The 54,589-nt window shown below is 44.8% G+C and overlaps 2 protein-coding genes across 2 annotated transcripts; both read left to right on the forward strand.

Moving 5' to 3' along the window:
• Positions 1 to 3,733: 3,733 nt before the first annotated feature.
• Positions 3,734 to 21,643, forward strand: VPS33B (VPS33B late endosome and lysosome associated). The gene is made up of 23 exons (XM_082833448.1): positions 3,734 to 4,017; positions 7,480 to 7,560; positions 7,943 to 8,004; positions 9,466 to 9,515; positions 9,711 to 9,778; positions 13,059 to 13,104; positions 14,177 to 14,271; positions 14,569 to 14,673; positions 15,074 to 15,170; positions 15,395 to 15,472; positions 15,791 to 15,864; positions 16,166 to 16,252; positions 16,412 to 16,502; positions 16,716 to 16,790; positions 17,039 to 17,103; positions 17,225 to 17,279; positions 18,195 to 18,241; positions 18,831 to 18,963; positions 19,585 to 19,658; positions 20,150 to 20,251; positions 20,406 to 20,481; positions 20,584 to 20,700; positions 20,995 to 21,643. The coding sequence occupies exons 1-23, from the start codon at positions 3,922 to 3,924 to the stop codon at positions 21,072 to 21,074; spliced, it is 1,854 nt and encodes a 617-aa protein (XP_082689574.1). The 5' UTR covers positions 3,734 to 3,921; the 3' UTR covers positions 21,075 to 21,643.
• A 3,216-nt stretch (positions 21,644 to 24,859) lies between these two features.
• Positions 24,860 to 54,179, forward strand: PRC1 (protein regulator of cytokinesis 1). The gene is made up of 14 exons (XM_082832689.1): positions 24,860 to 24,927; positions 36,864 to 36,996; positions 37,354 to 37,476; positions 38,938 to 39,171; positions 39,251 to 39,421; positions 40,652 to 40,801; positions 41,107 to 41,254; positions 42,058 to 42,194; positions 44,477 to 44,572; positions 45,650 to 45,796; positions 46,016 to 46,126; positions 49,192 to 49,302; positions 50,750 to 50,926; positions 52,830 to 54,179. Exons 1-14 carry the CDS (start codon positions 24,917 to 24,919, stop codon positions 52,899 to 52,901), a joined length of 1,821 nt encoding a protein of 606 aa, XP_082688815.1. The 5' UTR covers positions 24,860 to 24,916; the 3' UTR covers positions 52,902 to 54,179.
• Positions 54,180 to 54,589: the final 410 nt, after the last annotated feature.

A 54,589-nucleotide genomic window follows, 5' to 3' on the forward strand; every position in this document is an offset into this window, starting at 1 on the left:
TGTTAATTCACTGATTCTTTTAGAATACTATATTAATATCAGAAAGTGATTATCAAAAGACAAATGGAGACATATTCAAGCAACGTAGAGTCCAATGACAGTTCTTAACAATGTCTCATTTTAACAATTTACCAGCAAAAATTGGCTACTCAGAATTTAAATACATGCAGGATGTTTTTCTAATGAAAACATTGATATTCCAACTGTCACTGACAGCCTGGTCATGTGTCTTGTTGCTATTGCAAATGTCATTCGTGGCAATTATATCACTGATTACTGTTAACTTGAGCATCTGTTCAGTAGAAATGGGCAAGGCCCTATCACATGCCAGTCAAAGTTAGGGAATCCAGCTTCTGGTAATAGAGCAGTGGACAGATAAGGCCCTTGTTCTCACTGCTTTGTCACTATCATGTAACTTATAATAAAAACGTCAATATAATTATGATTTTTAAAAGGGTAATTTGCCATTAGAACCTTAGAGGAGGGACTTCCCTGGTGGTGCAGTGGTTAAGAATCTGCCTGCCAATGCAGGGGCCACGGGTTCGATCCCTGGTCCTGGAAGATCCCACACAAGCCGCAGAGCAACTAAGCCCATGCAGCACAACGACTGAGCCCACGCATCGCAACTACTGAGCCCGCGTGCCTAGAGCCCGTGCTCCGCAACGAGAGAACCCACTGCAATGAGAAGCCTGCGCACCGCAATGCAGAGTAGCCCGCGCTCACTGCAACTAAAGAAAGCCTGCGTGCAGCAACGAAGACCCAATGCAGCCAAAAATAAATAAATTTATTTAAAAAAAAATAACTTAGAGGAGCAAGATGCTATTTGACTGCTTACATATGCATTTCTAACTCCTGTAAATCATTTGTGTCCTTTCCCCAGGGGACTATGAAATATTAGAAGCTTTTATTGCTAGCTTGGATATGTTTTCCATTTACCTCATCCACCACCATCCTAATGCTCGCTAGCTTAAATCTTTTGTTTCCATTCTTGTAAATGCTAATCTAAGGCTTTTGCACTTACTAGTTCTTTGTCTCCAGATTTTCACTTGGCTGGGTCCTTGCCATTCAGGCCTCAGGTCAACTGTTACTTTCACAGGCCTTTTCACCCTAGTCTAAAACAGCTCCCTTCATGTTCTATCACCACACCCTATTTAATTTTCCCTAGTATTTGAAATGTATTACTAATGCATTATTTGTCATCACCCACCTTGCCCCATTAGAAGGTAGATCCCATAAGGGTAGGAGACGTGTATGTGTTCATTGCTGTAGTTCCACTCCCAACATAGATTTCTTTCTTCCTCCCTTTTCTTTTTCGGCTGTGCCACGCAGCAGGCGGGATCTTAGTTCCCCGACCAGGGATCGAACCTGTGTCCCCTGTAGTGGAAGTGCAGACACTTAACCACTGTACCGCCAGGGAATTCCCCCAACATAGATTTCAATATTGGTTGAGTGAATGAAGAAATGGCTGGGAAACCTTACACCAATCAGCCAATCCACAATGGCAGAAAGCCCGGCCTTTTACCTTTGCCAGCCTGTGCATCCAGATCTCAGCCAAGAAGCCCTAAACTTCCTGCAGGTTGACCTGTTCCTGCTCTATGCTGACTGTGTGTCTTAGATCCTAACCCACTGTCACTGAGGTGTTTGGGGAAATTGTCCCTTCTCCCCGGCCCCCCACTGCCCCATCCCAAGCAGGGAGGCTGGACAGGCGAATGGGGACTCACTCAGCCTGTGTTCCATTGGGTGGGGGTCATAGGACTCCATGGTGCCCTATCCCCAGGCAGTCCTGTTTCATGACACAACAAAGGACTTTGACATCACACTGGATGAGGTAGAGATTTGGGGGTGCAGGTGTAACATCTGGTGGAGGAGGCAACAGATAACAAGACTGCTCAAGCTGGAATAAAAGCAACTGTGGGTGAAATGGGCACCTCACAGCAACTTGGGGCCAAACTCAAGAGGCTGGCAAACTGTACAACAGAAGGGACTTAAATCCCTGCAAACTGGAGGGTGTATATGTCACTCATCTGTGAAGGGCAGCTTCTACCTTTCTGTGCAGCTGAGATTTGATCTAAGGGGAGGGGGTGAGAGGAAGCTCAGTAAAAAATACTAAACAAGATCTTGAAGCCCAGTGTGAGCATAAAAGTTTTGGGTTTTTTTTTTTTTTTGCTTAATCTTCTATTATAGAAGTTTTCAAACATTCGAAAGTAGAATATTGTAGTGCAATGAACCCCTGTGTACCCATCACCCAGCTTCAACATTTAACAAATGGCCAATCTTTCTTCATTGCCCCACAGCTCCCTTTGGCTTATTTTAAAGCAAATCCCAGACATCATATTATTTCATCTGTAAGTACTTCAGTCTGTGTCTCAAAGAGATAGGGGCTCCTTTTTAACATAGACATATAAGCCATTACTATACCTTGAAAGTTTTAGGAATTCCTTATTATCAGCTAATATCCTACTAATATTCTGGTTGATTTCTTTGAATTAGGATCCAAACAAAGTCCACACATTGCAATATTGCATTGTGTTATGTCCCAGAAGTCTTTTATTCTAAAGTAGTTTCCCCTTCCACTTTCTTCTCATTGTCATTTGACAGGTTATTTGACCCATATAATTTTCTGCTTTTTAGACATGGTTGATTTTATCCTTGTGATGTCTTTTATCGTATTTCCTATGTATTTCCTATCGTATTTCCTCTGTATTTCCTATGAACTGGTAATTAGATCCTGAGGCTTGATCAGGTTTAACATGTGCTTCCCATGCATCTCACCAGGAGATGATGATGTGATGTCACGATTGATTAGTGAGTTCAGGTATTGTCAGCCGGATCTGTCCATTGTAATGTCTCTCATAAGCTTTTTTTTTAAACAAGGTAAATATAGCTCTTTACCATCACCCCTGAAAATTCCCTAATTTTCTTCCCAATTTTCATCCCCAAAGTCAATCACTTTTCTGAAATTTTTCACTATAGTTTTTCCTGTTCGAGAACCTGATATAAATGGCATACAGATGCCACTCTCGTGTCTGGCTTCTTTCATTTATTCAGTTATTTTTATTGTATGAATATGCCACAGTTTATTTCCCTATTTTCCCACGAAGTGCATTAATGAGCCAAAACTCCGTATTGAAAGGTCACAGCTGGCGAGACTTGGCTTCCATTGGCTACTAACGCGTTCCTCTTCTCTCCCCTCACACCCGCCCCGCATCTCCACGCGTCTGGCCTCCCGCAGTTCGGAAGCGAGAGAGCTCCCAGCCTGCAGCTAAATTTGTGGAGTAGATTTGATTGACAGCCCAGATCCTCAGTGATCAATGCCCTCCGGATTCCGAGTTGGTTTCGCCGATTTCACCAAGTTCTGAAAATCGAGCAAGTGCCCATCGCTTGCTTGGGTGAGCTAGGAGAATTGGGTGTACCCTTCAAAGTTAGTTTAAGGTATAATTCTTTTATCACAGGAACACTCGCCTCTGGTCAGGAATGAAACTGAACCTTCGCGCGTTGCCGCTCGTTTTCAAATGTCCCTTCCAGGACGCCGTCCTTTTCCGGGTACGCTGAGCTCTGGTAGAGTGCACGGAACTTCCGGGAGCTCTAGGAAGTCGTCCCTCTCTTTGGTAGGAGGCGGGTACCTCTGCAGGTGTAGACCCAGGTCCTGCGGACCGGCAGAGTGGACCGGGGTGGGGTGGGGTGGGACAAAGTGGCTGCAAGCCTGAGGCGAGGTCCCCCGAGGCTGCGGCTGTCCGGCCAGGAGGTGGCCATTCATTCCTCCATTGTGGCTGAGGAGCGAGGGCCCCTTCGGGGGCTCTTTCGAAGTCCGTGCCCTTACCTGAAGGAGAGCCATCCTGCGCTTACCCTGGGGTGCTGCCGGCCTTCTCAGAGCGGAGGGCGTCCCCCTTCTTCCACCCTGCGGCCCAGGTGACCGCTGCCATGGCTTTTCCCCATCGTCCGGATGCCCCAGAGCTGCCTGACTTCTCCATTCTCAAGAGGCTGGCCCGAGACCAGCTCATCTATCTGCTGGAGCAGGTCAGTGCCTGCCACGCTGGGGGCCTTACTGTATCAGCAGCACTCACTGGATGCATAGTTCTTTCTTACTGAGCTCCCTTGGTCTTGCTCTTGGCCCTTGGTATTGTCCTTGGAGCTTCAGTGGCAGGTCCAAAATGAAGCACTCAGGGAGGGAAACTTGGGACCATCTGGCCAGAGAGTTAATGGAAATCCCCCCTCGCCCCCCTTTTTTTTCATACAGACAAGGGAGACACCACTAGTGCCAAGCATCACTGGGGATGGAAAGATGGTTAAGACAACTTTGTCCTTAGGGTTTTTACGTTCCAGTGGGAGCAGTATGAAACACAAATTACCACACACAGGGTATCATGTGGTGAACGAGTGATAGCTAGGGTGCCTGAAACAATCATTTGTAGCTGGAGTGATCTAGGAGTTTCAAGGGGCTGGAGTGTGAAGATGAGCGTATTTTCCTTGGAGATGGGAGAGGATGTTCCGTGCAGATGGACAGGTAGGAGCAAAGTTGAGGAACCAGGGAAGGACAGGCATGTAATACAGAGAAGAGAGAGATGAGAAGTTACACAATAGGCATTAGGCAGCTACTGAAAAATTTTCCCCAATATGTGACATGAAACAATACTTGAAGATGATTCTAATAGCCATTGTGAAGTTGGATAAATGGGCAAAACAAGAAGGCCAGTGAGGAGACCATAGATCAGACTGAAGTAATAAAGGCCCACACAAAATTAGTGGCAGTGGAAATGAAAGGAATTGATGGGGTTTTTTTTTGAGTCAAAGACATTGATTGGTCGTAAAGGTTAAGGGAGAAGCAAAGCTGAGTTTGACATTTTTAACTTGAGCTAATAAGAAAATAATGCTATTACTGTAATTTTAATGGATTACATATATAGTCTTTTGTTTAATGTTCATATTCCCCACTAGATTTGAAGGTCCTTGAGGACAGGGACATACCTATTTTGTTCCACATGTATACCTAGTGAGTACCTAGCTTAGAGTCAGGCACTTAGCATGTGCTTAATAAATATTTGTTGCATGAACATTGAATAGAAATGAGAAAAAGAATTAGAAAGAGGAACAGTTTTGGTGGGGGAAGTTGAATTGTTTGGGTTTGGATAGGATGAAGTTAAGATGCTAGGAGGAAATACTCCTTGTAACATCAGAAGATAGAAAGGTAGAATTGCAGCTAGGGTAAAGATGGAGACTTGGGAGAACCTCAGGGGATGTGGGACCATATTTTATTTCTCTGTAATATGTTCTGTAGTGCTATCACAATGATTGGCACATGAAAGACACCCAACAGATGTCTGAGGAATTGAAAAGAGATGCTAGTTAGAACCACTAGTTCTGGTGAGATCCCCATGAAAGAGAGTAAATGAGACCAAGGATAGAAACTTGTAAATAGAATGATCTGAGGAAAAGCTGCCCACAAGGATGACTTAACGTGGCCAGAGTGGATTTCTCTGCAGTAATGTCCTCTTCAAACTAACTTCCTCTGACTTAATTCTTATTAATGGGCACTGCTATTCAGGCTTGAAACCTCAGAATCATCTTTGACTCTTCTTCCCTCCTCACACTTAACTAAACCAGTTGCTGAGTCCTGTGGATATTTATTTCCTTACACCTGACTTTTTTTTTTTTTTTTTTTGCGGTACGCGGGCCTCTCACTGTTGTGGCCTCTCCCGTTGCGGAGCACAGGCTCCGGATGCGCAGGCTCAGCGGCCATGGCTCACGGGCCCAGCCGCTCCGCGGCATGTGGGATCTTCCCAGACCGGGCACGAACCCGTGTCCCCTGCATCGGCAGGCAGACTCTCAACCACTGCGCCACCAGGGAAGCCCTACACCTGACTTTTTAAATGGTGATTATAAAATAACACTAACAAATTCTAGAAAATGCAGAAGATAAAGTGTAAAGAAAAAAAAAATCACTTACAACCCTACTATCAGATACAAGCACTGTTAACACTGTTAATTTCTTTCAAGTATTTTTAAAAATTCGATTACATGTTCCATGTATCTCTTAAAAAACCTATTTTTGTTCACATCACCACCAGCCTAAATCAGGTCCTCATTCATTACCACAGGCTTGGGCTGCTTGTTTGTCTTTTGTTTTCTTGCCAAACCCCGCGGCATGCCGCGCATCCCCGACCAGGGATCGAACCCTCACCCCCTGCAGTGGAAGCGCAGAGTCTTAACCACTGGACCGCCAGGGAAGTTCTTGGGCTGCTTGGACTGTTGCATTAACCACATAAGTGTAGTCCTTATCTCTAGTTTCTCATGTCTCCAATCCATTTTACCCACAGTTCCCAGATTTACCTAATGAAAATTCCCAGCTGATTGGATGCTTCAGTGTACAAAAGCTTTCTATTTTTCCTTGTTCCATAGAGGATCAACACCAAACTCCCTAACTTGGCATTTGGGACCCTTCATGCTCTAATTCCTGTCAAAGATTTCAGTCTTGTTTCACACAAGATTCCCCTACATCAAGATTTCTCGACCTTGGTGCTATGGACATTTTGGGCTGCTTGATTCTTTGTGGTGGGACTGTCCTGTGCATTGTAGGATATTTAGCAGCATCCCTAACCTCTACCCACTAGATGCCCGTAACACCCCCTGCCCCAAGGTGGACAATCCAAAATGTCTCCAGACTTTACTAAATGTCCCCGGGGGGGGCAAAATCAGCCCTGGTTGAGGACCACTGCCTTACCTATCAGGCAAACTGAATTGCTTGTTCTGCCCTTACCATTCAGCCTGTTCTCTTTCCCTGGCCTTTGCTAGATTGCCATCTCAATCTATCACTGCCAACATCCTACCCATTTGTCAAAGCCTAGTTGAGAGGAAACTTTCAACGACTTCCCCCTCTCTTCTGCTCAGTGTGACCTCTCCTTCCTCTGGACAGATGAAAGGGCAGCATCAGGAGTGATGAAGCGGGAACCAGAAGACAGGGATTTGGCGTGAGTGGGTGTGAGGGTGAGGACTGTCCTGGGTTAAGTTTTCCGCCTTGAACATAGGTTATTTTTGTAATTAGAAGAAAAATGCCATTTAAAGAGATATTTGGCAGTTAGTTGAGGGGCTGGAGGATACACGGTGTGGTTTTGTTTTGTTTGGCTTCGTTCAGCAGGAAATCTATTGGGTTATCAGGAGACAGTGGAAGAGGTGGTGGAGTAGAGGAGCAATGATGTAGAACAAGGTCACAGGCGAGCAGGAGGGTTGAGTGACAAGGACTTAACCTTAGAAAGAAGGTGAAATATCTTTCCACTGGTACAGAAAATGAGAAGACAAAATAGGTGAATATGTAGAGAAATGTCAGCTGTGGATATAGGCAATAAATAAGGTGCTGGGGTAGATGAGGTCTAGTGCCCTTCCATCTCAGAGACTGTGCTTCTATTAAATGGATGGCTGGATGAGCTGTCAGCCGAGGGAGCTTGTGTGACCTGAGAGTAACCCAAGATACTGTGTCTCCTTCAGCTTCCAGGAAAAAAGGACTTGTTCATTGAGGCAGATCTCATGAGCCCGTTGGATCGAATCGCCAATGTCTCCATCCTAAAGGTACCTGCCCCTTTCCCCACGTGGATCAGGCCCTTCTTCCCTATTAAGCAGTTTTTCTTTTGATGAACAGTATATATTACTGAAGAGTGACTACCCTTATAGGGTAAAGAGGGGATGGCAGAGTTACAGTAAATAGGGGATGGCAGAGTTACGGTGACAAGGGAGGATTGATACTCTTTGTATTGTTTTTGAATTGTTTTATTTTGGGGTTTTCTATTGACAGTTTGAGGAAGGTTCAGTGGGATGGTTGTCAGGGAGGTACTTTGACTGCTAGAATTAGTATAAATAGGAGGGAGCCCTTCCAGAAGACCCCTGTCATTGTATCGGGCTTTGGGTTTCCAAGCACACTTATGTCCATTGTTTTGTTGGATTCTCTCTGTAGCAACATGAAGTAGACAAGCTGTACAAAGTGGAGAACAAGCCAGCCTTCAGCTCCAGTGAACAGTGAGTGTCTGGGAGACTCTGTCTCGGCTCCAAGCTGGAGGAGGTCCCTACACATTGGCCTTTGATTGGTCATTGGCCGAGATCTAGCACCATGATGTTTGTGACATGGTTCGCTTCCCTCCTCTTTTACAAATTCATCCTTAGGTTGTGCTTTAGCCTCTTAATTGGTCTCCCTTTCTGCGGTTTCTCCCTCCCTTGTCCTCATCTCTCTTTAACCCAACCTACCATCTCTAACCAGATTGATTAATCTTTCAAAAATATTTTCATTGGGCTCTCCTGAAGAACCTTCAAGGCTTCCCTTACTTACCGAGTGAGGTCCTCATTGTTCGTCATAGATTCCAAGGCTGCCTCCAGGGAGGCCTCTCACCCCCTTTCCAGCCTGGTCTCTTTCATGTCCCCGCTATTCAGCTCGCACTTTTGCGTGCTTCCAGGCTCTGCACACGTACCTCCGTGTTTTTGGCCACTCCACCCGCTCTGCCTGAAATTCTCTCCTCTCCTCACTGTTCTTGCGACAAATATCCAGCCTTCAGAATCCAGCCCCACCTTCTCCACGCAGCTCTCAGTTGCCATTCCAGGGTGATTTTCTCCTCCTCTAGATTTGCATGGGGTTCAGTGTTTGTCCTGTTCACCTGGTACACAGTCATGTCCTGCCTGTTGTCTGGTGTTTGTTTTTATTTTTAATACTTCTCAACTTAAGTAATGTACACCCTCCCTTAGAGGAAATAATTCTCCTAGATACATGGAGAATACATCCATGAACCCCAGTTTGAAGAACACTATTTTATATACTTTCTTGTATTGTTTTTTAACACTTAATTGTTAATATACTCCATACATATGTGCATCTTATTTTGCCCAATAGACTGTAAATTATTTGAGAGCAGGAACTCCTGGGTCCACCATAAGGCCAATAAGTGCCCCCAACCCACCACGATATACCTGTTTTATCGAGGGGAGTCGTGTGTGTGTGTGTGTGTGTGTGTGTGTGTGTGTGTGTGTGTGTGTTTAAACTCTTAATTATATACTCATATTTTTTTTAAAAATTTATTTATTTATTTGGTTGCACCAGGTCTTAGTTGTGGGAGGTGGGCTTCTTAGTTGCAGCAGGCGGGCTCCTTAGCTGCGGCTCCAGGGCTCCTTAGTTTTGGCTCACCGGCTCCTTAGTTGTGGCATGCTAACTCTTAGTTGCAGCATGCATGTGGGATCTAGTTCCCTGACCAGGGATTGAACCTGGGCCCCCTGCATTGGGAGCGCAGAGTCTTATCCACTGTGCCACCAGGGAAGTCCTGGGTCCTGTGTGTTTGGTATGTGGTGAGCCAAAAGAGCTGGCAGGGCTTTGGCTGGGGTGAGAACTGTAGCAAATGGTGAAAGGGTTGGCATTGTTTAAGTTTCTTCTAAGCTGCTATCACCAACTTCATGATTTTTCTTCACTGAGGTTTTTTTCCCCCTTCTCTCCCATAGATTATGCTTCTTGGTCAGACCTCGCATCAAGAATATGCGGTACATTGCCAGTGAGTGTGCCATGGTGTTCATTATAACTAAGACCTGGGAAAGGGTGGGAAGGCCTAAGGACCCTGACCATAAGAACCCTTTAATAAGAAAAGAATTGTTTGGGTAGGCCATACTCCTCGTAGAGGCTCTCTGCTTCCTTGCTTCTAGTCTAACAAAGGTCCATGGCTTTTGACTTGCATCCTTTCTGTCTGTAGATCTTGTCAATGCTGACAAAATGGCTGGCCGAACTCGAAAATACAAAGTGATCTTCAGTCCTCAGAAGGTGAGTTTGGACCCTGGTGGAAATGACATCGGGTAGAACAGGATTGGGGACTAGGAAGGGGTAAGGGGCCAACACTATATAGCTGTATCTCCCTCAAAGCAAATTATAGGTGACTGAGCAAAATACCTGTCACCGTCTTTTTATTAAGGTAGCAGAGAGTCTGTCATCAAATTGCCCCGAATATAGATTGTACAGTTGTGAGAGATGTCCTCTACATAGATTTCTTTAAGTGAAAAGATTGACATTTTTGAAGTAGAACCTGCTATGTATCCCTTCTAACACCAATTCCTATATAGTAATGGTGCACAATGTTATGGCTTTTCAATGACTTTCTCCCTATATCCCTTTAATAACAAACACAATAAATCTTCACCCCCCCCCCGCCCCATGCTCATCGAAGGCATGTGGCTGGGCTGCCCTTGGGTTATCAGAACCATACCAGTGTACTTTGGAAGAGGTTTTTCTTACACAGGGTGCAGTAAAATGGTCTTTAAGCTTGGAGCAGCTGAGGGAACTGAAGCCCACAGTCACATAGTGAATTAACATAGCCAGGCTAGGTTTCTTCCATCTTTACCTCAATAATTGCAGTAAGTGTTAGGGGATCTGTCATAGTATCTCCGTTTCTCAATTCCATCAAGCTCCCCTGTCATCCCCACATCAACGGGGTGCATTGTAGGTACATCCTCAACCTGATTGATTGGGAGGAATGATGTACCAGGTCTATACATTGCCCGTCGTAGGACTATACAGTTATACCAAGTAGTGCATGCCACACTTAGAGCAGGTAGAAATTAAAGTTGAAAGGACAGGGATTTATTCCTTTGCAATTTTCCCAAGAAAATTCTAAAGAAAATAGAAGCAGTAGGTAAGACTAAAGACACTGAAGCCAAACTGTCTGGCTGTGAATCCATGCTTTAGCACCTATTACCTGTGTGATCTTGGATAAGTTACTTAACTGCTCTGTGTCTCAGTTTTCTCATCTATAAAATGGAGTTGATAATAGTACTTATCTTTTAAATGAGGTGACTTTCAGTTTCTATTAAGAAGTCTAGAGGAATCATAGGCTTATATTGTTTCCTCATCATTTAAAAGGAATAAGAGGAAAGAACCAATGATCTTCCTTTGAAGATCATTTGAAGATTGATAGCACAGTCTTACAGCTATTAATCCTGTTTAGGAATACAAATATATCAAGTGTAGCATTATTACCAGGGCAAGAAAATTATTGAGTAAAATAACCGATCAGAATTAGAGGTTACTTTTGAATGTTATTAAAGGAGCTATAGCAGTAATCTCTAGTTTTTGGAGTCTTACAAGAAGCTTTTTTTTCAAATTATACTTCCAAGGACAGACTTGTTTAAATAGGAAATAGAACAAGTTGGTAACAGTTTCAAATAATGCTACAAGCCTCCATATCACACAGAAAAAGAAAATTGATATTTTCATGAATTTTTTTCTTTCTAACACCCTATCTGATCAAATCCTTTGACCTAATTTTCCATTATAGGACAGTGTCTTCCTTAGTAGCTGTAGGGAAGAGGAAATCTGTCTCTCGTCCTGAGACTCCCTTTGTTAACTATGAAGATTGGCAGTTTTCAAACTGGGCTATGGAATTCCATTAGTTAGCATTAAAAGTAGGTCCATAGGGACTTCCCTGGTGGTCCAGTGGTTAAGACTCCTTGCTTCCCCTGCAGGGAACGCAGGTTCGATCCCTGGTTGGGGAACTAAGATCCCCATGAGCCACGCAGCATGGCCAAAAAAACATAAAATAAAAAATAGAAAATAATTTACAAAAAATAAAAAAGGAGGACAAGTCACTGGCCTTTCCCCATCTAAGAGCGGAGGCTCACCTGTGTTCTTGGCCCCATCCCTGCCTGCTTTCTCCACTCTCTTGCTTCATCAAGTAGACTCTTATATCTTCAACCATATTTATCCCTTCTAAACATTTCTCTCTCCTCATCTCTTGTCCCTGACAGCGACTCTCCCTTAATGTGTGGCCAGACTGAAGAATTATCTGCTGCCACTGCTTCTGCTTCCCCACGTCCACCTTCACGTTTTTTTTTTTTTTTTTTTTTTTTGTGGTACGCGGGCCTCCTACTGCCGTGGCCTCTCCCGTCAGGGAGCACAGGCTCCGGACGCGCAGGCTCAGCGGCCATGGCTCACGGGCCCAGCCGCTCCGCAGCATGTGGGATCTTCCTGGACCGGGGCACGAACCCGTGTCCCCTGCATCAGCAGGCGGACTCTCAACCACTGCGCCACCAGGGAAGCCCCCACCTTCACCTTTTAATCTAGTCGCCTAAGATCTCCATTGTCAAATCCAGTGATGTCTATGTCATGCTCTTCCTACTTAACTTCTCTGGCATTTGAGACTGTTGCCCATTCTTCCTTGAAACTCTGCCTTTAGAGGTGCTATTTAGGGTTCTGTTTTCTCCTAGTCTCACCTCTCTATGTATTCTTTCTCGGTCTTCTCTGCCCGGTCTTGGACTGTGCACCCTTTTAATTTTGGTTCCCTAGAGTCCTGTCCTAAGCTCTCTTCTCTCTGTATGTTCTTTTGGACAAGCTATCCACTTTAAGTGCAGTGTATGTGCCTTTAGCCCCCAAGACTGTCTGTCCAGACCTCCCTCGGTGTCTGCAGAGGTCTCATGGACATGTCCTAACCAGAACTCCATCCCTGCTCTCTCCACACCATTGCTTTTTACCTACACCTGCTCCTCCTCCTCTGTTTCTATAGCACTGTCATGCCCTGCTTCCCGTCGCTGCTGGCAGGACCCACCCTTCCCTGACAGCTGAATACTTTCTCCTTTGTAAAGCTTTTCTAGTCAATCAGGGAGAAAAAAAGCAGTTGACTTAATAAGTGAATGAAATGGCTGAAAAGGAAACAAAGTGTTGGGCCAGTGATTCCAGTGGTCCTTTCTAGATCTAAGAGTCTGGGTTCTTTTGTCTTTTCCACTGGGTTCAATAAGTGTGGTCCTTGGGCTTCCCTGGTGGAGCAGTTGGGAGTCCACCTGCCGATGCAGGGGACACGGGTTCGTGCCCCGGTCCGGGAGGATCCCACATGCCGCAGAGCGGCTGGGCCTGTGAGCCATGGCCGTTGAGCCTGTGCGTCCGGAGCCTGTGCTCCGCAACGGGACAGGCCACGACAGTGGGAGGACAGCATACTGCAAAAAAAAAAAAAAAAAAAAAGAATAAGTGTGGTCCTCATCAGTGACCACAGAGGAACTCCAGAGAAATGGAAAGAATGGAGAAGGGGGTTACTAATCAGCTTCCCTTTCTCTTTCAGTTTTATGCGTGTGAGATGGTGCTTGAGGAAGAGGGCATCTATGGAGGTGAGAGGAGACGGATATGAGTGGAGAGGGGGAGGACGTGTGGAAGAAGGCCGTGATGGTTGTTCCCCGTACCCATCTCCTCCTTTTCCCTGCCTTATTCCTGTTGGCCTGGCAGGAGGAGAGGGTACTGAGAATGGGAAGGAAGACCCCAAATTAGAATACTAGTGGGGCTATAGTTGAAAATCACCGATGCTCTCTTCTTACCTCCCAAGACTCCCACAAGCAAAACTCGTGCCTTCCCTCCTGTGTGCATTCCTCACTCCATCCTCCGTGCAACACAAACCCGGTCGCCATCCTCCCTACTGGAAATCCTGCATTGGCTCAGAGTAAAGCCCAGGATCCTCAGCATGGCCTCCTGTGCCTCTACAGTCTGGCCCCTTCCTGGCCCTTTAGCCTCACGTGCCACTCCTCTCTCCTGACTCACTACCCTCCAGCCATGGGGACTTCACACACCAGTTCTTGTTGCCTAGAATGTTCCTCACCCTACAGCTTTTTGCCTACCCAAATCATACTCAAATTCTAAGCCAAATGTCTCTTCTTTAGGGAAGTCTTTCCTGTGCCTGTAGTTGGGGTTAGATCCCTGAAATATTTGTGCTCATAGGTTGCTGTTTTACTCCTTTGGCGCATATAACTGTAGTTAGATTTGTCTGGTGTGTACTTTCTCACTACCTTGTCAGCTCCAGAAGTCAGGAGCATGTCCATTCTGTTTACCACCATGTCCCCAGTATTCAGCCTAGCACCATACATATGTGGCTCTCCGTCAGTATTTGTCCAATAATGCATAAATGAAGGAGTGTTTCATCAGCACTTTTGGTCCGCACTCTAATGAAAACACACCACTGAGATCCCACTGTATTACAGGCTGTTACGTACATGTCTCCTTTCCTTATCAGCCTGTGAGCCCCTTCCAGGCAGAGATTATATCTTATTCACCTCTGAGCATCCCCTGCTCAGTGCAGTACCTGGCGTGTGGCAGGCACTCAGGAGTTTTTGCACGGCTGTAGTGGAGCTTCCCTCTTAATGTGGAGCCATGTGCCTTTGGCAGGGAGGCTGATGCTGTCTGTACCCACAGATGTGAGCTGTGACGAATGGGCCTTCTCTTTGTTGCCTCTTGATGTGGATCTGTTGAGCATGGAACTACCAGAATTTTTCAGGGACTACTTCCTGGTAAATGCAGGGCCCTTGGGTCTTGGCATCAAGGAGTCGGGACAGACATGGGGTCCTGTGGGCTAGAAATATGGATTCAACCTTCATCCAACTCATAATTTATCATGAGTGATAGTAATTTGGAGATGGAATACCACTGCTTGAGGTTCATGGGGCTTCCATTGGGGCCAATGAAAATGGACTTTTGCAAGCGTTGCCCAGACCCTGCCTTTCTGCTCAGGGCTTCTAGGCCTATCCACTTTCCAGATGGATCTGTCGGGTTGATCCATATCTTTGTGGTCCATGTGGTCCCTGCAGGAAGGAGATCAGTGTTGGATCAACACTGTGGCACAGGCCTTGCATCTCCTCAGCACGCTCTATGGACCCTTCCCTAACTGCTATGGAATTGGCAGATGTGCTAAGGTGAGCAGTTCTGTGTCCTGATAGCCCCTATTCACTTGTTTTCTAACCACCAAGGATTGTTCATGGGCATCTGGGATGTGAGGTATATTCTTTACCTTGCTTTCATTGCTCCAGAGTAGGTCCCCAGAGGGGAGAACTTGCGTGGCTAAGAGAATGGCAAGGGCCCAGGACCTCTAGGTAGCATCCCTAAATCTTTGGGGGCGGAGAGACTCCTTCACTGGTGTGGGGCAGGATGGGGAGGGGTAGGAACAGGTGGGAGTAGCAGAGGTAATATTGTTAATAATTAGCTCCTCTCTTGGGGTCAAGGAGAAGGATCACATGGAAAGGGGTTGGGTTCTGTAGGTGTGGGGCTGCACAAGGGACCTGGACATAAGATTGCGAATGTCCTGGGCCCTGACAGATGTCACATGAATTGTGGAGGAAACTGGAAGAGGAGGAGGATGGTGAAACCAAGGGCCGAAGGCCAGAAATTGGACATGTCTTTCTCCTGGACAGAGGTGAAGTATGCTCAGCACTCCTCTCATCTGTCGACCCTAGAAGATACGGGAATATGGGAAACATGGTGGCACAGCTGGGATCCTCAAGTTGAGGCTGTGAATGCCAGCGTTGACTGGGGGCGTGGGCACTTGGGCCCCATTGAAGGCACTTGAGCGGATACTGAGCAAACTGGGTGGGAGGCTGCATCGGGGAAGACCCTCACGGTCGGGGATCTCGGTTTCAGACGTGGACTTTGTGACCGCACTTTGCTCCCAGGTGGTTTACGAGGGTCTGGTGGATGACACCTTCCGCGTCAAGTGTGGTAAGTGGCATCTTAGCGAGACGGAGGGGTCCTCAGCTCCTGGAGCTTCCCACGGTGAGGGTGCAGGACTTGTGGGAGAGACCCAGGCTTGGAGTGAACTGCTGCCTTCCAAATAGTTTGGGGGAACGTTTAAATCTTTATTTCTTTTTTTTGGGCGACACTCCTTGGGGGATCTTAGTTCCCTGACCAGGAAGCTCAGAGTCCTAACCACTGGACCACTAGGGAAGTCCCTGGGGGTCCTTTAATGGCAGTTCCGGAAAGAAAGGGGAAGGAAGGACTCATCAGAGATCCTCATAGCTGTTTCCTCTGCTCTCAAAGGGAGTGTCGACTTTGGCCCAGAAGTCACATCCTCTGACAAGAGTCTGAAGGTGCTGCTCAACGCCGAGGACAAGGTGAGCACATGGGTGCCGGCAGAGGATTTCCCCAGGGCCACTGCCACCATGAGGCTGTGGGCCCCGGCACTGGGAGGAGAGGCCGAGTCCCCAGGACAGAGGGGCACCCAGCCAGGTAAGAGCACAACCCAGAGCACACAGCAGGGATTTGACATGTCCTTACTGATACCAGCTCAGCTTTCTTTGTACTTCTGCTAGAATAGCTGAGCACTCTCCCTGTACCGTTGTTACCCTGATGAGGCAGGAAGGAACGAGGTATGCGTCTGTATAGTAATTTGTTCCTGTCTCATTCTCCTTGCAGGTGTTTAATGAGATTCGTAACGAGCACTTCTCCAATGTCTTTGGCTTCTTGAGCCAGAAGGCCCGGAACCTGCAGGCCCAGTATGACGTGAGGCTCCCAGCCCGGGTCCTCTGTTTCCTCAGTGGCTCCCCAGGCTGCTGCCCTTTGGCTCCCCTTCTGATGCTACAGTGGGTGGGAACTGAGGGAGGGTAGTGTTTGCTCACATCTGAGGGCAGAGGGGCTGACCTCATGGGAATGTCCCCACAGCGCCGGAGAGGCATGGACATAAAGCAGATGAAGAACTTCGTGTCCCAGGAGCTCAAGGGACTGAAGCAGGAGCACCGCCTGCTGAGTCTCCGTAGGTTTCAGCTTGAGGGTAGGGCAAGGGGAACCCTGCAGAGGAGATCTGGGAGGAGATCCCTGTTCATTTGGAAAATAGTGCTCTTCTTTGGTCTAAAGTGTGAAGAAGTGCTCCTGCACTTTGCCTTAAGAGGTCCTTATTCTTCTGGACAATAAAGAGGCATTCTTCCAGAACCAGGATATGTCAGCTCCCCTTTTGTCCTGTCTGCAGATATCGGGGCCTGTGAATCCATCATGAAGAAGAAAACCAAGCAGGACTTCCAGGAGCTCATCAAGACTGAGCATGGTGACTTGGCTACTTCTCCTGCTTCTGCTTCCGTGGCTCCCAGTCCCAGGCCGCCCTGAAAAGATGCTCTCTGGCTCTTTCCAGCTGACGCTGGCTGTGTGGAATGTTGGTTCCTGCTAGAAGCCCTGGGGGCCCCTTAACCCACCCCAAGGATGAAGAAAGAGATGGGGAGACAAGACGCCCATTAGCATAGATGGCAACAGCTGAGCAGCTCCCCCAGTAACAGGCTCTCCTCTGATTATTTGCAGCGCTGCTGGAGGGCTTCAGCATCCGTGAGAGCACCAACTACATTGAAGAGCACATAGACCGGCAGGTGAGGCGGGAAGGGAGGAGATATTGGGAACAGCATTTAGAGGTGGGGCTCAAGCGGAAGCAAGAGGAGAGAGCGTGTGTTATGAAACTTGAATTCTCCTTGACTCTTTCTTCCTGTGCAGGTGTCACCCATAGAAAGCCTTCGCCTCATGTGCCTTTTGTCCATCACTGAGAACGGTGAGCCCCAGGGACCAAAGACGCCAGATTGAAAAGCTGTACCTTAGGGATAGTTCCCTGTAATCTCGTGGATTCTTTCCCCTGTAAAATAAAGCAGCTTTTGTTTTGGGTGAAACATCCCCAGGTCATAAGGTAATTTATTGTTCCAGCCCTAAACAGGACCACATCCACCCTCCCCAACGCCCCCGGTACACGGCCTGTCCCATCGTAGGATTGCAAAGGGGTAGAGCCGAATGGCATTTCTCTCATCATTCCATCTGGCCTCCTACCCGCAACAAGATTTCATAATCAAGATACAGTCCAGGAAAAACCAATTTCATAAACATTTTAAAAGCTCAGATTCTGCAACCTTTCATGGCAACTTGTTTTGAATGTTGAAGTCTTCCAGTTGGCAAATATTCTTTAAGGTTGCTTTCTACCCAAAGACGTTATTTGCTTATTCTAAATCCCCTTTATTGTAGTTGGAAGTCCATTTCTTCTTACCTCTGTGGAGAAAAACATCTAAGGCTGCACTTTGGGAACTCATTTGAACACTTTTCCTATTCCCCACTAGCTGTTGAGCAGTTCCCCAGAAAACTGGCCCATAGCCAGAGAGAAATGCACGGGAAGGCCCTTGTCCTCCCTCCTGGCGCATCCCACCCCCCACTACGGATTAGATTAGCTTTTGTTTTGGTGTCCCTTCCTCGGGGCTCTTCCTTGGAACTCTCAGATCCAGGCTATATCTTTCAAAAAGCAAGCTTAAATTTAGGAGTCAATTTAGAATCAACTGCATAGGATGCAAGGTTAACGTTATGTACTGACTCCTTCCTTCTGACTAGGGTTTTTTTTTGGTGGGGGGACGAGGGTTGGTTTGTTGGTTTGTACACTTTAGGGCACCTCAACTGGCTCATGAACCTTTATCTTCCTTACCCTCAGGTTTGATCCCCAAGGATTACCGATCCCTGAAAACCCAGTATCTGCAGGTAAGGCCAGGAGACTGTGTTCTTGAGGGAACTTGGTGGAGGGAGGTCATTGGACATTTTCGAAAGAGGCAAAAGAAGAAATGGTCCCTTTCCTGTCCCCATCACCCTCCTGTTCCCATGCAGCCTCCCTCTCAGAGGTTGTGGGGATGGTCACCTTTCAGCACGCGGAGACCCTTCCCACTACCCTTGTTTCACTCTCCTCCCCTCTTATGTGGCCAATGCGGGGGGAATTTGAACAATTCAGCTGTTGGACCCAGTGGTGAGTTCTTACTCCTGGATTCTCCCTTTATTTAGCACCTTGCGAGGCGTCAATACACCTTTCCTTCCAGGTCCTTCTCAAGTCCTACCTCCTCTGTGAAGCCTTCCCCACCTCCTTACATCGACAGCTTTCTGTGCTCTTTAATTGTTCCGTGCTGCTTTTATTCTTTGTTTGGCATTTGGTGATTTCTGATATGAAAATCTTCCCCACAAACAAGTGTGCGCTGCTCAGGACACAGAGCGCATAATCCTCTCCCCCACCTCCATATCACCTAACAGTGCTAGGCCCTTGGTGAACGCTCGGTAGAGAGCTGAATTGCATTTTCTTCAGAGCTATGGCCCCGAGCACCTGCTAACCTTCTCCAATCTGCGGCGAGCTGGGCTCCTAACGGAGCAGGCCCCGGGGGACACCCTCACAGCTGTGGAGAGTAAAGTGAGCAAGCTGGTGACGGACAAGGCTGCAGGTGAGCAGGGAGTACAGGTAACCCCTTTCACCCTCCTCGGCTGTTGTTGCCTGTTCTCTCAATAGGCAGAGCACCCTGGTGGGGAGAGAATGAGCTGGGGAAGGAGAAAGTGATTCCTTACTGTTACTGTCCTTACTGCCACTACTTCTGCTTGTAAGAGCAGCTTCCAGTTATTGAACACTGACGTGCTAAGCCTTTTAGATACACTTTCTCATTTAATCCTCGCAAAGTTTCCGTGTGGTAAGTTTTATTATCTCCATTTTACACATGAGGAAGCCGAGGCTTAGGGAGGTTAAGTGACTTCTTCAGGGCCCCTTAGTAAGTCAGATGTAACTCCAAAGGCCGTACACTTAACCAGTAAACTAGGATCACCCTGTAGATTGCATTTAGTAGAGGGCTGGTACCCTGTAGGAGGAGGAAGACTGCGGGTGGGAGAAGGGTGGTGATTGTCTTAGATGTTAGATGATCACTGTAGGTGAACGGCTTTGAAGGGGATCTTCAGATGTGATAGGTCCTGCTATTTGAGAAGAGGGGGTCCTGTCATTTCCTGAGTGGTATCACCTGTGGCAGCATCATTAATCCATAAACCTTAGATGAAACCAGCGCAGATTTCTTTCCCAGGAAAGATTACTGATGCCTTCAGTTCTCTGGCCAAGAGGAGCAATTTCCGCGCCATCAGCAAGAAGCTGAATTTGGTATGTAGAACAGGGGTGGACAAGGGAGGCAGTGGGGTCAGTCCTTTGTGAAGTACTTTGAACCCACAAAAACCTCTCTGTCATTTTGTTTTTATAAAGATCCTTTTGTGTGGTAGCATTATAGCATGAGCTTAATAATGAGACAAGACACAAAGGTTCATTCATTTAATGAACACGTAACTCACACCTACCAATGTCAGAGAATACACTAAGTGCCGCTTCAGTGACAGACATGTCCCATGTCGCTGAAGGGTCAGAAGGGGTCCCTCTTTCCAGCGAGCATGGAAACTCATTCAAGAGAATCAGCAGGCACTGAACAGCTTTCATCTTTGGTTATGGATTCTTTTTTTTTTTTCCTCCAAGGCTATTGCTGGTTCTTACTTTAGTTGAAGTAAGAACTGTTCTTAGGGGTATGCCACTTTTCTCTGACCCTGTAAAGGACTGGAGGGCTCAGTGGTCACTTGCCTCATACAGTCCCCTTTGCCCTCTAGATCCCACGTGTGGATGGCGAGTATGATCTGAAAGTGCCACGTGACATGGCGTATGTGTTCAGTGGTGCTTACGTGCCCCTCAGCTGCCGAATCATCGAGCAGGTGAGAACGAGTGGCTCGCTCCTGTTCATATTTCATGCTCTCTGCTTTCTCTTAGTCCCTGGCCTGGCCCAACTTTTAACTACCTGAGTGACTAGCAAGAAATGTGACAGTCTGGCTGCTGCTAGACTTGAAACTAGCGCTTGTGCCTTCCCAGGTGCTGGAGCGGCAAAGCTGGCAGGGCCTGGATGAAGTCGTGCGGCTTCTCAACTGCAGTGAGCTGGCATTCACAGGTGCGTGGCCTTGCCCAGTGGGGGCGGGGTGAAACGAGAGGAGGGCCGGATGCATCATCCAGTAGTGCCGGTGAAGAGCTGAGTCTGGTCTGGTCTTTGCAGACATGACCAAGGAAGACAAGGCTTCCAGTGAGTCCCTGCGCCTCATCTTGGTGGTGTTCTTGGGTGGTTGCACATTCTCTGAGATCTCAGCCCTCCGGTTCCTGGGCAGAGAGAAAGGTGAGATCAGGCTTCCGTGGGATCTGGGGAACAAAGGGCAGCCCTCAGGAAGGCTTCTTTACTGGCCTCTGGGTACCACTTGCTGCCATCTTGCTGTGGGCTGAATAGCAGGAAGCCCAGTTCCACCAAGCATGGCAAGTTGCTGTGCCCGGGAGCATGGCACGGACGCATCTATGACTATAAACTGGTGCTCTGACCCACCCAGGGCCGTGGAACTGGAGGGGCTTTGCATGGCTGGTGTTAGGGGCTTAAATCTGCCCTCAGTCATGTATGGTGTTGCTTTTGACTCCTTAGGGTACAGGTTCATTTTTCTGACGACAGCAGTCACCAACAGCGTTCGCCTTATGGAGGCCATGAGTGAGGTGAAAGCCTGAACTTTTCCCGGCCAGTGTTGATGTCTCCCTGGACATGTTCCGCAGTGGGAAGCAGGAGTTTGAACCCAGCTGCTAATAAAATGTCTACCAACTATGCTCCTAACAGCTGGGGAGCAGGGAACTTATTTGAATTTAGAGAACATATCTGAGGAGAGAGTTCACCTCCTGCCCCCAGGATATTTCTTTTTTGTTTATGAAGTACAGCCCATGCTGATGAGATAAGGAGGAAGAGGATCTTTTGCTAAATCCTGTTTGAGTATCATTGTAAATAAACCCTCTACTCTCAATGTATCAATATTATGTTTAGTTCTAGACAGGCACTTCCATGTTTACTGGTGAAGCAGAGGGGGCTTTACATAGGGACTTCGTGTATTCTACGGCCTGGACTGGGTAGTAGCTCTGGGCCTGGTCTGGTTCTTCCTTGAAACTTGCACTGTACTGGACTTTCCTCAACCATAAAATGAGGATTAGTTAGATGATCAGTACCAGTTAGATGATTGCACCCTTCCAATTCTAAAATTCTGTGAGTCATTACACTTTAGAAAAAATGAGCTTGCTATGGTTTTAACTTAAGGAGTCGCTTGAATTTTAAGCCTTTTGTTTCTTATTGCAGAATGAAAGATTATGTCCCTTGTTAGAGCAATTTCAGGCATTGGCAAACTGTGCTCCTATAAAGGTTACCAGTGCCCTCCTAAGTGCTGATTCTAGTGACCTTTCTTTCCCTTTACCCTTTAAAAATTGTGAACACTAACCACATCTATTAGTGGTCGTCTTCTAAGTTGATCTCACTGATGATCCCCTTTACCTTCTTGTAATTCTCATATTTAGCTTCCATGACACACTTCTTTGTCCTCCTGCATTCTCCTAGGCTGCACTTCCATCTCCTTTGGTTCCTCTCTCTGTGTATCCTCCTTTGTTGCATCTCCTGTCTCTGTCCTTTATTGTTATCCATCCCAAACTTTTGTCTCACTGCTGAGATTCACGCGATTATTTACAACCTGGTCGTTCCATGGGCAGTTCACACTCAGCATGTCTAAAATAAACTCTCACACTGAACCTCGTGTCCCCACTTGGGATCCCTAAATCTGCTCCTCTTCCTCTGTTTCCTTAATTGACATCCTCATCATCTACCCAAGTTTTGTTCATGCAAGAAATTATATCCTTGGGACTTCCCTGGTGGTCCAGTGGTTAAGACTCCGTGCTCCCAATGCAGGGGACCCGAGTTCAATCCCTGGTCAGGGAACTGGATCCCACATGCATGCCACAACTGAGAGTTCGAATGCCACAACTAAAGATCCCACATGCGGCAACAAAGATCCCACGTGCTGCTACTAAGACCCAGTGCAGCCAAATAAATAAATAATATTTTAAAAATTAAAAGAAAAAAAAGAAATTATATCTTTGACCTCAGATTTTTTTCTTTTTATCCCCCACATTCAGCTGGTCCCCTTACCCATTATTTCTAAATGCTTCTGGTTCATCTTCTCACCATCCCCATGGCGGAGGTACTTGTTTTTGGCCTGGGCTTTTGCAAAACTGTCCCTCCCAAGCTCTGCCTCCTATCTGTTGCCCAATCCACAGTGCTGCCACGTCTTTTTTTTTTTAATTGGGGTATAGTTGTTTTACAATGTTGTCTTAGTTTCTACTGTACAGCGGAGTTCCCTGTGCTATACATCAGGTTCTCATTAGTTGCCTATTTTATACGTATTAGTGTATATATGTCAGTCCCGATCTCTCAATTCATCCCACCCTCGGTGTCCATACGTTTTTTCTCTACATCTGTGTCTCTATTTCTGCCTTGCATGCCACTTCTTAAAATAAAGATCCAAACCTGTGGTGTTGGATCATCAAAAGTATTCTTTCCATAGGAGAATGATAATGCTGTGAGTGCAAATTCCAAGGAAAATGCAGTACCTCAAGTATCTAGCTAGAATCTTGACAGTGCTACATCAAGCTGGTGTGCAAGATCAAAGACACTGCTGACAGGGCTGTTAGTTTGTAGAAAGAATATTTGGCAGTCAGAAAAAGTTCTATGCCCAAATGAATAAACAGTGGCAGTGCATTCTAGAACAGTGCTGTTCACTAGAAATATAAAATGGTCCTTTTTAATACACATTACAGAGTGTTTTACATGCTGAGTATGTGCTCTGACTTGTTATCTTCCAACGGTTCTATGATCGTTGACCGCGGGATCTTTGTTAGCTTCAGAATTACAGTGTAAAGCACATTATAGCAAAATCGTCTTATGTCTGGATACTTACAACCGTGGCCCTGGAAACCTGTCTGAAGATCACAAGTTTTTGAAGCTTTCTGGAAAACTCTCAGGGTAATCAACAAAGAGCGCAAGTAAATTTAAAAAGTGGTGCCTGCAGGCCACATCCTAGTGGTGCAGATGTTTGGCACGCGCTGCTCATGAGTTAAAGGATGTTCAAAGCACCAATGAAGTTTTTCCGAAAGTGAGAAAAACACGGTCCGGAAGGTGAAGCAAACAGGCATCCTTTACTTTTCCTTCATGGAAAAGACAAATGAAGAGAATTCACAGAAGTTACAGTTGACCAATACACACGGGGAAAATGTGCAATTTCAGCTATAATCAAGCAAGTATGAATCAAACAAGGAAATGCCACTTTGCCTAGCAAAGTGGTTTAAAAGGACAGTAGTACTCAATACTGCTGAGGGTGAGGAGGGTACTCTTCCTTGGTGGTGAGGGCAAATTAATAAATACAGCCTGTCTGGAGAGGGAGCATAAAGTAATTACACTTCTAGGAACCAACCCTAAGAAAACAATGCAAAATGCCAAGTTTTAGGTATGAAGACATTTATTTGTACAAAGTACAACCTAAATATCCATTGATGGCAAAGTAGTTGAATTATGAATCTACACACCAATATATTACACAACCATGAAAAAAGGAAAAAGTGATATATAAGCATTAAGGCATGTAGCAAGGATACAAAAGTACTTTGTCGATTTTGAGTTTTTCAATTTTTATATAACAATTATATAAATCCAGGTAATTTGAAAGAAAACCACGATCCAGGTAGTTTCCATTCATTTACCAGTCGTTACTTGGGCAAGTCACTCAGACCTTTTTGAGACAGTTCCCTTTGTAGAATGGCGATAATACCTAGCGGGATGGTTGGGGAGATTAAATGGGATCACTCGTCTAGAAAGGTACCAGGCCGGTGAGCAGGGTTCAGTGTCCGTCCCTTCCCTTTCCCTTTAGGTCATGGTTTCCTACATCTGGGGAAACTGCTCGGTCCCCAGCCTTGCTGCCTGAATGAGCAAGGGAAACAAATTACGGCGCCAGGCTTTTCTGTTAATCCCTCTCATGTCACCCCTCCGGCTGAGGGCGGCAAGGCCGTTTACGCGCCACGCCGGGGAGATCCGGACACCGGGCGGTCTCTGGGCGGCGACGTGCACTTCGAATCAAAACCGCGCCGGGGCGGGGCGGAACTCCGAGCAGGTTGCCGTCTCGCAAGGTTTGGACGTCCTCTCCCGGCTACAGCAAAGCGAGGCAAGAGAGCCGCGCGCACGCGTACACAGCGATCCGGTCTCCCGCCGGCGCGCGAGCGCTTCCCACGCCCAGTGCGCGAGTCCCCGCCCCTAGCCACGGCGCCCTGGGGGTGGGGCGAGGCGGGGCTTCGCAAGGAGCCACGGGACGCAGCACCAATCGCGGCGCTCCTCCGCCTCAGGGTTCGGTTTGAAATTCTGCGCAGGCCTAACGGCTCGTGGAACGGCTACCGGGAGTGAGACCGCCGGTGCTTGCGGGTGGTTGCTGTGCTCGGGCCCGCGTGGAGAGGGTCGGGGCCTCGACGCCCGCTCGCTTGGAGCGTCCACCATGAGGAGAAGGTGCGGGTTGTGGGGGAGTCGAGGGGGCGTGGGAGGGATCGGTGCCGGTGCCGGTCCCGGGTGCGGGGCGGTGGCGGGGCTGGGCGGAGTCCGAAAGGCCGCCTTAGGCCGTGGGCCGGGGTGTCTCGTTAACCGGCGCCCGAGTGAGGCTGGAAGAAGCCAGCCACGGTTGGGAAGTGGCGAGCCGGTGCACGGGCCGCGGGCCCTTGGCGGGGTGGAGGCCAGACCTGACGCGCGCCTTCCCCGAGGCCGCGGGCTCCCGCAGGCCCCGACGCCCGGGTGCGGGCCGAGCGCAGGTGCCCGGGAGAAGCGGCGGGAGGCCAGGCGGGCCCGCGGCGCACCCGGTGCGGGGCGGTCAGAGCTGGCGTCCGCGAGCCCCACCCTCTCCGCCAGCAAAGCGTCTCAGGTGCTGCTGCTTGGCACCGACGGCTTGTTCTAAGTCCTGAGTCTTTTATGGTCAGTGTTTCTAGTTTTTCTTTAAATAAAGACGTGCAGTTTTTAGTTTATCGTTGCTTTTCGATGTATCTGGGTTGCAGTGTTAACACTTTACTTGAATTGGAAAGATAGCTTGGTTTTCTTGCAAGTTGAAAAACTCCGATAAAGGAATTTTTTTCCCGTCGTTTTAACTTCTCAGGCAGTGCTGGGAAAGGAGTGTCCGAATTGAAATTGGGACCAGACGCACCACACTGCCACCTACAAGCCTATGACTTTGGGCAAAAATGTTGAATGTCAGTTTGCTCATCTCTAAAATAAAAATAATGCTGGTGCATAGGACTTTTGTGTTAAAAGCGATGCAGATGCTAACCTTATTTTCTGTAAGTAGTGGGTGAAGCATTGTGATGATTCATTATTAAATAATTTATAGTTATTAGTCAAACTGATTGATGTATGGCTTTGTAAGTTTCCTCTTTCCATGATTACTAATTCCGACCGTTCTTTTTCAAATGCTTGCCCTCGTGAGAATGGGAATGTAGTACAAATCACTGGTACCATTGGAAAAACAGATCTCAGGTGTAAGGTTGTGGATTACAAATATCTTATATAAAAGACAGCACATTTAAGCTGCTGTGCGTTTCAGCTAATGACGCATTTTGAGGACTAGTAAAATTTTAAATGACATTTTACAGGAAGCTCTTACTCCAAGTCCATTAACAGTTTTTGGATTGTTCAGGCATCTACTGCTTTCAAGAAAGTAAATGAAGAGGGAGGAAAAGTTACCAATTAACTTTGGTTCCAGGCTGACAGATATAATTAGGCTTTAAAAGAGCAACTGGAATTACTCTACTAACAAAACCAGACTTTCAGGTAATCTGGATTTCAGGTATTCATATTTAGAGAGGACTGTGGGGCTTCCCTGGTGGCGCAGTGGTTGGGAGTCCGCCTGCCGATGCAGGGGACGCGGGTTCGTGCCCCGGTTCGGGAGGATCCCGCGTGCCGCGGAGCGGCTGGGCCCGTGGGCCATGGCCGCTGGGCCTGCGCGTCCGGAGCCTGTGCTCAGCAGCGGGAGAGGCCGCAGCAGTGAGAGGCCCGCGTATCGCAAAAAAATAAAAATAAGAATAAATAAATAAATAGAGAGGACTGTGAGAAGTATGCCTGAGGAACATGATTACCAGAATGGTCACTGAATTGACTATTGGCTATCGATTTCTGAAGCAGGTTGTACAGAGGAGCTTAACAAAGCTTCTCTGGAGGGCTATTTAGGAAAAAATAGGACATTGTATCAGTAGAATGCTGCCAGAAGGTAGGAAATCATTTAGAGGGTCATTTGGGATATCTTCCAGTCTAGTGACTTAAGTTCAAGAGACTGGAAAAATTGGCCCCCTTTTCAACCTCTGTATTCTTGGGTGGTATTCTTGTAAGCACCCTCAGTTTTTCAGTGATGTATTAAGAAAAAAGTCTCAAGTTTGCACCTTTTAGGGGATTACCTGAAACCGTTTAGAAAGGCACTACATAATTGTACCATGATGATTATTTTTGTAACATTTTTTATGCTTTTATTTTTAAAGTCTTATTGAAATTTACAATGTTGTGTTTAATGTATGCTGTACAGCAAAGTGATTCAGTTATACACATATATATTCTTTTTTTTTGTGGTACACGGGCCTCCTACTGCCGTGGCCTCTCCCGTCAGGGAGCACAGGCTCCGGATGTGCAAGCTCAGCGGCCATGGCTCACGGGCCCAGCTGCTCCGCGGCATGTGGGATCTTCCCAGACCGGGGCACGAACCCATGTCCCCTGCATCGGCAGGCAGACTCTCAACCACTGCACCACCAGGGAAGCCCCTATTCTTTTTTTTAAACACTATTTTATTTATTTATTATTATTTTAAAATTTTATTTATTCATTTATTTTTGGCTGTGTTGGGTCCTCGTTGCTTCGCGTGGGCTTTCTCTAGTTGTGGCGAGCGGGGGCTACTCTTTTATTGTGGTGCGTGGGCTTCTCATGGTGGTGTCTTCTCGTTGTGGAGCACGGCTGCAGGCCCACAGGCTTAAGTAGTTGCGGCTCACGGGCTTTAGAGTGCAGGCTCAGTAGTTGTGGCGTACCGGCTTAGTTGCTCTGTGGCATGTGGGATCTTCCCAGACCAGGGATCGAACCCGTGTCTCCTGCATTGGCAGGCGGATTCTTAACCACTGCACCACCAGGGAAGCCCCACATCTTCTTTATCCATTCATCTGTCAATGGACATTTAGGTTGTTTCCATGTCTTGGCTATTGTAAGTAGTGCTGCTGTGAACATAGGGTGCATGTATTTTTGCAAATGATAGTTAGTCTGGGTGTATGCCCCAGGAGTGGAATTGCTGGATCATATGGCAACTCTGTTTTTAGTTTTTTGAGGAACCTCCACACTGTTTTCCATAGTGGCTGCACCAACTTACATTCCCACCAATAGTGTAGGAGGTTTCCCTTTTCTCCACACCCTCTCCAGCATTTGTTATTTGTAGACTTTTTATGATGGCCATTCTGACCAATGTGAGGTGGTACCTCACTGTAGTTTTGATTTGCATTTCTCTAATAATTAGTGATGTTGAGCATCTTTTCATGTGCCTGCTGGCCATCTGTATGTCTTCTTTGGAGAAATGTCTATTAAGGTCTTCTGCCCAGTTTTCGATTGGGTTGTTTGGTTTTTTTGTTGTTGAATTGTATGAGCTGTTGGTATATTTTGGAGATGAAGCCCTTACCTGTCGCATCGTTTGCAAATGTTTTCTCCCATTCTGTAGGTTGTCTTTTCATTTTTTTATGGTTTCCTTTGCTGTGCAACAGCCTGTAGGTTTGATTAGGTCCCATTTGTTTATTTTTGTTTTTATTTCTATTGCCTTGGGAGACTGACCTAAGAAAACAGTGGTACGATTTATGTAGGAGAATGTTTTGCTTATGTTCTCATCTAGGAGCTTTATGGTGTCATGACTTATATTTAAGTCTTTAAGCCATTTTGAGTTTATTTTTGTGTGTGGTGTGATGGTGTGTTCTAACTTCATTGATTTACATGCAGCTGTCCAGCTTTCCTAACACTGCTTGCTGAAGAGACTGTCTTTTCCCCATTGTGTATTCTTGCCTCCTTTGTCAAAGATTAATTGTCCATAGGTGTATGGGTTTATCTCTGGGCACTGTATTCTGTTCCATTCATCCAAATGTCTGTTTTTTTGCCAGTACCATGCTGTTTTGATTACTGTAGCTTTGTAGTATTGTCTGAAGTCTGGGAGGGTTATGCCTCCTGCTTTGTTCTTTTTCCTCACGATTGCTTTGGCAATTCTGGGTCTTTTATGGTTCCACATAAATTTTAGGATTATTTGTTCTATTTCTGTGAAAAATGTCCTGGATAATTTGATAGGGATCACATTAGATCTGTAGATTGAGTAGTATACCATGATAATTATTATTCACAGTGACTGCACTCAGGTGTTGTAAGATCATACAGCTTTTTCGGAACATCTTTATTCAAAAATTCTTCTTGAATATTTATTATATATAAGACACCATTCTAAGTGTTGGGGATTCAGCAGTGAACACAACTGACATCCTTGCCCTTTAGAGGTTACATTTTAATAACAAAATAAAAAGGTAATAAGCAAATTTTACATTAAATGGTAATAAGTGCTATGGAGAGAAATCAAGCAGAGAAAGGGGATAAGTACTGAAGGTGTGGGAAAGGGGAGTTGCAGTGTTAAAGAGATTGGTCAGGAAAGGCCTCCCTGAGAAGGTGATCTTTGAGAAAAGATCTAAAGGCGGCAAGGGGCAAGCCATGGGACACCTAGGGGAAGACAGTCTAGGTTGAGGGAATAGCAAATGCCAGTGCCTGAGGTAGGATAGTGCCCGGTGGGTTCCCGAAAGAGCAAGGAGTCCAGTGTGACTGGAGTAGATTAAAGGGCTCTGGAGGCCTTTATAAAGGCAGAAGCTTTTCCTCTAAGATAAGGAATCACTGCAGGATTTTGAGGGCCTGGAGGCTTGTGGCTTCTGTGCACACAATAAGCGTAAGGAGGCCAAGGCAGAAGCAGGGAGACCAGTTAAAAGACCAGGGTAGTGGTACAGATGAAGAGATGATAGTGGTGACCTGGACCAGGGAGGTAAAGGCAGAAGTGGGGAGGGGTGAGATTCTGGCTGTCTTTTTTTTTTTCCTTCCCCTTAATATTTATTTAGGCCGCACCAGATCTTAATTGCGGCACACGGGATCTTTAGTTGCGACACGTGAACTCTTAGTTGCAGCATGCGTGTGGGATCTAGATCCCTGACCAGGGATCGAACCCAGCCCCTCTGCACTGGGAGCGTGGAGTCTTACTCACTGGACCATCAGGGAAGTCTTTTGAAAGTAAGGGTAATGGCAGGGATGTAAGAAAGAGGTGTCAGAATGATATAAGAATTAAACTCGTATAATTTGTATAAATTCGTATAATTGGAATGTTGTGAAGAGTTTTTTAATTCTTTGAAAATTTTACTGTCTTCCAAAATATATAAACAGCTCATGCAGCTCAATATTAAAAAAAAACCCAATCCAAAAATGGGCAGAAGACCTAAATAGACATTTCTCCAAAGAAGACATACAGATGGCCAAGAGGCACATGAAAAGCTGCTCAACAGGGCTTTCCTGGTGGCGCAGTGGTTGAGAGTCCGCCTGCCGATGCAGGGGACACCGGTTCGTGCCCCAGTCCGGGAAGATCCCATGTGCCGTGGAGCGGCTGGACCCGTGAGCCATGGCCGCTGAGCCTGCGCGTCCGGAGCCTGTGCTCCACAATGGTGAGAGGCCCGCGTACTGCAAAAAAAAAAAAAAAAAAAGCTGCTCAACATCACTAATTATTACAGAAATACAAATCAAAACTACAATGAGGTATCACCTCACACGAGTTAGAATGGGCATCATCAGAAAATCTACAAACAGCAAATGCTGGAGAGGGTGTGGAGAAAAGGGAACTCTCTTGCACTGTTGGTGGGAATGTAAATTGATGCAGCCACTATGGAGAATAGTATATCGAGGTTCCTTAAAAAACTAAAAATAGAATTACCATATGACCCAGCAATCCCACTACTGGGCATACACCCAGAGAAAACCATAATTCAGAAAGAAACATGCACCCCAATGTTCATTGCAGTACTATTTAAAATAGCCAGGTCATGGAAGCAACCTAAATGCCCATCGACAGACGAATGGATAAAGAAGATGTGGTACATATATACAATGGAATATTACTCAGCCATAAAAAGGAATGAAATTGGGTCATTTGTAGAGACGTGGATGTATCTAGAGACTGTCATACAGAGTGAAGTAAGTCAGAAAGAGAAAAACAAATATCATATATTAATGCATATATATGGAACCTAGAAAAATGGTACAGATGAACCGGTTTGCAGGGCAGAAATAGAGACACAGATGTAGAGAACAAACGTATGGACACCAAGGGGGGAAAGCGGCGGGGGTGGGGTAGGGTGGTGGGATGAATTGGGAGATTGGGATTGACATGTATACACTAATATGTATCAAACAGATAACTAATAAGATAGATAACTAATAACTGCTGTATAAAAAATAAATAAAATTCAAAAAAGAAAATTATACTGTCATGAGAACTGCTTCTAGAATATTTGGTAATTCCAAACACTTGTTAAAGTAATCAGCTCCAAGGGAGGGTTAACTTTTTCATTGTTACAAATTGTGTTTAGGCCCATCTGCTGGAGTTTAGCAGTCCATCTGCTGTATAGGTGTTTGTTTTGTTTTTAATTGAATTTGAGATCTATGAATTTTATCCCAATTTCATGTCATTTTATTTTGTAGAAGTAATTTGACTAAATGAATTAGCAATCATATCTGTTTTTCAAGTAAGTCACAAATTTCACAACTTCCTATTATGTGCCAGATTTTTTAAAATAACAGCTTTATTGAGATATAATCCTCATACTATACAATTCATCTATTTAACATGTCACAATTTAATATTTTTAGTATATTCAGAGTTGTGCAACTATCACTGCAGTCAGTTAACATTTTTATCATCCGTTTAAAAGCGTTCAATCCCCTTTTCCCACCCACCTCCCTCCCCTGAATCCCAGCCCTAGGCAACTGCTAATCCACTTCTTTCTCTATAGATTTGCCTATTCTGGATATTTCACATAAATGGAATCATGATATGTTCTCTTTTGTGACTGGCTTCTTTCACTTGGCATGTTTTCAAGGTTTATTGTCAAATATTATTCCATTGTATAGGTATATATTTACCTGTTCATTAGTTGATGGCCATTTGGGTTGTTTACACTGTCTTAGTTGTGGCATACGGGCTCCTTAGTTGCAGCTTGCTGGCTCCTTAGTTGCAGCAGGTGGGCTCCTTAGTTGTAGCATGAGAACTCTTTAGTTGTGGCATGCATGTGGGATCTAGTTCCCTGACCAGGGATTCAACCTGGGCCCCCTGCATTGGGAGCACGGAGTCTTAACCACTGGACTGCCAGGGAAGTCCTCTTGTAGGTTATTTTATTTTATTTTATTTTTTAATTTTTAAAAAAATGTTTATTTATTTGGTTGCACTGGGTCTTAGTTGTGGCACACGGGCTCCTTAGTCGTGGCTCGCTGGCTTCTTAGTTGTGGCTCACTGGCTCCTTAGTTGCAGCAGGTTGGCTCCTTAGTTGTGGCATGTGAACTCTTAGTTGTGGCATGCATGTGGGATCTAGTTCCCTGACCAGGGATTCAACCTGGGCCCCCTGCATTGGGAGCACAGAGTCTTAACCACTGCGCCACCAGGGAAGTCCCCCTTGTATAGGTTATTTTACATAAAATGCTAAAATTAGGATTTTGACTTGTGGGTTCTTTTGTCTTAAAAGTGAAGTGCAAAGGGATTATTTGTCTGAGGAAGCACTTTAGTTAAACTTGAGTTCATTGAGATTATATTAAATATCTTGATAACCTGTTAACATTTCTAAATTGGAGTACAGTAAATTCTTTTTTTTTTTTTTAATAATTATTTTTGGCTGCACCGGGGTCTTATTTGCGGCATGCACGTGGGATCTAGTTCCCTGACCAGGGATCAAACCCGGGCCCCCTGCACTGGGAGTGCCAAGTCTTACCCACTGGACCACCAGGGAAGTCCCTGTAAATTCTTTTAAACACTCTTCATTATGTGGGTATTGATAATTGGCCATCTGGTATAGGCAGCTGGTATTCGTGCAGAAGCTTTTATTGAACTAGGACAGGCAACCTCTGAATTGGGATTTCTTGGCTAGAGAAATGTCTTGGATGTGAATATATTAAAACCTAAGGAGGACTTCCCTGGTGGTGCAAGGTTGGGAATCCGCCTGCCAATGCAGCGGACATGGGTTCGAGCCCTAGTCCAGGAGGATCCCACATGCTGTGGAGCAACTAAGCCCATGCACCACAACTATTGAGTCCACGTGCCACAACTACTGAGTCCACGTGCCACAACTACTGAAATCTGTGTGCCCTAGAGCCTGTGCTCCACAACAAGAGAAGCCACTGCAATGAGAAGCCTGCACATCACAACGAAGAGTAGCCCCCGCTCGCCGCAACTAGAGAAAGCCAGCGCAGCAATGAAGACCCAATGCAGCCAAAAATAACATAAATAGAGAGGGAGAGGGAGGGAGGGAGAGAGGGAGAGGGAGAGAGAGAAGGAAGGAAGGAAAGAAGGAAGGAAGGAAGGAAGAAGTGAGCAGAAAAGAAAAAAAAAAGCCTATGGAGAAACTGATGTTCTTGGAGATCTAGGCTGGTGATTCAGAACCCCGGAATATGCTGCGACAGAGAGGGGGGGCCCGGTGAGAGCCTCTGTCCTCATCATTTGCACACAAAGAGCTTCAGTGACTTGTTGGAGGCCTCCTGGCTGACTGATAGAAAAGCACATCCAGAGTTTAGTCTCTCTGGTGCCAGAGTGGTCTCTTTGTTATCCAGGTGTACCAAGAAAGGAGAGAAAATCTGTTATTTAAATGCTGTGTGAAGCAGACTAAGCAAACTTTTTTAAATAAAGGTTTTTTGAGAATTCCCTGGCGGGCAGTGGTTAAGACTGCGCTTTCATTGCTGAGGGCGCAGGTTCCATCCCTGGTCGGGGAGCTAAGATCTCACAAGTTGTGCGGTGAGGCCAAAAAAAAAAAGAAAACTAAAGTTTTTTTTGAAAGATAAAATACAAGGTACACAGTTAAATTTGTGCTTCAGATAAACAGTGAATAATTTTTAAATAAACTTTTTGTAATTGAAGTATAACATATATTCAGAAATGCACACAGATCAAGTGCAAACTTGATGGATTTTCATAAAGTCAGCACACGCTGTGTAACCACCCCTCCTGTGCCCTCCAAAAGTCACCACTTCCCAGGACAATGACAACCACTATCCTGACTTCTCAAAGCAAAGCTTAGTTCTGCCTGTTTTTGAACTTTGTATAATTGGAATCATGTAGTGATAGATGCTTGCTTATCTGGCTGTTTTTCCTCTTCTTCCTCAACGTTTTGTTCTGTTTTTCCATCTTAGTTGTTTCTTTTACCTCCCTTTTTTTTTTTCTTTAAGATTTGAGGTATAATTTACATACAGTAAAATTGACTCATTTTACGTGTACAGTTTGAATTTTGGTCACTGTGTATAGTTATGTAATCACCATCACCATGAAGATCTAGAACCATTCTGTCACCCTAAAAATAGCTGCCGTATGCCCCTTTGCAGTTGATCCCCTGCCCCGATTCCAGGCAGTTCATTTGCTTTCTTTCATTATAGTTTTGCCTTTTCTAAAATTTCATAAGGTAGAATCATATAGTATGTAGTCTTTTTGCATTTGACCTCTTTCATTTAGCATAGTTCAACATGATGTTTCTGAGATTCACCCATGTTTTTTTATTCATTGCTGTATTATTCCGTGGTAGGAATGTACTGTTTCTCGATTCTGTTGATGGACATCTAGGTTGTTTCTACCTTTATGATATTATGAGTAGTGCTGCTTTGATCATTCTGGTACACACCTTTGGTACATATATGTGCATTTCTACATATGTAGACATGGAACTGCTGGGTTCAGCTTTAGCAGATACTGCCAACAGTTTTCAAAGTGGTTGTACCAATTCACACTCCAAGCAGTAGTATACGAAAGTTCTGGCTTTTCTGTATACTCACCAACACCTGATTATTTTTTAACTTTTAGTCATTCTATAAATTAATAGTTGTAATTTAAGAACAACAACAAGGCCACCTACTGAATGGGAGAAGATATTTGAAAATATCTGAGAAGGGGTTAATATTCCAAAATATACAGAGAACTTACACAACTCAACATTGAGAAGAACAAGCAACCTGATTAAAAAATGGGCAGAGGATCTGAATAGACATTTTTCCAAGGAAGACATACAGATAGTCAACAGGCACATGAAAAGATGCTTAACATCACTAATCAAAATGGAAATGCAAATCAAAACGACGACGAGATAATCACCTCACAACTGTCAGAATGACTATTATTAAAGACAACAGATAACGCGTATTGGTGAGGATGTGGAGAAAAGGGAATGCTTGTGCACTGTTGGTGGGGATATAAATTGGAGTAGCCACTATGGAAAACAGTATGGAGATTCCTCAAAAAATTAGAAATAGGGGCTTCCCTGGTGGCGCAGTGGCTGAGAGTGCACCTGCTGATGCAGGGGACATGGGTTCGTGCCCCAGTCCGGGAAGATCCCACATGCCGCGGAGCGGCTGGGCCCATGAGCCATGGCCGCTGAGCCTGCGCGTCCGGAGCCTATGCTCCACAACGGGAGAGACCACAACAGTGAGAGGCCTGCATACCGCAAAAAAAAAATAATAATAAAAATTAGAAATAGAACTACCATATGATCTATCAATTCCACTCCTGAGTATTTATCCAAAGAAAACAAAACACTTAATTCGAAAAGATATGTGCACCTCTATGTTCATTGCAGCATCCAAGATATGGAAGCAACCTAAGTGCCCATCAGTAGATGAATGGATAAAGAATATGTGTGTATGTTTGTGTGTGTATGTATGTATGTGTGTGTGCATGCACACACACTGGAATATTACTCAGCCATAAAAAAAGAATGAATTTTTGCCATTTGTGACAACATGGATGGACTTACAGGACATTATGCTAAGTGAAATAAGTCAGACAGAGATAGACAAATACCATGTAATTTCACTTATATGTGGAATTTAAAAAGATAAACAAATGAACAAACATAATAAAATGTAAACACAGTTATAGATACAGAGAACAAACAGGAATTTGCCAAGAGGGGTCGGGGGGTAGGGGGAGGAAAGAAATAGGTGAGGCAGATTAAGAAATACAAACTTCCAGTTACAAAATAAATGCATCACAGGTATGAAATGTACAGTGTGGGGAATATAGTCAATAACTATGTAATATCTTTGTATGGTGCCATATCATAGCTAGACTTATTGTGATCAGTTTGAAATGTATAGAAATATCAAATCACTGTGTTCTGTAACAGGAACTAACATAGTGTTATAGGTCAGTTATATTTCAAAAACAAACAAACTCATAGAAAAAGAGATTAGAGTCTTAGGTAGAGGCTGGGGGTGGGGAATTGGATGAGGGCAGTCAAAAGGTTATAAGGAATCAGTTTTAAGATAAATAAGTACTAGGGATGTAATATAGAACATGATAAATATAATTAGCACCACTGTATTTTTAAAAATACTTATTTATTTTATTTATTTATGGATGGCTGCGCCGGGTCTTCTTGAGGCATGCAGGATCTTTAGTTGCAGCATGTGGACTCCTAGCTGCGGCATGCACTTGGGATCTAGTTCCCTGACCTGGGCCCCCTGCACTGGGAGCGCCGAGCCTTATCCACTGGACCACCAGGGAAGTCCCAGCACCACTGTATGTTATTTATGAAAGTTGTTAAGAGAGTAAACCCTATGAGTTCTCATCACAGGCAAAAAAAATTTTTTTTCTATTTCTTTAATTTTGTACCTATATGAGATGATGGATGTTTACTAAACTTATTGTGATAATTACTTCATGATGTATGTAAATCAAATCATTATGCTGTACACCTTAAACTTATACAGTGCCATATATGTCAATTATAGCTTAGAAAAACAGGAAGGGAAAATAATGAGTAACTAAATTGCCAGCTATTTTATAGGACCTGACATTTTTGTTTGTTTTTTCTTTAATAAAAGCATTTAAAATTCTGTATTGTACTGCCATAGGTAGAATCATTGATCAAAGTCCAGATTCTGAGTATTATTCAGAAGATTGAATTTCCACACTGAATTGATAATATGATACTGGATTTTGCTTTGCCAGTGTTTTGGTGTTTGGAGGCAGAAGGATAGGGGAGTGTTCAAGATGAGTTAAGCTGAATGCTTGTTTTCAATTTGTTTTAGCTTTGAGCCCACTGCGAAACTAGTTTGTTTAGTTTCTGTAAATACTGCTTTTAGTCTGGAGGCAGTGGCTCATGTAGCGGTTCTCTTTTGCTTTTTAGTGAGGTGCTGGCAGAGGAGTCCATAGTATGTCTACAGAAAGCCCTGAATCACCTTCGGGAAATATGGGAATTGATTGGGATTCCAGAGGACCAGCGGTTACAAAGAACTGAGGTTGTAAAGAAGCATATCAAGGTGAGTTGAGTAATACTGATCTCTTTGTAGTGGGACAGGGGTAAGGATGTTGGTGTCTCATCTAAGATAGCATATAGAAGTGACACTAGGATGTCACAGGCTCCTCCTGGTTTTTTGTTTGTTTGTTTTGGCCGCACCATGCAGCATATAGGATCCTAGTTCCCCAACCAGGGATTGAACCTGTGCCCCCTGCATTGGGAGCACAGAATCTTAACCACTGGACCGCCAGGGAAGTCCTGGTTTTGTTTAAGTCCTTCCTTTAAAATTTGAAATTATGAGGGTTTTGGTGTTGTTTGTTGTTTGAGGCCAATGGGGAAAACACCCGAAACTTTTATGGGACTGTTTCATCTCTCGTAGGACCTCCTGGATATGATGATTGCTGAAGAGGAAAGCCTGAAGGAAAGGCTCATCAAAAGCATAGCCATCTGCCAAAAAGAGCTGAACACTCTGTGCAGTGAGCTACATGTTGAGCCATTTCAGGTACATGGCAGGGTGTCAGGGGATCGATCCTGCCTGGGTCTGAGATTTAGGGAAGAACTTTGATTTGGGGCTACAGGTGGAAAGTTTCCTTGTAGGGCTGATACTGGACAGTATCAGAGAATGAGAAATGGGAAAAATGTGCTGCCTAGTTACTTGGTTCCAGCAAAGCAGTTTTCACTTATGTGAAGAGTTGCCCTGTTGAGAGGAGAAGCAGCTAAGTGTTGAAATGTTTTAATCAAAAACAAGCCTCTAACTATCAATTTGTAGGACACAAAAATTTGTTTGAACTCTGAGCTAAGCATAGATGATATCATTCCATTCTTTCTTTGAAAGAAAATGAAGAGAACTACTTAGGATACAAAAGTGACTAGTGATATAAGGAAAAGTTACCCAAAAAACCTGCCTCTGTGGATTTTTTCATACCCGAAAGCTACACATCACTGAACTAGCCAGAATGGCCACTTGAGAAGAGATGTCTCCACAGCTGGAATATCAAGAGAGCGTAGTCAAATTCAGGGCATGCCATGTTTATCTGTGTACCTTGCTGAGAGGTTGCTGTCCTGTGGTCCAGCACAAATCGGACTTAAATGAGGACACCAGCGAGCATGACATGAATGACAGAGGGACCCCAAAACATATCCCTGGTTAGAACTGGTAAAAACAGTGTTGGGATCATAAAAATGAAGACAAACGTGGAGATTGGGAAGGTAATTAGAATAGATGTGGGTGCAAGGACAGCACACAGTGGCTAATGTGGTACCAATAAGGTCTCAGGTCCCTCTCCCTGTTACAGAAAGAACTGCCTGGGTATCTCAGTGGAGTCAGCCTAGGAGGAGGAGACTGTCTAAAGGGTTAAGGCTAATTCATTTCTGGTAGCCAAGAACAGTCAGGCAGACTGTGACATCAGTAGAGCTTCCTGAAATCAACACAAATGGCATAAATATCATTGATTTTGGACAAATAGTTTCTTTAGTCTTTTTTTTTAAATTTTCAATATGAAATTGGGTGAGAAGTTAGATATACAGTGGTACATCTCCCTTAAATTATATGACAGTTCTTAGTTCACCAATGTTGAATAAAATTTATAGGACATAACTGCCACTTGTTTTTTCTCCTGCTTATCAGTTAGGAGTAGAGCAAGGAGTACTAAATTGATTTTTATTCGTTGAGTGATGTTTAGGATTATTGGGATAAACAGTTAGGAGCTAAATATACTACCCTGTAGCTAATTCAAAATAAGCTTTTCAACCAATTTTTACCTCTTGTAAAAGTGCCCTGGTACCTTTCCTTACTGGGGACCTTTGTTAGGGGACCCTCTTTGTGCCATATTCTGTTAGCTGTAAGTTGATTTATTTGTAAGTTTAACTAAAAGTCTGTCATCCTAGTCCTCTTTCGTTGTCTTCTCTTCCTTTGAAGAAATCCGCTTGGAACCTTAACACAATAGTACATTGTCTCATATAGGAAGAAGGAGAGACGACCATCTTGCAGCTAGAAAAGGATTTGCGCACTCAGGTAGAACTGATGAGAAAACAGAAAAAGGAGAGAAAACAAGAACTGAAACTACTTCAAGAACAAGATCAAGAACTGTGTGAAGTTCTTTGCACGCCCCACTATGACATTGACAGCACCTCAGTTCCCAGCTTAGAAGAGCTGAGCCAGTTTAGACAACATGTGGCAACTCTGAGGGAAACAAAGGTGTGCTTACATTCATAGTTCCTAAAAGTCATTTGACTTTCCTCTAGGTATCTTGTAATCTTTTTTTTTTTTTTAATAGGCATCTAGGCATGAGGAGTTCGTCAACATAAAGAGACAGATCATACTATGTATGGAAGAATTAGAACACACACCAGACACAAGCTTTGAAAGAGATGTGGTCTGTGAAGATGAAGATGCCTTTTGTTTATCTTTGGAAAATATTGCAACACTACAGAAGTTGCTACAGCAGGTAATGTCTACTCAAATTATGGCCTGGGATCTCCATAGTATGCAGCAATCTGAGAAAACTGCAGCTTTTTCCTTTAAGATAATGAGATAGGGCTTCCCTGGTGGCCCAGTGGTTAGGAATCCACCTGCCAGTGCTGGGGACACGGGTTCGATCCCTGGTCCGGGGAGGTCCTACGTACCGTGGAGCAACTGAGCCCATGCGCCACAAGTACTGAGCCTGCGCTCTAGAGCCTGCCAGCCACAACTACTGAGCCTGCGCGCCTAGAGACTGTGCTCCGCAACAAGAGAAGCCACCACAATGAGAAGCCCTCGCACTGCAACGAAGAGTAGCTCCCTCTAGCCGCAACTAGAGAAAGCCTGCATGCAGCAATGAAGACCCAATGCAGCCAAATAAAAAAAGACAATAGTATTATTTGAAACACAACCTTGATTTTTTTTAAACAAAAACCTTAATTTATATATAGCTCTGAGAATGTGAAATTGAGGTTTTTTTTAAATGTTTATTTATTCATTCATTCATTTAGGCTGCGCTGGGTCTTTGTTGTGGCACGCAGGATCTTTTTTAGTTGCGGCCTGTGGATTCCTTAGTTGCAGCATGCGGACTCTTAGTTGCGGCATGCATGCGGGATCTAGTTTCCTGACCAGGGATCGAACCCTGGCCCCCTACATTGGGAGCAGGGAGTCTTACCCACTGGACCATGAGGGAAATCCCCTGAAATTGAGGTTTTTTTGGATGAAATAATAATAGTCATTTGAATTAGCTTAGTGTTTAATTGAAAAATTTTTTTTTTTTTTTTTTTTTTTTTTGCTGTACGTGGGCCTCTCACTGTTGTGGCCTCTCCCGTTGCGGAGCACAGGCTCCGGACGTGCAGGCTCAGCGGCCACGGCTCACGGGCCTAGCCGCTCTGCGGCATGTGGGATCTTCCTGGACCGGGGCACGAACTCATGTCCCCTGCATCGGCAGGCAGACTCTCAACCACTGTGCCACCAGGGAAGCCCCCCCAAAATTTTTTTTAATTAAAAATTTGAATCCTAATTCTTGGGGTCTGAGATCCTACCATAATGACAGCCTTACAGTTTGTTTTCAGAAGTCATGAAAACACACCTCTTCACAGTCTTGTAAAAGTGCTTCTTCTCCATGTGGGTACAGATGTGTCTCTGTAGGAGGCCAGAGGGCCAGTTTTCTCTGTGCTGCTGTCTTTGCTATAACCACTGGCTTTCCTTGCTGCAGCTGGAAATGCGAAAATCACAAAACGAAGCAGTGTGTGAGGGGCTGCGTGCTCAGATACGAGAACTCTGGGATAGGTTGCAAATACCTGCAGAAGAGAGAGAAGCTGTGGCCACAGTTATGACTGGGTCAAAGGCCAAGGTCCGGAAAGCGGTAAGAAACCCAAAGGGCGCTGGGTCAGCATTTTGGTGTCAAGTCTGATGTCTTTACCAGCTTCTGCCTTGAGTGAGCCTGTTTTTAAGACAAGCGTCAGAAAAGAGTGGCAGTAGCCTGCTCATCTTTTATCTTTCACGTATGTTTCTTAGATTTCTGGCTCCTATGATATCATCATTATAAAGAGTGTTGACTTACCTCTGTGGTTTTGTATTGTAATTTTATTAAAAAGGGGGAAAATATTTTGCAAACCTACGTGAATATACAAGTATGACAAGCACTTTTAACAGGTCTCTTTGTTTCAGCTGCAATTAGAAGTGGATCGGTTGGAAGAACTGAAAATGCAAAACATGAAGAAAGTGATTGAGGCAATACGAGTGGAGCTGGCTCAGTACTGGGACCAGTGTTTTTATAGCCAGGAGCAGAGACAAGCTTTTGCCCCTTACTATTCTGGTTCGTACAGAAGTGTCGCTCTTCATGTGGCCTGCTCACTTGTCTTTTACAAGTGCAGACATTCACTGGGAAGTATTTCCTCTACTGAACAGACATTGCTACCTTTCCAGGCCATTCAGCATAAACTGCCATTCCTGTTCAAATAAGCATTTGCAAATGCTATTGGGAAATAAGGGATCTCTTGGTTTCTGAAGCAGAATATCTCTGTAGCATGTAGTTGTGAAGCTCAAGTTTAGCAGGAGCTTACTCTGTGCCAGGCGCAATGTCAGACTCTTAACAGGATTATCTGACTTAATTCTCATGTCAAGAGATGAGGACACTGAGGCACATAAATGTTGAACAACTTAACCCAGAGACACACAATAGGTAAATGGCAGAGCCCACATTTGAGCCCACGAGGTATGACCCCAGGGCCCAATGGAATTCTAGTCTGACCTGAACTGAATATAAAGATGAAGCCGTCTTTACTAAATTCAACATTTTTGGACATTTTCTGTGACTCAGCCCTCTGTTGGGCAGGGTGGAAAGGAAGAATATGAAAGAAACCTAAGACAAGGCAAGAGATGACAGAGTTTTGAGAATCTTAGTCCTTTTAGTCCACACCCTAGTCCCTTAGTCTCTAGTCCCACCAGCCTGATTGGGACAAACCTGGCTTTTATTATCCACAACATACACTTACTCGTGTGTCATTTTTACTGTAAGGAAGAAAATTCTGTTTCCATTTTAGGGGGATGAAGGATTAGTAAATTGGGATACTAAACACTAGAGGGATTTTTTAAAACTACTGGGCCTATATCTTGCAGAGGACTATACAGAAAATCTGCTTCAGCTCCATGATGCCGAGATTGTGCAGTTAAGAAACTACTATGAGGTTCACAAAGAACTCTTTGAAGGTGTCCAGAAGTGGGAAGAAAGCTGGAAGCTTTTCTTAGAGTTCGAGGTACTGCCTTAGTTTTTGTCTGTTTTCCTTAGAGTACAGTGAAGTGTTAAGAAAGCGTCCCCTGTATAGAGTCAGAGGCCTGTTTCCTTTGCTCTTGACCAGGTTTCTAATACCATCTTTATCATTAAGTCTGTAAACTACTGCTAACCCATCTGTATTTGTCAAGCTTATATGCAGAAACATGTAAGAGAAAACCGCAAAATTAATGCCTTCAATAAGGTTGAAGTTTCTTGCATAAAGGAAGTCTAAAGGTAGGCAGTGCAAGGCAGGTATGGCTATTCCACAGTCAGGGGGTCCCAGGCTTCTCCAGCTCATAGCTCCTTTACCACTAAGGGGTGGATCTTATCTTCCGGTCCAGGGTGGTTCTAGAGCTCCCACCACAGCGTTTCAGGCAGTGTGGTGGAGGAGGGAACACAGAAGGCATTGCCCCTCCACCCCCTCTAAGAGGTTTTCCCAGGCTCTTTTCACAGCACTTCTGCTTAAATGCCACACCAACTACTGGCGAGGCTGGGAGAATCACTATCGCAGATAAATTCAGGCTCTATTACTAAGGAAGGAGAGAAAAATGGATGTTGAGGCAGGCAACTAACATTCTGTACTCTTCCAACTTTTGTTATTAGAAAATTGCCTGGGTATTTGGGGCACATTTGTGTACTCTGAATTCCTTTTGTTTTGATAGACTTAGCACGAGTCGATTCCCTTAGAGCATTTTAGAGCTCAGAACTGGGACTAGGACGAGGCAAGTGAGGCACCTTGGGCACGAAATTCAAGGAGACTCACTCTCAGGTTCATACTGGTCCTATTAGAGCTTGAACAGGCCTTTAGAGAATCCGGAGTTTAACTCCTTCAAGTTTCCAGGCAAGAAACTAGGACTCAGAAGTGGAAAAAACTGTGAGAGCTCACAGCTGTTTAAGAGCAAGTGTTCTAGTCCTCAGTTACCTCTTACTTCTGGTTGAAAGCAAGGAGTAATAAAAGTCAGTGAAAAAAAAAAAAAAAAAAAAAGTCAGTGAAGAGCTCAGCCATAAACAAGAATTAAATTTTGCCTTTTGCAACAACATGGATGGATCTATAGGGTATTATGCTTAGTGAAATAACTCAGAGAAAGGCAAATATTGTATGATACCACTTATATGTGGAATCTAGAAAATAAAACAAACTAGTGAATATAACAAAAAGAAACAGACTCACAGATACAGAGAATAGACTAATGGTTACCAGAGGGGAGGGGGAAGGGGGCAGGGGCAATAAAGGGGTAGGGGTTTAAGAAGTACATACTATTATGTATAAAATAAATAAGCTACGAGGATATATTGTACAGCATGGAATATAGCTAATATTTTATAATAACTATAAATGGAGTATAAACTTCAAAAATTGTGAATCACTGTGTTGTACACCTGAGACTTATACTGGAAATCAACTATACTTCAGTGTAAAAAAAAAACATGTGTGCGCACACACACACATAAAGGCAGTAAAGAGCCAAATAAGCGACCCTTGTTTACATGCTAGTATTTAAGAAAAAATAAGAAACTAATTACCATTCCTTTTAGTTATTGCTTATAATCAAGCAGTCTGGAAAGGAAATAGAATTTATCAGTTTGGCCCCCAAATTGTCAAGATTGTTTCTAAACTTTTCTGATTATCTGTCCCGTTTTTTAGTGTATTCACCTAATTTACATTTACAAATTATACACTTACATTACTGTCCTGATATACTGTATACACTGTAGAATAACAAAAAACAGAAAAGTTAAAAAGAATAAGAACCCTAACATTTTACATTTTTTGTCCATTTTGTGAGGGTTAATTTAATAAAAACCAGATTATCTATAAACCCCTTAACTGAGCACATTTAAGCTGCATTGTCTCAATATGCTGGAAGTGAGTGGGCAAGTAGGGGTACCACCACCAAACCCTCTGAGTGTAGACCTCCCCCTTGTCCTTCCGCATACCCCATTTCCTGTTGGTGACATCTGAACCCAGGAAGGGAGCCTTAAATTAAATGCATTAAATATTAAAGCCTGTCTTACTTTTTAGACTAAAAAGGAAACACTAGTTTTCCTGTACCCCAGTGTATGATCTTGCATATGCCTCAGAGTGTTCACACCCCACTCCCTGCCTTAGAAAGCCACGATTTCTCACTGCTAAAAGTGGATGGGAATGCAAAACTCTGAAGTCTCCCTAAAAATATGTATCTGTTTATGAGAGTGAGGATTCTTAGCAGAAGTGACTGGTCTGACTGTCCGGGGTTCACTCTAATTAAAATGTATTTTTCACAGAGAAAGGCTTCAGATCCAAGTCGATTTACAAATCGTGGAGGAAATCTTCTAAAAGAAGAAAAGCAGCGAGCCAAGCTCCAAAAAACACTCCCTAAGGTAATATTGTTACTGAAAGAGTTTTTGGTGCTTGGCTACAAAAACCTCACTTTTTGTATATCTCTTGCTTTGAATTGTTTTTCCTTAGGTAAAGGATAATAAGTATATACTGGGCCTACCTAGTACAAGCAACTGAATATCAAGTTTTATTAGCTTTTTAGGGCTGCCATAACAAAGTATCAGAGACTGGGTGGTTTAAACAACAGAAATTCACTTTCTCACAATTCTGGAGGCTCGAAGTCTGAGACCCGGGTGTCAGCAGGGCTGCTTTCTTCCGAGGCCTCTGTCCTGGCTCCAGATAGTAGTCTTCCCCCTGGGTCTGCACGTGGCCTTCCTTCTGTGTGTGTCCGTGTCCACATTTTCTTATTCGGCTACCAGTCATGTTGCATTAGGACCCACCCTGATGACCTCATTTTAACTTAATTACCTCTGTGTCCCAGTAAAGCCACATTCTGAGGTACTGGGGATTAAGACTTCAGCATATGAGTTTGTCAGGGGATAATTCAGCCCGTAACCTTTTGAGAAAGTGCTTTGGACTTCATTACTATTCTCTATTTTAATAATAATAATAATAGTTAACACTTATTGAATTAAGTGCCATATACTGTTTCAAAGTACTTCCCATTTATTAATTGTCACAACATCCTTAAGAGGTTGGTATTATTAATTCCATTTTTACAGATGAGGAAACTGAGGCACTGACAACTTAAGTAACTTGCCCACCTGTTCACAGCCAGTAAGAGGTAGATTCCAGATTGGACCAGATAGTGCCGCTCTAGTGTACACTGCGTATTTAACGTTGCTGGTCTACCCCAGTGCTGCCTCCAACTTCGGGCGCCAAAACTGTAGTGGTCAGGCTCTGGGTTCTCGCCTTTTCCCACCTTCATGTGTATTATGAATGAACCATCCCAAGACTGATTTCTGGCCGCTCCAACCTGTTCCCACGTGGGTCCAGCTACCTAAAGTCAGGCTAATGATACTTTGGGGAGGGAGGAGGCATTCTTCGGGAGAATCATTTCTTTTGGGCTTCACACCAAAAATTTGAAGTAATTAACATGTCCTTGTTTCTGGTCTCAGTTGGAAGAGGAGTTGAAAGCAAGGATTGAAATGTGGGAACAGGAGCATTCAAAGGCATTTGTGGTGAATGGGCAGAAGTTCATGGAGTATGTAACAGAACAGTGGGAGATGCACCGACTGGAGAAAGAGAGAGCCAAGCAGGAACGAGTAAGTGAACCCAGTTTGGGAGGAGGAGAAGACAGCATGAGTGAGCAGCCCAGAGTCTCTGCCAGGGCTCTAGGTTGGTTGAATAAGGAGTAGTTCATGGCAGCTCTTTTTAGCTCTGGGTGCAGAGACTTGCGCTAGATTTCTGGCCCTGCCTCTGCCCCCATCCCAGACCTGTTCTCCTTCTGGGATTTGTCACTCTTGCTTCTGACTTTCACATAGCAACTAAAGAACAAGAAGCAAACTGAGACAGAGATGCTCTATGGTAGTACTCCGCGAACACCCAACAAGCGGCGAGGACTGACACCTGGCACGCCGGGCAAAGTGCGCAAGGTAATAAACACGAGGCTGCATGAACTGCCACGTCTGAGGCATTTTTGAGGTTAGGGCTCTGTCCATCTCTTGCCTTCTGTCCTGCAGAGATGGGAAAGAATTTTTCCAGCCTTCCAGGTTGAGTCCATTTGACAGTGTGAATGCAATTCTGCAGTTCAATCCTGAGTAGGGACTTGACAGTGACAGTCAAGGAGTGGCCAGCTTTGATGAGTCCCAGATTAAACTCGGGAGCCAGCAGCTGCCAACATTTTGTAATGATGAGAACCTTCAGAGGTTCATTCTGTAATTCCAACAAGTGACCGTGGCACTATGTGAAAGAAGACTTTCATGCTTGGCAAGGGGGATACCTAATACTCCTTAATCTCTAGAGCAGGAAATCAGGGAGTTCTTCCTTCCTTCCTTCCTTCCTTCTTTCTTCCTTTGTTTTTTTAAAACCGTTTCTTTAATAAATGAAGTGGAGCATTATTTTCCTTTTCCCTTGCAACTCATTATTTTATAACACATAAAATGTTTTAAAAATCACCTGTAATGTAACTCCAGGAGAACCAATGAGACTATTTGGTGTTTTTCCTGCTTCTGTAAAAAGCTTTTTAAAATAGTGTATTTTCACAAAATAGAGATCACATATAATTTTGATTTCTGCTTTTTCCCTAGTCGGTATTGGTGTGATTTTTTTTCATAGCATCAAACTTTCTTCAAATAACATGCTCATTCTTAGCTATATATTCTATTCTTTTGACATAGTGTCATTTACTAAACTAGTTCCCTATTGTTTGATATTAGGTAGTTAATTTTTTATTAGGAAAATAATGTGACGAAATTTTAAAAATATGTGTTATAAAATTCTAGAAAGGGTTGGGAAAAAAAAGGTTTGGGTTTTTTTTTTGGCTCTGTTGGGTCTTTGTTGCTGTGTGTGGGCTTTCTCTAGTTGCGGTGAGCAGGGGCTACTCTTCATTGCGGTGTGCGGGCTTCTCATTGTGGTGGCTTCTCTTGTTGCAGAGCATGGGCTCTAGGCATGCAGGCTTCAGTAGCTGCGGCACATGGGCTCAGTAGTTGTGGCACACGGGCTTAGTTGGTCTGTGGCATGTGGGATCTTCGCGGACCAGGGATTGAACCCATGTCCCCTGCATTGGCAGGCAGATCCTTAACCACTGTGCCACCAGGGAAGTCCAAAATGTTTGTTTTCATTAAAAGTTTGAGACTCTCTCTATTAGATGCTGAGAACACAAAGATTAAGTGATATGGCCCATGATCTCAAGAGTGCTGCATTCAAACATTTCTCAAGTGCTGGCTGCACTGATCATTCAGTCTGTGATACCAAAGCAGTTATAACAATTTACGCTTCCAGTGGTAGTGCCTAAGTGCTACGCTGGCTCCAATCTTTGCCAACATGTGATATTTTCAGACTTTACAATTTTTGCCCATCTGATGGGTGTGAAGTAATGTCTCATATTTTTAGTTTGCATTTTCCTAATTACTAATGAAGTTGAACCTTTTGCCATGTTCATTAGCCTTCTGGATTTCCTATTCTGAGAAGTTTTTGACAGTTTTTCTGTTGGAACATTTTGTTTCTTTCTTGCAAATTTTATAGGAATTCTTTGTATGTTCTGGATGCTATTTCCTTGTCAGTTGTGTTACAATAGCTTTTCCCAGCATTTGTGTGTGTCTTCTGTAGCTTATCTTTTTTTTTTGGTTGTGCCGGGTCTTAGTTATGGCAGGTGGGCTCCTTAGTTGTGGCATGCGAACTCTTAGTTGCGGCATGCATGTGGGATCTAGTTCCCTAACCAGGGATCGAACCCAGGCCCCCTGCATTGGTAGCTCAGAGTCTTAACCACTGCGCCACCAGGGAAGTCCCTGTAGCTTGTCTTTTTACTCTTTATGGTGTTTTGTTGATGAACAAAAAGTTATTAATATCAATATAGTAAAAATGTTTTCAACCTGTTTTCTTAATGGCTTGTAGTTGCAAATAACCTACCCAGGACCTGAGGCACACAGATATTTTCCTGTGTTGTATTTCCTAGTTTGTGTCTTGTATTTGAATAGTCTTGCTATCCCATTTAAGGTTTTTAATCCACCTAGAGTTTTTCCAATTAAAAAGCTTACAGCTTTATTGAATAAAGTAGACACATAATATTTAAAGTGTACCCGTTAATAAGCTGTAATATATGTATGCACCGTGAAACCCTCACCACAATCAAGACAATGAACATACCCATCACACCCAAAGTTTCCTTTTGCCCCTTTGTTTTCTCTTTGCTTCCCTTACCACCCATTTCCCTCCCCCCACCCACTTCCCACTAGCTCCTGGCAACTGCAGCTTTGCTCTGTTACTGTTGATTAGTTTGCATTTTCTAACATTTTATATAAATAGAATCATACAGTATGTATACTTCTGTGTCTGACTTTTTTCATCTGTTGTTGCATGTATCAGTAGGTTACCCCTTTTTATTTTTAAACAGTATTCCATTGGACGTATATACCACAGTTTGCTTATCTAGTTGCCTGTGTTGATGGATATTTGGCTTAATTCTAGTTATCTGGCTGCTACACATAAAGCTGCTATAAATATTTATATGTAAGTCTTTGTATGGACTTTCATTTCTCTTGGGTAAATACCCAAGAATGATATGGCTGGATCTTATGATAGTTGTCTGTTTAACTTTTGGAAACAAAATGGTTGTCCCATTTTATGGAACACTGAATGCTTTTCACAGGTGTCCTCAAAGCTCTTCACCATAAAAACTGTCTTAGACTGCTTCCCACCCTCACTCTCTGTAGTGTAGGGATGGGCTGCTAAGCACGTCATCTCACATCAATAATCTGTGTTCGGGCTTCCCTGGTGGCACAGTGGTTGAGAGTCCACCTGCCGATGCAAGGGACACGGGTTCAAGCCCCGGTCCGGGAAGATCCCACATGCTGCGGAGCGGCTGGGCCCGTGAGCCATGGCCGCTGAGCCTGCGCATCCAGAGCCTGTGCTCTGTCTGCAACGGGAGAGGCCACAACAGTGAGAGGCCCGTGTACCGCAAAAAAAAAAAATAAATAATAATCTGTGTTCTTCTCCTTAGCTGAACACTACCACTGTGTCCAATGCTACGGCCAACAGCAGCATTCGGCCTGTCTTTTCGGGGACAGTCTGCCGCTCCCCTGTGTCTCGCCTTCCACCTTCTGGCAGCAAGGTTAGTATTTAGTATGCTCTGTGTACAAGCACATCCCCGACACTGCCCCAACCTATGTACTCCGGGGACTGCTGGGAGGTGGAGAGATTGAATACTGTCCTCTGGACTGAGAAGGAACTTTGAGGCCTAAAAACAAAGCAGGCAGCTTCATGAAGTGCAATTATGAAGTTTATTGTGGGTAACTTGCATACAGGCAGGATCGGGCAGACAGTGACCCAGAGGCATTTGCAGCTGCACTCAAGCGCGAAAGAGATACGGGGGGATTTAAGGGGGCCAAAGCTAAAAATAGAATCTGACTACTAGGGAGAAGCACATCTGTAGTGACAGGAACTGGGTGGTTTTCCTCCTGCCAGGGTCTCAAGACCATTAATCATCTATATCAGCAAAAGGCATTCTTCCAGTTTTTTTAATCAGATGAAGGCAAGGGTCAAAGTTGATAGGGAACTTATCTGGCTTGGCCTCATTCCTTGTAAGCTGAAGCTCAGTCATGCAGGAAGGGGAGGGGATGGGACTGTAGGCCTAAGATGGAGCTGACAAAAAGGACTCAGTATGGTTCAGCCATACAGGGCCCCACCTAACTTGTTCCAGTTTCTAAGATCCCTGGATTCGGTTATCATTGAGATGCTGAAAGTTGACAGATGTAAGCTAGCTAATCTGTCAAAAACTAAATGAGAGAAGAGAATGGTCATTTTGAGCTCAGTCTGGTATCACGGGAAGCACTGGGATGTGACTGGGAAACTGAAGAGTCTCCATAGGCTCAGTTCAAAGCTTGGTCTTCAGTTGCTACTGAGCGAGGTCCTTGCATGTGGGTTCCAGCCCAGTGACACTGGACAACTAGATGCAGATAGGTACTCTCACCCAAGGAGGGAGTGAGGAGTGCGTGCTAAAATGTGTTCAATCTTTCAGGTATTTTACAGACTATGCTCAAGATAAGGGTTCTGCAGATCATTAAGAATTTGTATGTTTTTAAACCAAAAGTAGGGACTTCCCTGGTGGTCCAGTGGTTGGGACGCCATGCTTCCAATGCAGGGGGCGTGGGTTTGATCCCTGGCTGGGGAATAAGATCCCACATGCCGCACAGCATGGCCAAAAGATAAAAATTTTAAAAATAAAATAAGCCAGGGCTTCCCTGGTGGCGCAGTTGTTGAGAGTGCGCCTGCTGATGCAGGGGACACGGGTTCGTGCCCTGGTCCGGGAAGATCCCACATGCTGCAGAGCGGCTGGGCCCGTGAGCCATGGCCGCTGAGCCTGCGCGTCCAGAGCCTGTGCTCCGCAACGGGAGAGGCCACAACAGTGAGAGCCCCGCGTACCGCAAAAAAAAAAAAAAAGGCCAGAAGTATAGGATTACAGACACACGAATAATATAAAGATGGTATCAGCCTTTGATAATTTGTGTATGTGGTCATTATAAGGATGATACATTGGTCGATCTTTCTTTTCTCTACAGCCAGTCACCACTTCCACCTGTTCGGGGAAAAAAACACCCCGTGGCCTCAAGCGTGGAGCCAACAAGGAGAACCTGGAGCTCAATGGCAGCATCCTCAGCGGTGGGTACCCTGCCTCGGCCCCCCCACGGCGCAACTTCAGCATTAATTCTGTTGCCAGCACCTATTCTGAGTTTGCGGTAATTCACCTTTTCTAATATCTACCAGTCCCTGGGGAGCACACAGTTGGGGCAGAGTGGGTATCTTCCCAAGGGCACCCAGGCTATTAGTTAGGACAGTTCTTTGGAGGCTGAGAATCCCTTTCCTGACTTGACCATGGCATGAGGTGGGGGTGGTTTAAGGGTGGTGTAGAGGAAGAAAGATGGCAGCAGCAAGCAGACATTTAACCTGGATCCTTCTGCTTAAGAAATACCACTCCCTGGCTGCAGGAGGTGAACCTTCTCATCACTGCCCTGGTGCTCTCTTGGTGGAGTTCTTGGTAATTGTCTCAATTCTTTGTTCTTAAAAGGATCCATCCCTCTCTGACAGCTCCACTGTTGGGCTTCAGGTCTGTATGGCAACCCCTGCATGTCCCATGTCCCTTTTCCAGACTGATCTGTCATCTGCTGGCTTCATTCCCATCTGGGCACAGGGCTACACTAACCAATAATCTCAGCTGTACTATCATAAAACCTTTTTTTAACAAAGGAAGCAGGAATTCCTAATACGGACTTCAGAAATAATAAATATCTGGCTTAAGTTCCCAACAGACTGACTAAACTGCTGATTAACTTGTTCAGACTTGAATTGGATTCTCAGCCCCATCTAAAGTCAGGCAAAGTTTTTTTATCATGTTATTTCACAACAGAAAACTTTCACCCTCCCCAGTTGTGACATTAAAGGCCGCCAATGTGCTGCAAGGAATAGAGGCCCCACCACGTGGGGAGGGGAGCCCCAGCTGTGTGCTGCCTATGAGGTTCTTGGCCTGCGTGCTGATTACTTCCTGGAGTATATGTCTTACTAACCCCTCAGAGCTGAACTGCCACCTTTCTGTCTACTCTGAGCTAGCCAATGCTCATTTCTTTGCCTTTGCCTATTTTCTACCACATTGAGCTGCTAAAGCATATATGAGGCACTGGAAGAAAGTAATTTTTTCCCACAATGCTCTTCAGCTCCTAGTAACGTACTCCACATTTACCAACACTTAACTGCAGTGCGCTTTCCTTAACAATGTGTTCTGTCTTCCCTCAGTATCTAGCTGTTGAGAGGTGAGCCTGCCCCTCACCTTTGTGGGGGATACTGAGTTAAAGCCTAGGGCATCGACTCTCTTGCTGCAGTGATGGAGAATGTGACGGCTGCCCAAGGCTATTGTTCATTTTGAGCACTGAAGCTAGCTTTATATTCTTTTACTTTTGTCAAGTTACTTGACAGAGGTGGTTCTACCTATAGAAAGAAGGTGGGTATTTGTCACTCTGGCTAGCTGATTGCTGGACAGAGTCCAGCTTTCTCTTTTGTTTGCTCAGCCAAGCCCACTTCACCCACTTGCTGCTTACAAATATCTGTTTCTCTCTGGCTAGGCCGAGGGAGATTCTTCTGGTTTTGGTTGCTATGGCTGGTAGACTCCACCAGGCAGCACTGAAGCCAGTAGACTAACCTCTACTAACATCTGTCCTTTCTCAGTGGTCATTCCTGCTCTGTCTTCTGCTTCTATACCATGTGCTCCAGCATGAGATCAAATCACCAGCAGGTTACAAGGCCCTCAGCCCCAGGGATTGGTAGATACATGTTCTGGCCCATTGTTTCCTAAAGGGTTCAAAAGACCAAAGCTTGTTGCCTACCTAGCTTGACAACTCAGAGAGTACTTCGTGAAGTATAAGGGATTTCTCTTCTGTGAGGTTTTAATAGAATGGACTGGCTGAGGAAAGGAATCAAGGGGCATATGTGCACATGCTTAATCTGTGACTAAGGTGTTCAGAGTCCCTCCCCTTTTGTTCCTAACACAGCCTGTGCTGGGCTGTATGCTGACACTCACCTGTGCTTACAAGGGCAGGGCATGCATGAGAGGGGACAGTAATGCCACTGATGTTATTTATTTTTCAACAGCGAGAACTTTCAAAGGCTTCCAAATCTGATGCTACTTCTCGAATCCTCAATTCAACCAACATCCAGTCCTGAGAAGCCCTGATCAGTCATCCAGCTGAGGTTTCCTATGCCCTGTGCCTAATTATACAGGGGTGGCTTTAATGTTTCTTCAGTTTAGATGTGCTTGAAAGCCTGGACAGGTTCCATTACCATGGGCCTAACTTACAGAAGTGAATGAGTTACAGATGAGAGTCCATCATAAGCTTAGTACGTCCTTAAACACTTGGTTTTATTTTGACTCAAGAAATACATTAAAACATAGTTCATAGCAGTAAGTGTAAATTTTAGCATATGGAACCTAATTTCTTTCCCTACCCCGTAATTGTACTTGCTAAAGCATGATCAAGGGCTTGTTTTACTTCACCATTGTGTAGTTAAATGATTGACTATGCCCAAGCTTGGGGTATGGGACATGAAGCAGTTTTGGGCTTGTACACTTATATAATTAGCAATTAACACCTTTTTTTGTTTAGGGATATTCAGTTAATGCTATAGCTTCAGTAGCTTTGCTCTCACCTAAAGGCCTGTCCCCACCACACAGGACAGCCTTCCTCCTGATGAAGATGTCTGTGTGTCAGAAGTTGGGATGGCCTGACTCACTGCCAAAGAGGTGACAGGGAGGCTGGGAGCACCTTTGTTAAATTGTGTACAGTTTTGTTATATAGGCCAGTGCTGTGGGGGTATGTGTGTGAACACACGTACTTATCTGAACTCTGCTTCTTCAGTTTTTCTCTGGGTCCAGTTCCCCATCCCTGTGCCCCCTGTGCCTGAGTTCCTCCACCCTCTGCACTTGCCAGCCAAGTTGGGAGGCTGTTTGGATGGGTTGGGCCGTTTCTGTCATGGAGATCTGGAACTTTGCACATATCAGTACTGGGAGCTGCATGCTGTAGCGTCCACGATGAGGCTCCTTCCTTCTTTACCTACCCTATGTATCAATCACTACTGTGCTCCCCAAAGCACTATTATTTATTCTCTGTCTGCCTGCACCAGCACTACTGTCAGCACAGTAAATGGTTCTTGGAAGCTTACCAGTGTGGATTTGGTCTGTGTCAGCCATGCTGTTTAGGCATACGTATAAATGTCCTGATTTTAAAATATAAATATTCTTAAAAATAAATTAAAATGTGTATACTTATATTTCAAAGATACATACTGTGGTGTGTGTTTTCGTTGTTCCCCATGTCACTTTTTGGTTGGTTTTTGTCTGTGGAAAACAGAAAAGACTAAAAGAACATACAAGAAATTTTTAGTCAGGAGTATGATTTTCACATTCTTTTGAGTGTTTCTAAATTAAGAACATCTCTTATTCTGAGAAAAAAGGGTTTTTGAGAGGAATAAAAAGCCTAAATCCTGGGCTTCCCTGGTGGCGCAGTGGTTGAGAGTCCGCCTGCCGATGCAGGGGACACGGGTTCGTGCCCCGGTCAGGGAGGATCCCACATGCTGCGGAGCGGCTGGTCCCTTGAGCCATGGCCGCTGAGCCTGCGCGTCCGGAGCCTGTGCTCCACAATGGGAGAGGCCACAGCAGTGAGAGCCCCGCGTACCGCAAAAAAAAAAAAAAAAAAAAAAAAAGCCTAAATCCTGATGTATAAAGAGGCTGAGGGAATTCACGGACTTCCGGGAAGATGGCGGAAGAGTAAGACGCGGAGATTACCTTCCTCCCCACAGATACACCAGAAATACATCTACACGTGGAACAACTCCTACAGAACACCTACTGAATG

Source organism: Leucopleurus acutus, assembly GCF_964270905.1.
Source record: "Leucopleurus acutus genome assembly, chromosome: 1".
Taxonomy (NCBI): domain Eukaryota; kingdom Metazoa; phylum Chordata; class Mammalia; order Artiodactyla; family Delphinidae; genus Leucopleurus; species Leucopleurus acutus.

What these genes read in the sequence shown, in the direction of transcription:
- PRC1 (XM_082832689.1), top strand. An exon ending in AGGCCAAGGTCCGGAAAGCG is followed by an intron (nt 40,802 to 41,106) that starts GTAAGAAACCCA and finishes TCTTTGTTTCAG; the next exon opens with CTGCAATTAGAAGTGGATCG. An exon ending in TTTTGCCCCTTACTATTCTG is followed by an intron (nt 41,255 to 42,057) that starts GTTCGTACAGAA and finishes TATATCTTGCAG; the next exon opens with AGGACTATACAGAAAATCTG.
- VPS33B (XM_082833448.1), top strand. Translation starts at nt 3,922, where the DNA reads ATGGCTTTTCCCCATCGTCCGGATGCCCCAGAGCTGCCTGACTTCTCC. An exon ending in ACCTGCAGGCCCAGTATGAC is followed by an intron (nt 16,253 to 16,411) that starts GTGAGGCTCCCA and finishes ATGTCCCCACAG; the next exon opens with CGCCGGAGAGGCATGGACAT. An exon ending in GGTGACGGACAAGGCTGCAG is followed by an intron (nt 18,964 to 19,584) that starts GTGAGCAGGGAG and finishes TTTCTTTCCCAG; the next exon opens with GAAAGATTACTGATGCCTTC.